Raw genomic sequence first — 72,089 nt, forward strand, 5'->3', positions numbered from 1 at the left:
TCCATCTCTTATTCAAAGACTCAATCATGGACACTCTTACTGAAAGTTGTGGCTGCTTTGTGTGATGTATTGTTGTCTCTACCTTCTTGCCTTTGTGCTGTCTGTGCCCAATAATGTTTGTATCATGTTTTGTGCTGCTACCATTTTGTACTGTTGCCATGTTGTGTTGCTACCGTGTTGTTGTCATGTGGTGTTACTATCATGCTGTGTTGTCACGTGTTGCTGCCATGCTATGTTGTTGTCTTAGGTCTCTCTTGTTGTGATGTGTGTTTTGTCCTATTTCATTTTTTTAGCCCGTCCCCGCTGGAGGCCTTTTGCCTTTTCGTAGGCCGTCATTGTAAATAAGAATTTGTTTCTAACTGACTTGCCAAGTTAAATAAAGGTTAATTAAATAAATACGAATAAACACTACCACCCAACCACTCTGTCTCTCTTACTTTACATTCCTTAACAGCCTTATTTAGAGCAATACCCATAGGGCTCTGGTCTAAAGTAGTGCACTATATAGGGAATAGGGCTCTGGTCTAAAGTAGTGCACTATATAGGGAATAGGGCTCTGGTCTAAAGTAGTGCACTATATAGGGAATAGGGCTCTGGTCTAAAGTAGTGCACTATATACAGAATAGGGCTCTGGTCTAAAGTAGTGCACTACATAGGGAATAGGGCTCTGATCTAAAGTAGTGCACTATGTAGGGAATAGGGCTCTGGTCTAAAGTAGTGCACTATATAGGGACTAGGGTGCCATTTGGGTTGAAACCAGTGTAATATTGCAGCTAATTTAAGGCTTGCTTGTCCCAGTGTTGAACACACATGGAAACAAACAGCCACTCTCACAAGCTGTTTGAAATGGTATTTATTAAGAAATGCAGATACTTGGAGGTTAGTAAAACTTGTTACATGGGCATAACTTAAATTGTTTACCTCAGTATCTCTGACATACAAATGTGCTTTGTCTTGAGAAAGGTTTCAGTGTTTGATGAGTGAGTCATCTTGTATCTCGACCATGACATGGAATTAAAATGATTAACGTATCAAGCACAACTTCTTCTTTCTTTTCATGACTTAATGAAAAAAAATGTAAAGAAACATTTCACAAGGAAAGGAAAACATAATATTGGCTGGTTGATTCCATGGAACTTGATAACTTCAGTTCAGTATTGTCTCAGAGTAGGAGTGTTGCTCTAGAATCAGAGGTGCCCACTGTCTATACAATATTATTTATTAGGATTTAAAAGGCTAAATTGATCGTATATCAAATCAAATTTAAACAAATGTATTTGTCACACGCGCTGAATACAACAGTGAAATGCTTACTTAAAAGTCCTTAACCAACAGTACAGTTTTAAGAAAATACCTATAAAAAAGTAAGAGATAAGAACAACAAATAATTAAAGAGCATCAGTAAATAACAATAGCGAGGCTATATACAGGGGGTACCAGTACAGAGTCAATGTGGAGGCTATATACAGGGTGTTACGGTACAGAGTCAATGTGGAGGCTATATACAGGGGGGTACCGGTACAGAGTCAATGTGGAGGCTATATACAGGGGGTACCAGTACAGAGTCAATGTGGAGGCTATATACAGGGGGTACCGGTACAGAGTCAATGTGGAGGCTATATACAGGGGCTACCGGTACAGAGTCAATGTGGAGGCTATATACAGGGGGTACCAGTACAGAGTCAATGTGGAGGCTATATACAGGGTGTTACGGTACAGAGTCAATGTGGAGGCTATATACAGGGGGTACCGGTACAGAGTCAATGTGGAGGCTATATACAGGGTGTTACGGTACTGAGTCAATGTGGAGGCTATATACAGGGGGTACCGGTACAGAGTCAATGTGGAGGCTATATACAGGGGGTACTGGTACAGAGTCAATGTGGAGGCTATATACAGGGGGGTACCGGTACAGAGTCAATGTGGAGGCTATATACAGGGTGTTACGGTACAGAGTCAATGTGGAGGCTATATACAGGGGGGTACCGGTACAGAGTCAATGTGGAGGCTATATACAGGGTGTTACGGTACAGAGTCAATGTGGAGGCTATATACAGGGTGTTATGGTACAGAGTCAATGTGGAGGCTATATACAGGAGGTACTGGTACAGAGTCAATGTGGAGGCTATATACAGGAGGTACTGGTACAGAGTCAATGTGGAGGCTATATACAGGGGGTACCGGTACAGAGTCAATGTGGAGGCTATATACAGGGGGTACCGGTACAGAGTCAATGTGGAGGCTATATACAGGGGGTACCGGTACAGAGTCAATGTGGAGGCTATATACAGGGGGTACCGGTACAGAGTCAATGTGGAGGCTATATACAGGGGGTACCGGTACAGAGTCAATGTGGAGGCTATATACAGGAGGTACCGGTTGTCGTGTCTTTGGGGGTACCATTAAACTGAAGATATGTTTATCAATTAGCTCCCTGTAATTATTATCACGCGATTAAACTGATTAATCGTTTAATTGTAATTAACTAGGAGGTCGGGGCACCAAGGAGAATATTCAGATTACAAAGCTATAATTTTCCTAATATAACTTTCCTGTACTATAATATTATATTCTATTATAGTATAGGTCGATTATCTTCTTAAGTTTAAATGGTGGATTTACCTCTAGTCCAGTCTCATTCCAAAACGTCGTAAATTGTTGTATCTGCACGAACTCAGTCTTTACTAAAATCATCCATACATCAATTGTCTTAAAATCATTTATTTACTACACTAAGTAATTAACAGAAAAACATACAAACAGTAATTATTGTCACAAAGGATTGGTATCGGAATGTGCCCTTGTGGGCTAAGCAGTCAGGTCGGCCTGTTGAACAATGGGTCATAAAAGGTCGGCTGAGAAGTTACACAGGGTGATTTAATATTAACAATTGACAATTGAAGGCTCACTCATTCGGGAACAATTGCAATCGATATATATTTACGCTCAGTGTGTCGTCGTTCTTTGTTGGAGAGTTCGGTTCTGTTGGAGAGTTTTGTCCGGTACTGGTACAGAGTCAATGTGGAGGCTATATACAGGGGGTACCGGTACAGAGTCAATGTGGAGGCTATATACAGGGGGTACCGGTACAGAGTCAATGTGCGGGGGCACCGGTGTCGAGGTAATTGAGGTAATATGTACATGCAGGTAGAGTTATTAATGTGACTATGCATAGATAATAACAGTGTAGCAGCAGTGTAGAGGGGGGGGGGCAATGCAAATTGTCTGGGTAGCCATTTGACTAGATATTCAGGAGTCTTATGGCTTGGGGGGTAGAAGCTGTTTAGAAGCCTCTTGGGCCTAGATTTGGCGCTCTGGTACCGCTTGCCGTGCGGTAGCAGAGAGAACAGTCTATGACTAGGGTGTCTGTAGTCTGACAATTTTTAGGGCCTTCCTCTGACACCCCCTGGTATAGAGGTCCTGGCAGGAAGCTTGGCCCCGGTGATGTACTGGGCCGTATGCCCTCTGTAGTGCCTTGTGGTCGGAAGCCGAGCAGTTGCCATACCAGGCAGTGATGCAACCAGTCAGGATGCTCTCGATGGTGCGCATGCCAAATCCTTTCAGTCTCCTTATGGGGATCAGACGATGAGTGGCTAATCTGCCTTTGCCATCAGTACTGTTAGCTAACGTTCAATCGCTGGAAAATAAATGGGACGAACTGAAAGCACGTATATCCTACCAACGGGACATTAAAAACTGTAATATCTTATGTTTCACTGAGTCGTGGCTGAACGACGACATTAATAACATACAGCTCGCGGGTTATACACTCTATCGGCAGGATAGAACTCCTCAGCACCCCTTATGCTGAGATTCTTTGGGCCTGATTCAGATTTAGGAAATGCATGCCTTTCCTATGCACTTCTCTGCTATCCACTTCTCGGTAGTTGGTATTCAGACTTACCTTATGCAGGTGTGTAACGGACTTGTCAGGCATGGATGGTTCCCTTGCGCACGCTGAATACATTCAACTGCTGAACTCACCCACTTGCTGGCCAATAGATTTTCTCGTGGAGTTTTCAGTCATTATTGGTTTCAGCACATTTATCTTAAGCCATCCCTTGACATTTGGTGTGCCTTCAATTTACATTTTCTCTACAGACTCACTAGAATATATGGAGAAAATGGTTCGGAATATTAGAGATCAATGACAGATAGCCATGTAAATACATGCAGATTCATCTCCTTTTCAGCACACCGATCTTGTATTTTATTTGGGTTAGGAAAGTATGTATGGAGAGCCTTTTACGCACAAAATATATTGGTTAATCAAAAATACAGTGGTGTGATTCATCCTGTTGCCATATTCTATTATTCAGTCCATTAAATATTGGAAGTTGAGAAAAGTGATCAATAGAGGCTGAACAGCAGTCCTGTAAATCTACCCTAATTTATTTATTTAACTAGGCAAGTCTGTTAAAGAACAAATTCTTATTTACAATGAAAGCCTAGGAACAATGGGTTAACTGCCTTGTTCAGGGGCAGAATGACAGATGTTTTACCTTGTCAGCTCGGGGATTCGATCCAACCAACCTTCTGGTTACTGGCCCAATGCTCTGACCACAAGGCTACCTGCCACCCCTGCTGCCCCTAATAATCCTCCCTAATCATGGAAGTGTAATGACTACGGTCCAGTTTCCGTGAACTCCAGGTTTAAACTGATAAATATGTGTCATTCAAATAGGTAAATATAATGATTCAAATAGGTTACACGTCCCAAATGATTGTACAACTGGTAAAACGTTAGCGTAACATGACCCACTACTGCTAGCGCTCCTCAGGAACAGCCACACGAATGTGATAGAGGCAAGAAAAGTCAATTAACGATGTAATGGAATGATGCAAAATGTAAGGAAACTAACACTAATGTGACAGTAGGAAATGTTTGTGGGAATAACTGGCCTCTAGGCCAATTCAGAACAAGGACCTTTTAACGAATGAATGCTTTTGTTTGGAAGTTTTGACTACTGAAGGTGGATACATTGAAGGTGGATATATAGAAGGTGGATACATAGAAGGTGGTTATATTGAAGGTGGATATATAGAAGGTGGATATATAGAAGGTGGATACATTGAAGGTGGATACATTGAAGATGGATACATTGAAGGTGGATATATAGAAGGTGGATACATTGAAGGTGGTTATATAGAAGGTGGATATATAGAAGGTGGATACATTGAAGGTGGATATATAGAAGGTGGTTACATTGAAGGTGGTTACATTGAAGGCGGATACATTGAAGGTGGATACATTGAAGGTGGTTACATTGAAGGTGGATACATTGAAGGTGGTTACATTGAAGGCGGATACATTGAAGGTGGATACATTGAAGGTGGTTACATTGAAGGTGGTTACATTGAAGGTGGATACATTGAAGGTGGTTACATTGAAGGTGGATATATAGAAGGTGGTTACATTGAAGGTGGATACATTGAAGGTGGTTACATTGAAGGTGGATATATAGAAGGTGGTTACATTGAAGGTGGATACATTGAAGGTGGTTACATTGAAGGTGGATATATAGAAGGTGGTTACATTGAAGGTGGATACATTGAAGATGGATACATTGAAGATGGATACACTGAAGGCGGATACATTGAAGGTGGATACATTGAAGGTGGATATATAGAAGGTGGATACATTGAAGATGGATACACTGAAGGCGGATACATTGAAGGTGGATACACTGAAGGTGGATACATTGAAGATGGATACACTGAAGGCGGATACATTGAAGGTGGTTACACAGACGTTGTCTACCATTGAAGGTAGATACACTGAAGGTTTCTACCATTGAAGGTAGATACACTGACGCTGTCTACCATTGAAGGTGGTTACACTGAAGGTAGATACTGTCATCCATAATGATTTAGGAAAAAGTGTAGATTAGGAGAATATTGAATAGTGAATATTCAATCATTAATTGGAGGAAATGAATACTTAAGTATGTCATAAAGTGCAGGAATGAATGCCATATGTGAACATTTATTGTGGCCAAGATGGTGAATTAGCTACTGGAGATGTCTAAGGTTCAGTGTGGTGTTAATGAGTTTGTGTCCACTGAGGTTATGCGCTATGATATGTTTGCATTATGACATTCCCGAGGGGCCTATTCCTCCACTCTCCTCAAGCATATTGAGGGATGGATAGAAAGCTAATTTTCCTACACACGGTCATTAAGACAAGGTATCACTCTAAATTCTGCATCTATCATTCTAATCTCCTACTCTCTCTCTTTCTCTCCATTCTATCTCCTACCCTCTCTGTTTCTCTCCATACTAATCTCCTATCCTCTCTCTTTCTCTCCATTCTAATCTCCCATCCTCTCCATTTTTTTTAATTTGTATTTATTTATTTCACCTTTATTTAACCAGGTAGGCCAGTTGAGAACAAGTTCTCATTTACAACTGCGACCTGGCCAAGATAAAGCAAAGCAGTGCGACAAAAACAACAACACAGAGTTACACATTAACACACGTACAGTCAATAACACAACAGAAAAATCTATATACAGTGTGTGCAAATGTAGAAGAGTATGGAGGTAAGGCAATAAATAGGCCATAAAGGCTAAATAATTACGATTTAACATTAACACTGGAGTGATAGATGTGCAGATGATGATGTGCAAGTAGAGATACTGGGGTGCAAAAGAGCAAGAGGGTAAGTAATAATATGGGGATGAGGTAGTTGGGTGGGCTATTTACAGATGGGCTGTGTACAGGTACGGTGATCAGTAAACTGCTCTGACAGCTGATGCTTAAAGTTAAAGAGGGAGCTATAAGACTACAGGTTCAGTGATTTTTGCAATTCGTTCCAGTCATTGGCAGCAGAGAACTGGAAGGAAAAGCGGCCAAAGGAAGTGTTGGTTTTGGGGATGAATTCTAATCTCCCATCCTCTCTCTTTCTCTCCAATCTAATCTCCTATCCTCTCCCTTTCTCTCTTTCTCTCCATTCTAATCTCCCATTCTCTCTCTTTCTGTCCATTTTAATCTCCTATCCTCTCTCTTTCTCTCAATTCTAATCTCCAGCCTCTCTTTTTCTCTCCATTCTAACCTCCCATTCTCTCTCTGTCTCTCTTACTCTCCATTCTAATCTACCATTCTCTCTCTTTCTCTCCAATCTAATATCCTATCCTCTCCCATTCTCTCTCTTTCTTTCTATCCCTCGATTCTAATGTCCCATCTTCTCTCTTTCTTTCTATCCCTCGATTCTAATCTCCCATCTTCTCTCTTTCTTTCTATCCCTCGATTCTAATCTATCCTCTCTTTTTCTCTCCATTCTAATCTCCCATCCTTTATCTTTCTCTCTATCCCTCCATTCTAGTCTCCCATAATCTCTCTTTCTCTCCATTATAATCTCCTAACCTCTCTCTTTCTCTCCATTATAATCTCCCATCCTCTCTCTTTCTCTCCATTATAATCTCCTAACCTCTCTCTTTCTCTCCATTCTAATCTCCTATCCTCTCTCTTTCTCTCCATTATAATCTCCTAACCTCTCTCTTTCTCTCCATTCTAATCTCACACCATCTCTCTTTCTATCCATTATAATCTCCCATTCTCTCTCTGTCTCTCTTCCTCTCCATTCTAATCTTCCATCATCTCTCTTTCTCACCATTCTAATCTCCCATCCTTTATCTTTCTCTCTTTCTCTCCATTCTAGTCTCCCATAATTTCTCTTTCAATCCATTCTAATCTCCCATCCAACCCCTTTTCTCTCTCTCACTTTCTCTTCTCAATCTCACTGTCTCTTTTTCTCCCTCACTCAAACTGCTGAGGCCAAGAATAATACACTACAAATATAACATGTTTCTCTGCGGTAAATTGGCTGACAATTTTCTCTGCATTAGTCTAATAATCTTTTTTTTTTTTAAAGAGTGAAATGACTCTCTTATGTCTTATGAGCCTTCCGAATATAATATAATAATCAATGTTGTTTTCAAAACAACTGGTAAGACTTAAGGTAAGGGTTGACATATGGTTCAAACAGAAACAACTTGATTGTAAAGCTTAGTTATTAATTCTGACTGGTTAAGGTAAGGGTTAAGTTTAGGCATTGATTCTGACTGGTTAAGGTAAGGGTTAAGTTTAGGCATTGATTCTGACTGGTTAAGGTAAGGGTTAAATTTAGGCATTTATTCTGACTGGTTAAGGTAAGGGTTAAGTTTAGGCATTGATTCTGACTGGTTTAGGCATTGATTCTGACTGGTTAAGGTAAAGGTTAAGTTTAGGCATTTATTCTGACTGGTTAAGGTAAGGGTTAAGTTTAGGCATTTATTCTGACTGGTTAAGGTAAGGGTTAAATTTAGGCATTTATTCTGACTGGTTAAGGTAAGGGTTAAGTTTAGGCATTTATTCTGACTGGTTAAGGTAAGGGTTAAGTTTAGGCATTTATTCTGACTGGTTAAGGTAAGGGTTACGTTTAGGCATTTATTCTGACTGGTTAAGGTAAGGGTTAAGTTTAGGCATTTATTCTGACTGGTTAAGGTAAGGGTTAAGTTTAGGCATTCATTCTGACTGGTTAAGGTAAGGGTTAAGGCTTGGGATAGAAACCATGATACTAGGAGTCGTAGCTAGCGATTCAAGCCCTTCCTCTATCCTCGTCCACAACGCCCTAGCAAGTCGGGACGCTCACGTTGCCCTTACTGGACGTTATCGAAGGGATCTCCTGACATCCTGGAGACCTGGATGAACGTCTAATACTGCCGTGGTTTTGACCTAGCTGACAATCCTGTACAAGGAGGAGGAACAAGAAAAACGGATTTACCTTCTCCTCTCCTTGTGTCTCATTTCATTATTTTCAGTGATTTATCTATTACTGGCCAGTTAACCAAATGACAGCTTTCAGATAGGAGGGACAAAATTCATTTCCTTAGTCATTAGACTACGGATGTATGCGTATGTCCATAGGTCTGCCTGCGTTCTGGCCACAGCCTGGTTACCATGAGAACGCCATGGAGGATGGCATTACTGCGTTACTCTGACATCACCAGACAGTGACTCATACTCTTTGGGTTGTGTTGTTGTGAGTGTGAGTGTGATTGTGTGTGTGTGTGTGTGTGTGTGTGTGTGTGTGTGTGTGTGTGTGTGTGTGTGTGTGTGTGTGTGTGTGTGTGTGTGTGTGTGTGTGTGTGTGTGTGCTTATTTATTTATTTATTTATTTATTTTATTTCACCTTTATTTAACCAGGTACGCTAGTTGAGAACAAGTTCTCATTTGCAACTGCGACCTGGCCAAGATAAAGCAAAGCAGATTGACACATACAACAACACAGAGTTACACATGGAATAAACAAAACATACAGTCAATAATACAGTAGAAAAATCTATATACAGCATGTGCAAATGAGGTAGGATAAGAGAGGTAAGGCAATAAATAGGCCACGGTGGCAAAGTAAATGCGATATAGCAATTAAACACTGGAATGGTAGATGTGCAGAAGATGAATGTACAAGTAGAGGTACTGGGGTGCAAAGGAGCAAGATAAATAAATAAATACGGTATGGGGATGAGGTAGTTGGATGGGCTGTTTATAGATGGGCTATGTACAGGTGCAGTGATCTGTGAGCTGCTCTGACAGCTGGTGCTTACAGCTAGTGAGGGAGATATGAGTCTCCAGCTTCAGAGATTTTTGCAGTTCGTTCCAGTCATTGGCAGCAGAGAACTGGAAGGAGAGGCGACCGAAGGAGGAATTGGCTTTGGGGGTGACCAGTGACATATACCTGCTGGAGCGCGTGCTACGAGTGGGTGCTGCTATGGTGACCAGTGAGCTGAGATAAGGCGGGGCTTTACCTAGCAGAGACTTGTGGATGACCTGGAGCCAGTGAGTTTGGCGACGAATATGTAGCGAGGGCCAGCCAACGAGATCGTACAGGTCGCAATGGTGGGTAGTGTATGGGGCTTTGGTGACAAAACGGATGGCACTGTGATAGACTGCATCCAGTTTGTTGAGTAGATTGTTGGAGGCTATTTTATAGATGACATCACCGAAGTCGAGGATCAGTAGGATAGTCAGTTTTACGAGGGCATGTTTGGCAGCATGAGTGAAGGATGCTTTGTTTGCGAAATAGGAAGCCAATTCTGGATTTCATTTTGGATTGGAGATGTTTGATGTGAGTCTGGAAGGAGAGTTTACAGTCTAACCAGACACCTAGGTATTTGTAGTTGTCCACATATTCTAAGTCAGAACCATCCAGAGTAGTGATGCTGGACGGGCGGGCAGGTGCGGGCAGCGATCGGTTGAATAGCATGCATTTAGTTTTACAAGCGTTAAAGAGCAGTTGGAGGCCACAGAAGGAGAGTTGTATGGCACTGAAGCTCGTCTGGAGGGTTGTTAACACAGTGTCCAAAGAAGGGCCAGAAGTATACAGAATGGTGTCGTCTGCGTAGATGTGGATCAGAGAATCACCAGCAGCAAGAGCGACATCATTAATGTATACAGAGAAAAGAGTCGGCCCGAGAATTGAACCCTGTGGCACACCCATAGAGACTGCCAGAGGTCCGGACAACAGGCCCTCCGTTTTGACACACTGAACTCTAGTGTGTTTGTGTGTGTTTGTGTGTGTTGTGTGTGGTAGAGTCCTTCCGATTCGCTGCGATGCACCTACAAGATAAAAAAAAATACTCCAATCCAGATCATTTCAACATCCAAGTGTTTTCATTCTATGTAACAAAAATAATTACATTGTTCTTTGTTCTAAGAGCCGCACAATATTGAAAATTAAAAAGAAAAACGCAACATAATTAATCAACGAAACACACATACATTCAACAGCACAGACATGTTGAAGTCAACAGCAGAATTGTTTTATATTACACAACAGAGCACAAGTGGTTCCCCTGTCACAGAGTAGAATATATTTGTATTCATAAATAGAATTATATAGATTCATACGAAAATTAGGGACTGGTTTCTTTCTATCTTTTATATTTCTGTATCAGCATATGTGTTATTTCTGAATAGATTGGTCCTCTATCTAATCAACATTCCACTGTGGTGCGGTGTATTTTTACCAGTGTCAGTCAACCATATTAAACCAGATTCAAACATATCTTTATCAAATATAATATATTCATTGATTTAAGTGAATAACCTATTAATGACGTTGGAATGACATTTGTTTCCCAGGGGCCAACTAGTTCAACTAACTATCTCGAAGGAAGGAAGCGTAACAAATCCTAAACCCCCATTATGATTTCACCTGGGGTATCAATACAAATTACAATACAATCCAACCACAGTAACGTTCAACAGATAGCTGCAAACAAGAAGCAACAGGAAGTCAGATATAATTCTCACATCTTTCCCTGCTATGTAATTTATATTACATACCGACCCAACTGTAATTTATAATGATATACCAACTGTAATTTAAATGATATACCAACCCAACTGTAATTTATAATGATATACCAACTGTAATTTAAATGACATACCAACCCAACTGTAATTTAAATGATATACCAACCCAACTGTAATTTATATTGATATACCAACCCAACTGTAATTTATATTGATATACCAACCCAACTGTAGTTTAAATGATATACCAACCCAACTGTAATTTAAATGATATACCAACCCAACTGTAATTTAAATGATATACCAACCCAACTGTAATTTATATTGATATACCAACCCAACTGTAATTTATATTGATATACCAACCCAACTGTAGTTTAAATGATATACCAACCCAACTGTAATTTATATTGATATACCAACCCAACTGTAGTTTAAATGATATACCAACCCAACTGTAATTTAAATGATATACCAACCCAACTGTAATTTAAATGATATACCAACCCAACTGTAATTTATATTGATATACCAACCCAACTGTAATTTATATTGATATACCAACCCAACTGTAATTTATATGATATACCAACCCAACTGTAATTTAAATGATATACCAACCCAACTGTAATTTAAATGATATACCAACCCAACTGTAATTTAAATGATATACCAACCCAACTGTAATTTATATTGATATACCAACCCAACTGTAATTTATATGATATACCAACCCAACTGTAATTTAAATGATATACCAACCCAACTGTAATTTATATGATATACCAACCCAACTGTAATTTATAATGATATACCAACCCAACTGTAATTTATATGACATACCAACCCCTGTAACTGAGGTGAGACGGAGGGTCGACACCAGGGATGATCAACTACATTCAGCTGCAGGACGTTTTTTTTTTTTCTGGAGCAGATGGTCGGTTGGCCGGAGCATAATTACAAATAATTTGTAGTCTGCAAATTGACCGCAAGAAACCAAAACAGTTATAATGTTTGACTAAAACATAATCATTTCAAACCTTGCTTACATTTGTATACAATCATATGTCTCTCTCTCTCTATGCATGGGTATACTTGGGAAGAGATCAATTAAAATCAAGTGGAGCTGATTTCCTGCGGTTTTTACAGTCATTCTCCCCCCCCCCAAAAAATGAACAAATATGATATTTAAAGTTTTTTTTTTTGCTTTGAAAACTTGGGGAGCCAAATTCGACACCTTAGGCTGGCTGTTGGCAAACCCTGGTCTACACAAGGAATGTAGAAATTGGACAGCTGAGGCATCTCTGTTACACACACACACACACACACACACACACACACACACACACACACACACACACACACACACACACACACACACACACACGTTATTCACAAACCACTGTAGCTGTGTTGCCATTAAAGAAGCTCTAGGTTAGTGTTACAAGTACATTATTACATCGTTTTATATTCATACACACGGTTATTGTCATGTACATTTCATCTCATTATGACATTTGACAAAACAGGCCAGCGCTTGTCTCTCTTTGAGGGAGGGAACATTCTGATTGGTTAAAGATGAGGGGAAAAAATGTCATTGGCTGTGGAAGTTCCATCTCTTCGTCTCCTCTATCTACAGGACATTCAGATCTCTGGTGTCTAGCTATTGGACTGGAAACATAGCACACAGGCACGAACACACACACACACACACATAAACACACACACACACACACACACACACACACACACACACACACACACACACACACACATAAACACACACACACACACACACACACACACACATACCTCTTGCTCTTTTCTCGATTGATTTTTGATCTGAGAGGAGTTCAACAATCTCCCTCTCCTCAACCACCTGTCACATCCCTCTGTCTGCCTGACCTTTGAAGAGCAGGAGGAAGAGGAGGGATGAGGAGGAAGAGGAGGATGAGAGGAAAGAGGCAGAATGGCTTTTTTTTTTGCTTTTTTGAGTGGAAATAAGAGAAATATGGAGGCTTTGCCCTTTAGCGGGTCCACCAGATTTCAGTTTCTTCAAACAGCCTGTAATTCTCATTGAGCTACATGAAACTATGGCACCATACTGGCTCTATTATTGGGTCTATTGTTCCGTCTGATCATCAGCTGTTTCACGTACTGAATGTTTTGTGTAAAGCAAGAACTAAAAGCTTTAAAGCGTTAAATCATTTTGTGAATGACTATTTTAACTATACAACTTACCACCAATAACAACATTGACTACGATTAAAGTCTGTTGATTTTTAAACGTTTTGTTTAAACGTTTCCCCCTGCGACTCATACCTTCACAGTCATTTGGTGGATGAGTATTGTAGCTACCTGCAACTTGTACCATGAATAACAACCTTAACATAAACTGAAGTCAGTTGATGGCCAAATGTTTGTTTCGTTCCCCTGTGGCATTTAACTTTTATGGTGGCATTTAAAGACAGAGACAAATGGACAAGGATTATCTTTAAAAGATGAAGAGACCATTACTATCATCACCATCATCACCATTACCATCATCACCATTATCACCATTACCATCATCATCATCACCATTACTATCATCACCATCATCACCATTACTATCATCACCATCACTATCATCACCATTACCATCATCACCATTACCATCATCACCATTACCATTATCACCATTACTATCATCACCATTACTATCATCACCATTACCATCATCACCATTACTATCATCACCATTATCACCATTACCATCATCATCATCACCATTACTATCATCACCATCATCACCATTACTATCATCACCATTACTATCATCACCATTACCATCATCACCATTACCATCATCACTATTACTATCATCACCATTATTATCATCACCATTACCATCATCACCATTACTATCATCACCATTACCATCATCACCATTACTATCATCACCATTACCATCATCACCATTACCATCATCACTATTACTATCATCACCATTACTATCATCACCATTACTATCATCACCATCACTATCATCACCATTACCATCATCACCATTACCATCATCACCATTACCATTATCACCATTACTATCATCACCATTACTATCATCACCATTACCATCATCACCATTACTATCATCACCATTACTATCATCACCATTACTATCATCACCATTACCATCATCATCATTACCATCATCACCATTACCATCATCACCATCACTATCATCACCATTACTATCATCACCATTACCATCATCACCATCATCACCATTACTATCATCACCATTACTATCATCACCATTACTATCATCACCATTACCATCATCACCATTACTATCCTCCACCATTATAATGTCAGAATGTCTAAGAGAGTCATTTTTTGTTTAGACTTTGAGCACACACACGGACGGACGCAAGCAACCCTGCACACTCTGATTTGATCAGTATGTCGTTTCAGACCCGGTGAACGCTCTATTATCTCCCTGACAGCTGGGGGGATAAAGGTATATCTCTGTCTCTGTCTCTGTCGCTCTCTCTCTCTCTCTCTGAGGTCTGGGCAGAGGTCTGTGTGCCTTGTGAGAATTCTTCGGAGAGTGAGTAAACCAACACTACCCTCCGTATTATTGGCCAACATGCAATCATTGGAAAACAAACTGGACAATCTACGAGAAAGACTATCCTACCAACGGGACATTAAAAACTGTAACATCGACATGAATAACATGCGGCGGGTTATACACTCCCATCGGCAGGACAGAACAGCAGCCTCTGGTAAGACACGGGGTGGCGGCCTTTGTATGTTTGTAAACAACAGCTGGTGCACAATATCTAAGGAAGTCTAGAGGTTTTGCTCGCCTGAGGTAGAGTATCTCACGATAAGCTGTAGTCCACACTATCTACCAAGAGAGTTTTCATCTGTATGTGTCTACATACCTCCACAGACCGATGCTGGCACTAAGACCGCACTCAACAAGCTGTATAAGGCCATAAGCAAACAAGAAATGCTCATCCAAAAGAGGTGCTCCTAGTGGCCGGGGACTTTAATGCAGGCAAACGTAAATCAGTTTTACCTCATTTCTACCAGTATGTCACATGTGTAACCAGATGAAAAAAAAAACTGTAGACCACCTTTACTCCACACACAGAGACACGTACAAAGCTCTCCCTCGCCCTCCATTTGGCAAATCTGACCATAATTCTATCCTCCTGATTCCTGCTTACAAGCAAAAACTAAAGCAGGAAGTACCAGTGACTCGCTCAATACGGAAGTGGTCAGATGACACGGACGCTACGCAACAGGACTGTTTTGCTAGCACAGACTGGAATATGTTTGAGAAGCATACCACCTCAGTCACCGGCTTCATCAATAAGTGCATCGACGACCTCATCCCAACAGTGACCGTACGTACATTTCCCAACCAGAAGCCATGGATTGCAGGTGATGGAAGCCATGGATTGCATCCACCCTGAGCTAAAGGCTAGAGCTTCCACTTTCAAGGAGACTAATCCGGACACTTATAAGAAATCCCGCTGTGGCCTCAGACAAACCATCAAACAGGCAAGTGTCAATACAGGATTAAGATTGAATCCTACTACACCGGCTCTGATGCCCGTCAGATGTGGCCGGGCTTTAAAACTATTACGGATTACATGGGGAAAACCAGCCGGGAGCTGCACAGCGAACCTACCAGATGAGCTAAATACTGTTCCGGACAACTGTGTGATCACGCTCTCCATAGTCGATGTGAGCAAGACCTTCAAACAGGTCAACATTCACAAAGCCGCGGGGCCAGACAGATTACCAGGACATGTACTCAAAGCATGTCTTCACTGACATTTTCAACCTCTCCTTGGCCGAGTCTGTAATACCTACATGTTTCAAACAGACCACCATAGTCCCTGTGCCACAGATAGTGAAGGTAACATGCCTAAATGATTACCACCCCATAGCACTCACATAGGTAGCCATGAAGTGCTTTGAAAGGCTGGTCATGGCTCACATCAACACCATCATGCCGGAAACCCTAGATCCACTCCAATTTGCATACCGCACCAACAGATCCACAGATGACGCAATCTCAATCGCACTCCACACTGCCCTTTCCCACCTGGACAAAAGGAACACTTATGTGAGAATGCTGTTAATTGACTACAGCTCAGCGTTCAACACCATAGTGCCTTCAAAGCTCATCACTAAGCTAAGGACCCTGAGACAAAACACCTCCCTCTGCAACTGGATCCTGGACTTTCTGACGCCCCCAGGTGGTAAGGGTAGGCAACAACACATCTGACACGCTGATCCTCAACCCTGGGGACCCTCAGGGGTGCGTGCTTAGTCCCCTCCTGTACTCCCTGTTCACCCACGACTCAGTGGCCAAGCACGACTCCAAGACCATCATTAAGTTTGCTGATGACACAACAGTGGTAGGCCAGATCACCGACAACAATGAGGGAGGTCAGAGACCTGGTCATGTGGTGCCAGGACAACAACCTCTCCCTCAACGTGATCAAGAAAAAGGAGCTGATCGTGGACAACAGGAAAAGGCGGGCCATTAACATTGACAGGACTGAAGTGGAGCGGTTTCAAGTTCCTTGGTGTCCACATCACCAACAAACTGTCATGGTCCAAACACACCAAGACAGTTGTGAAGAGGGCACGACAACACCTTTTCTCCCTCAGGAGATCCTCAAAAAGTTCTACAGCTGCACCATTGAGAGCATTCTGACTGGTTGCATTACCGCCTGGTACAGAGGGTAGTGCGTACGGCCCAGTACATCACTGGGGCCAAGCTTCCTAACATCCAGGACCTCTATACCAGTCAGAGGAAGGCCCCAAAAACTGTCTAAGACTCCAGTCACCCAAGTCACAGACTGTTCTCTCTACTACCGCACGGCAAGCAGTACCGGAGCGCCAAGTCTAGGACCAAGAGGCTCCTTAACAGCTTCTACCCCCAAGCCATAAGACTGCTGAACAACTAAACTAATCAAATGGCCACGCTGAATATTTACATTGTACATTTATTGTGTTACCATTTGATTCATTCGTTTGTTTTAACTTTATTTGATTTAGTAACTATTTTATTAACTTGATTAAGGACTTGTAAGTAAGAATTTAACGGTAAGTTCTACACCTGTTGTATTCGGCGCATGTGACATATACAGTTTGATTCTCTCTCTCATTCTCCCCCCTCTATCTCTATATCTCCCTCCCTCTCTTTCATACTCTCTGTCGGTCTCACACTTTTCCCTCCTCTCATCTCCCCTCCAAGAGTGTCTCTATTACGTCACAATGTCTGGTCCCACAACCTACCCCTCGCCATCTCTCTCTACCCCCTCACTCTACCAGTCTCTCCATCCCTCCCTACTCCCTCGCTCTACCAGTCTCTCCATGCCTCCCTACCTCCTCACTGTACCAGTCTCTCCATCCCTCCCTACTCCCTCACTCTACCAGTCTCTCCATCCCTCCCTACCTCCTCACTCTACCAGTCTCTCCATCCCTCCCTACCTCCTCACTCTACCAGTCTATCCATCCCTCCCTACCTCCTCACTCTACCAGTCTCTCCATCCCTCCCTACCCTGCTCTCCTCCATCTCTACTCCCTCACTCTACCAGTCTCTCCATCGCTCCCTACCCTGCTCTCCTCCATCTCTACTCCCTCACCCTACCAGTCTCTCCATCCATACGTCTGCAGATCCTAGAGCAGAAGAAGAGACTCTCCACTCCCCCCCTCAACAATAGTACAATGAGAGGTGAAACTTGCCATCTCCCTCCTCCCTCCCTCCCTCCCTCCCTCGATCCCTCACCTCCTCCATCTTCCTCCCTCCCCCTCACCTCCTCCCTCCCTCCCTCCCTTCCTCCCTCCCTCACCTCCTCCCTCCCTCCCTCCCTCACCTCCTCCCTCCTCTATTTCTGCATGTCACACTGCAGCAATAGGACGATGGAGGGATCACTCTTGGCTGCCTCTTTGAACTCTTCCAGTGTGATCTCATCGTTGTGATCTTTATCCATCTTGGAGAAGATCTTGTCCACACGCTGCTGGGGAGTCAGCCCGTCCTCGTTCATACGCATCATTATCACAGTGCCAACCATCTTGTAGATTGCCTAGGAAACAGAGAGAGAGAGAGAGAGAGAGAGAGAGAGGTAAAGATGGAATGGGGGATTCGCTGGAGCAATATGCACACACAGTGAGTTATCATATAGACACACACACACACACAGTAAATGCACACACACGCACACACACACAAATGGACACACACACAAGCATACACACAAGTATGCAGACAAGCACACTCAAAGGCACACAGAAACACACAGAAACACGCATAAACACACAGAAACACACAGAAACACACAGAAACACACAGATACACACAGAAACACACAGAAACACACAGATACACACAGAAACACACAGAAACACACAGAAACACACAGAAACACACAGAAACACACAGAAACACACAGATACACACAGAAACACACAGAAACACACAGAAACACACAGAAACACACAGAAACACACAGACCTCTATGATCTCCAGCATCTCCATGCGTGTGATCTTGCCGTCTCCGTCTAAGTCATACATGTTGAAGGCCCAGTTGAGTTTCTGCTCAAAGCTCCCCCTAGAGGTTGATGGAAAGAACTGTCAAATAGAAATATACAGGTGTGTTTGCGTGTGCGTGACTGAGTGAGCGAGTGAGTGCGTGTGTGCACACCGTCACACCTGACATCACCTGTGTTATGAAGCGTACCTCGAGGTGATTGACAGAGCACAGATAAACTCCCGGAAGTCGATGGTCCCGTCACCGTTCTTATCGAAGGTCCGGAAGGCGTGCTGGGCGAACTTAGACGCGTCGCCATACGGAAAGAACTTAAAAAAAAAAAGAAATGTAACATACTGTTGGTCACTGGAAGGCTATTCAAATAGATTGAGCAGTAGGGTTACTGAGAACATTACCGACAGAGTCCCAAATGGCACCCTATGGGCCGTGCGTGGGCAAAGATAGTGTACTACATAGGTAATAGAGGGCCATTTGGAACGCAGCTATGAATGGATGATGTTGCACATTCTAAACCCCCAAAAATCCCTCTACTCCAAATTATTTTCTTCCTTTAGATAGTTTGCTTTGAGTATGACAGCGGGAACGCTTTAGGAAGGCCATGTACCACTGTCCTCCATCCTTTCTCTTGTTCCCCCCCCCCCAATTTACTGCTATTTCCTCTTCAACCCACTTGTCCCCCTCTCTCCCTACGAATAATCACCATCTGTTTCCTTCCTCATCCCTCCCTCACTCTCCTCCCTCTCTTCCTCACCTTGATATATATAGTGGTTGGAACTCTAGATTCAGAATGCTAGTGGGAAAATCTTTAAGTCCCTCCCTCCCTCCCTGCCTCCCTGCCTCCCTGCCTCCCTGCCTCCCTGCCTCCCTCCCTGCCTCCCTCCCTCCCTCACCTTCACATATAGTTGTTGGAACTCCTCTAGATTTAGTATACCAGTGGGACAGTCTTTGAGGAAGCCTTTGTACCACTGCTTGAGCTCAGCCTCGTTGAACTCAGTACTCTTGGTGAGGTCATCCAGAACCTCTGGTGCCAGCTTACTGTTTCCTTTCCCCATCACAAAGTCTCCTCCTTTCTGGAGGAAGAAACAAGAGACACAAGGACTCAAGCAATGATTAAACAATCAACGTTAATGCTTCCTTTTAGAGGATCCTTATTGCGTAAGTCATTACACTTAACAAGTATTGGAGTTAAACTGTAACCACTAACAGTGTAATAATACCATGTAATTGGTAGTAAATGCGGTCTGTAATTACAGAAGTTTAACAACGAATGCTTGTTATCGTGCTTTAAATACAAATGGGCAGGTTTCCACTAAATTCACCAGCTTATTGCATCCGATTCATTAACAACTGTGACAAAGGTTGGGATCCCTTGTGGATACGCTGTGTGTCTGAGAGATTATGCTGAATAGACTCTAATTACTTAACCATTAACGTGCACTGTTCAAAATATATCTCCGGTCAACATTGTTGCCCCCCAAAAATAAAGCGTACCGTCTGGGTTAACTTGGTTGAGCTTTACGAAAAACAGATCTAATACGAGAAATGCACTATTTCAAAGCATAGCACAGCTTCTGAAAGCACCATGCAAGTGATAAATAAACACACTAGTATACCACAGAGGACATGTAATGTTTCCCTAAGTACAATGTAGTTACCCGTACAGTAGGTGGCGGCATGCATCTTTAACGTCTGTTTGCGAACCGCCATTATACCAGAGAAGAAGAAGAAGAAGAAGAATTTGTTGTTCTCAGCAGTTTTGAGTTGTGTCCTATCTGACAGTGAAATGTGGCTAGCAAGTGATAAATAAACGCACTAGTACACCAAAGAGGACATGTAATATCTGCAGAAATAAAACGTAATTACTAGCTGTTACAAAGGATATAGCAACTTCTATATAATTACTTCGACCTACTGCTCATTACCAAGAGACAATACCTACAGACAATAGATGAGCTTCGACTTTAGTCAACTTTATTTGCAACATGAAAAAATACTTTACAATTATTACAAAATAATTAGGATTTTTATTGTTAGATTGATAATTAGATTAGATTTTGGTTGTGGCGTTTTTGTGGCTGTTTTGTTTGTTTGTGTTGGCACCTTTCAACACCCCTCATTATCACATGTAACGCAACCACTCACTTACACTACTGACTACACACACCATTGTTAATTGTATTTACTTTACTTCAGTTAAATAAATATATTTTGTTATTCTTTATCTCCATGTTGTCTCCCTTTTGTTACAAACTTTGAGCCGGTTCATGAAATATTTAATATAGATATAAAATACAAATAAGTATTCTACTGGTGACTCAAATCTGTAGCCTATAGAATGGTGAGTAGCATAGATAGTATAGCATGGTGAGTAGCATAGATAGTATAGCATGGTGAGTAGCATAGATAGTATAGACTAGTGAGTAGCATAGACAGTATAGCATGGTGAGTAGCCTAGATAGTATAGCATGGTGAGTAGCCTAGATAGTATAGACTAGTGAGTAGCATAGACAGTATAGCATGGTGAGTAGCCTAGATAGTATAGATTAGTGAGTAGCATAGATAGTATAGACTAGTGAGTAGCATAGATAGTATAGCATGGTGAGTAGGCTAGATAGTATAGACTAGTGAGTAGCCTAGATAGTATAGACTAGTGAGTAGCATAGATAGTATAGCATGGTGAGTAGCATAGATAGTATAGACTACTGAGTAGCATAGATAGTATAGACTAGTGAGTAGCATAGATAGTATAGACTAGTGAGTAGCATAGATAGTATAGACTAGTGAGTAGCATAGATAGTATAGACTAGTGAGTAGCATAGATAGTATAGACTAGTGAGTAGCCTAGATAGTATAGACTAGTGAGTAGCATAGACAGTATAGCATGGTGAGTAGCCTAGATAGTATAGATTAGTGAGTAGCATAGATAGTATAGACTAGTGAGTAGCATAGACAGTATAGCATGGTGAGTAGCCTAGATAGTATAGACTAGTGAGTAGCATAGATAGTATAGACTAGTGAGTAGCCTAGATAGTATAGCATGGTGAGTAGCATAGATAGTATAGCATGGTAAGTAGCATAGACAGTATAACATGGTGAGTAGCATAGATAGTATAGACTAGTGAGTAGCCTAGATAGCTAATTTAGAAAAATGGGATTGTCTATTTCAAGTTACAATAGAAATCAACAGCTCTGTCTCTGTCTATAGTTCTATAGTTTCTCTGTCTATAGTTCTATAGTTTCTCTGTCTATAGTTCTATAGTTCTATAGTTTCTCTGTCTATAGTTCTATAGTTTCTCTGTCTATAGTTCTATAGTTTCTCTGTCTATAGTTCTATAGTTTCGCTGTCTATAGTTCTATAGTTCTATAGTTTCTCTGTCTATAGTTCTATAGTTCTATAGTTTCTCTGTCTATAGTTCTATAGTTCCGTAGTTTCTCTGTCTATAGTTCTATAGTTCTATAGTTTCTCTGTCTATAGTTCTATAGTTCTATAGTTTCTCTGTCTATAGTTCTATAGTTCTATAGTTTCTCTGTCTATAGTTCTATAGTTCTATAGTTTCTCTGTCTACAGTTCTATAGTTCTATAGTTTCTCTGTCTATAGTTCTATAGTTCTGTAGTTTCTCTGTCTATAGTTCTATAGTTCTGTAGTTTCTCTGTCTATAGTTCTATAGTTCTGTAGTTTCTCTGTCTATAGTTCTATAGTTCTGTAGTTTCTCTGTCTATAGTTCTATAGTTCTATCGTTTCTCTGTCTATAGTTCTATAGTTCTGTAGTTTCTCTGTCTATAGTTCTATAGTTCTGTAGTTTCTCTGTCTTCACATATTTCTTTCTTCCATGTTGGAGTCTGAGACCTTGTGGTAAAAATAATGTATGACAATTTAGACACTAAGTTACCCTATACTGGTTGTCATCATCATGTTGCTTTCTATAGGTTAGGCCTAGCTAGCTACCTAGTTAGTTCTTGTGTTATCCAGCTAGCTATAAAAGTGCATGCTAACAGCAAAGATTTTTATAACTACCCCAATATAGACCACCCCTTGTTATTTCCAAAGGGAAGCTAGCGAGTCAAATGGGCAGAGCCAAGCATGAGCTAGCAGGATGCTATTGGCACGTTCTAGCATGTATTTGCATATTTATGTTAGGCAACACCTAGTCTGAAGTGCGCATTTGCAAGTTCCATCTCGCTCCATACCATCCCACTGCCGGACACTGACCTTCCTCTCCCCACCATATTTGGCGGAAACTCCAACCTGATGCTTCTCATTTACACTTCCGTGGAAATATCTGGGCCTATGTGTGCTAATACTAATGAGTTAGTTAGTGTTTAACTCAATTGAAAAGGATCTAATATTCCTCAGAGTGTGTGTTGACACATGTAGCTAGCTAACGCTAACATGATGGGTGCTCTATTTGCATCACCTGCAATGAGGGACTTTTATTATGAAGGTGAACTGTAAATTACATTGTTGTGGCTAATCGTTTTTGTGGCTAGCTTCACACAAAGGTGAGCCCAGCTAGCTAGCTAGTTAGTTAGCGAGTAGCAACCATAGCATAGCTATTTTCCAGCTTTAGTTTAGGTAACTTAGCTAGCTAGCTAGTCAAGGTGAGAAAACTAACTAACTAGCTTGCTAGCTAATACAAACAAAACTCAAAAGATTGCATGGAAAGTCTATAGAACATGCTATGGTAACTAGTTAATTAACTAGTTAGCTAACTAGCTAGCATAGTTGGTAGGGCAAACAAAAGTGCCAGCTAACATTTTCTAACTACACTATATATACACAAATGTATGTGGACACCCCTTCAAATGAGTGGATTTGGCTATTTCAGCCAAACCAGTTGCTGACAGGAGTATTTTACATTTACATTTAAGTCATTTAGCAGACGCTCTTATCCAGAGCGACTTAATTGAGAACACAGTCATGCAATCTACATAAACAAACATGATGGTTTATATATATATATATATATTTATTGTGCCGTCTGGTTCATATAAGGAATGAAAAATGATTTATATTTTAACTTTTCATACTTCAGTATATTTAAAACCAAAAACGTTTAGACTTTTACTCAAGTAGTATTTTACTGGGTGACTTTCACTTTTACCGGAGTCATTTTCTATTAAGGTATGTTTACTTTTACTTAAGTATGCCAATTGGGTTGTCAGGATGGGTAATGTATTGTATAAGTACACATTAATTAAGAACCCCTTTAAGATAAAATGAACTAGCCAAATCCTGTGTAAGAACCTTTGTCACAGTTGTTAATGAATCGGATGCAGCTGAGATGAAGCGAAACAATAAGTTGTTGTATTTAGTGGAAACCTGCCCATTTGTAACAAGCATTTACTGTTACACTTCTGTAATTACAGACCGCAATTACTACCAGGTACGTTATGATGACATTGTAACTACGAGTCGTTACAGTTAACTACAATACATGTTACAGTGTAATTACACATGTAATTACACATGTAATAAGGACCCTCTTAAAAGAAAGTGTTACACAATCAACAGAGATTTTTTGGGGGCTATGCACGCAATCAGTTGATTGGTCGATCAATTGATCAATTAAGCGAGCATGCAATCGCCTCTGGAACACACACAAACAATCAAGATACAATCAAATTACAAATCAGATATTCGATCAAATGGAAATGAACCCATTCAAATAATCAGCTCAAGTCAAAGGAATAGAATGACTATTGGGAGGCAGGCATGTGCCTAGATAGGGCACTTCCTGTACAGAGCACCTACCCCCAGATAGGGCTCTTCCTGTACAGAGCACCTGTCCCTTTGCCCTCCCAGTCTATACAGTACCAGTCTATACAGTACCAGTCTATACAGTGCCCAGTCTATACAGTACCAGTCTATACAGTACCAGTCAAAGGTTGGACACACACACACACATCAAGGCATTTTCTTTATTTGTACTATTTTCTATACTGTAGAATAATAGTGAAGACATCAAAACGATGAAATAACACCTATGGAATCAGGTGAAGCTGGTTGGGAGAACGCCAAGAGTATGCAAAGCTTTCATCAAGGCAAAGGGTGGCTACTCTGAAGACTCTGAATAATAAAATATATTTTAATTTATTTAACACTTTTTTGGTTACTACATGATTCCATATGTGTTATTTCATAGTTTTGATGTCTTCACTATTATTCTAGAATGTAGAAAATAGTAAAAATAAAGAAAAACCCTGGAATGAGTAGGTGTTCTAAAACTTTTGACTGGTACTGTTTTTTTAATTTTTTGGTGTTTGTTGTTCTTAACTTCAAGCCTTCGTTAAATGTGTGTTAAATATGTGTAATTTAATTAGCCATTAAGATATGGACATCTGATGCTTTTATGTAACTAAATAATCAAAGTCAAATTTCTCAACGAGTCTGCAACCATCTCTTTATCTGGTATTAGCTAGTCTAGTCTGTAGGGAGGACTACAACCATCTCATTATCTGGTATTGGCTAGTCTAGTCTGTAGGGAGGACTGCAACCATCTCATTATCTGGTATTGGCTAGTCTAGTCTGTAGGGAGGACTACAACCATCTCTTTATCTGGTATTGGCTAGTCTAGTCTGTAGGGAGGACTACAACCATCTCTTTATCTGGTATTGGCTAGTCTAAGTCTGTAGGGAGGTCTGCAACCATCTCATTATCTGGTATTGGCTAGTCTAGTCTGTAGGGAGGTCTGCAACCATCTCTTTATATGGTCTAGTCCGTACCTGTAGTGAATGTCCTAGTATACAGTCCCAGACTGACTACCCCATTATGATAGCCATGACACTTACACCAAGAGTCTCTCGTCTCTAGCTCTCTCTCTCTCTAGCTGTCCCTCAATCTAACTGTCCCTCTAACTAATTGTCTCTCTCTCTCTCTAACTGTCTCTCTCTCTAACTGTCTCTCTCTTTCTCTCAGTTTGTATCTTTCTTTTGTCCATCTCTATCGGTATCTGTCATTATATCGGTTTATCTCATTATATCTCTCTCTCTCTCTCTATTATATCGCTCTCTCTCTCGATCTCTCTCTCTCTCTCTCTCTCTCTTTCTCGATCCCTCTCTCGATCTCGATCCCTGTCTCTCTCTCTCTCTCTCGATCCCTGTCTCTCTCTCTCTCTCTCTCTCTCTCTCTTGATCTCTGACTCTCTTTGTAGCGGTTAAAGTTTGAATCCTCGAGCCGGCAAGGTGGGGGATTCTGCCTTTGATCACGGCAGTTTACCCCCAACAGCAACTGCTCCCCGGGTGCCGATGACGTGGATGTCGATTAGGCAACCTCTCGCACCTCTCTGATTCAGGGGGGTTGGATTAAGTGCAGAAGACACATTTCAGTTGTGCAACTGACAAGGTATCCACTTTGCCTTTTTTCTGTCTCAATCTCTCTGTCTCTCTAACTGTCTTGATCTCTCAGTCTCTCTCTCTTTACATTTACATTTACATTTAAGTCATTTAGCAGACGCTCTATGTCTCTCTCTCTGACTCTCACTCTTTCTCTCACTCTGTCTCGCTCTGTTTCAGTCTGTGTTTGTCTATTGCACACTTCTTTTCCATCCCTCCCCCTCATTCTTGATCCCACATTCTCTGTCCCTACCCCCTCCATCCCTCTTCTCCCTCCCTCTCCCCTTTCATTCTCACTGCTTCCAACATATAAGGAGGTCAGAGGCTGTGGCATGGATGACCTCCTACAGGAACTGAAGATGTTGTTATGTCCAAATGTTAATGTCTCTGTTAATGGCCAATTGTTAACATCCCTCACACACCCACCCACCCACACACACACACACACACCCTCTCTGCATAGTGATGCATCTGCACTCCCCTGTGTAGTTAGATATATGTGTTTGCAGCGGGGCTGAATGTTGCAGATAATTGTATTTCCTGAGGAACTGCGCGGAGGCGAGCCAGCGTGTATGTGTTGCATTATAAACACACAAACAGATGAGGAGTGTCTGACAAAGTAAATAAACACAGAACTCGTGCTGGCAAGGCAGGGCTCTCTCTCTCTCTAACTGGAGGACTCATCCAGTCAGTCCTACAGACAGACAGCATGGAATCATCCAGTCAGTCCTACAGACAGACAGCATGGAATCATCCAGACAGTAATCCAGACAGAAATCATGGAATCATCCAGACAGTAATCCAGACAGACAGCATGGAATCATCCAGACAGTCCTACAGACAGACAGCATGGAATCATCCAGTCAGTCCTACAGACAGACAGCATGGAATCATCCAGTCAGTCCTACAGACAGACAGCATGGAATCATCCAGACAGTCATTCAGACAGCATGGAATCATCCAGTCAGTCATCCAGACAGACAGCATGGAATCATCCAGTCAGTCATCCAGACAGAAAGCATGGAATCATCCAGTCAGTCATCCAGACAGAAAGCATGGAATCATCCAGACAGTCATCCAGACAGAAAGCATGGAATCATCCAGTCAGAAAGCATGGAATCATCCAGACAGTCATCCAGACAGAAAGCATGGAATCATCCAGAAAGCATGGAATCATCCAGACAGTCATCCAGACAGAAAGCATGGAATCATCCAGACAGCATGGAATCATCCAGTCAGTCATCCAGACTGAAAGCATAGAATCATCCAGTCAGTCATTCAGACAGACAGCAAGGAATCATCCAGTCAGTCATCCAGACAGAAAGCATGGAATCATCCAGATAGTCATCCAGAAAGAAAGCATGGAATCATCCAGTCAGTCATCCAGACAGAAAGCATGGAATCATCCAGTCAGTCATCCAGACAGAAAGCATGGAATCATCCATTCAGTCATCCAGTCAGAAAGCATGGAATCATCCATCCAGTCATCCAGACAGAAAGCATGGAATCATCCATTCAGTCATCCAGACAGCATGGAATTATTCAGTCAGTCATCCAGACAGAAAGCATGGAATCATCCATTCAGTCATCCAGACAGCATGGAATCATCCAGTCAGTCATCCAGACAGAAAGCATAGAATCATCCAGACAGTCATCCAGACATTATGGACTAGTGAAACTGAATTCTCTCTACTGAGACTGAGGCAGAGCATCTCTTCTACACAGCAAATCGTCAATTACACATGCTGTTCTCTTTTCAATGGACAGAGAGAGAGAGAGAGAGAGACACACAGAGAGCGAGAGAGAGACACAGAGAGCGATAGAGAGATACAGAGAGCGAGAGAGAGAGACACAGAGAGCGAGAGAGAGAGACACAGAGAGCGAGAGAGAGAGACACAGAGAGCGAGAGAGACACACAGAGAGCGAGAGAGAGACACAGAGAGCGAGAGAGACACAGAGAGCAAGAGAGAGAGAGAGAGAGACACAGAGAGCGAGAGAGAGACACAGAGAGCGAGAGAGAGACACAGAGAGAGCGAGAGCGAGACACAGAGAGAGCGAGAGAGAGACACAGAGAGAGCGAGAGAGAGACACAGAGAGAGCGAGAGAGAGAGACACAGAGAGAGAGACACAGAGAGAGCGAGAGAGAGAGAGACACAGAGAGACACACAGAGAGAGACAGAGACACAGAGAGAGAGACACAGAGAGAGACACACAGAGAGAGATACAAAGACAGTATCAGAATGCAAAACCTACAGTGGGCACAACAGATCAATCAATATACCAGTCCAATACAGACCAACAGACAAACACATATATAGATCGATAACACTGTCACAAGTGATCATGATAATTAGTTGTTATAGGCAACCAGCAACAAGGCCACCCAAACCTTTACCAAGACCATATCCCAGAGTTCCAACAACAACACTTTGACAAGTACAATAACAGCAGTGCCAATGTAACGGCCGGTAGCTACACTATGTACTCAAAAGTATGTGGACACTGTAACGGTCTTCGTCGTCCTCGGATGAAGGGGAAGAGAAATCAGACCAAAATGCAGCGTGGTAAGTGTTCGTCATTTTAATGTTAAAACTGAACACTAATGCGACAAGCAAAACAAAAGAACAACCGAACAGTTCCGTCAGGTGCAAAACACTAAACAGAAAATAACTACCCACAAAACCAGAAAGGAAAACAGGCTGCCTAAGTATGGCTCCCAATCAGCGACAACGATATACAGCTGTCCCTGATTGAGAGCCATACCAGGCCGAAACAAAGAAATACCAAACATAGAAAAAGGGACATAGAATGCCCACCCCAACTCACGCCCTGACCAACCAAAATAGAGACATTAAAAGGATGTCTAAGGTCAGGGCGTGACAGACACCCCTTCAAATTTGTGGATTCGGCTATTTCGGCCACAACCGTTGCTGACGGGTGTATACAATCGAGAACACAGCCATGCAATCTCCATAGACAAACAATGGCAGTAGAAATGTCTTACTGAAGAGCTCAGTGACATTCAGTGTGGCACCGTCATAGGATGCCACCTTTCCAACAAGTCATTTCGTCTGCCCTGCTAAAGCTGCCCCCGGTCAACTGTAAGTGCTGTTATTGTGAAGTGGAAATGTCTAGGAGCAACAATGGCTCAGCCGTGAAGTGGTAGGCCACACAAGTTCACAGAACGGGACCGCCGAGTGCTGAAGCGTGTAATAATCATCAGTCCTCGGTTGCAACACTCACTACCAAGTTCCAAACTGCCTCTGGAAGCAATGACAGCACAATAACTATTCGTCGGGAGCTTCATGAAATTGGTTTCCATGGTCGAGCAGCCGCTCACAAGCCTAAAATTATGATGCACAATGTCAAGCGTCGCCTGGAGTGGTGTAAAGCTCGCCGCCATTCGACTCTGGAGCAGTGGAAAAGCCTTCTTTGGAATGATGAATCACGCTTAACCATCTGGCAGTCAGACAAACAAATCTGAGTTTGGCAGGTGTCAGGAGAACGCTACCTGCCCCAATGCATAGTGCCAACTGTAAAGTTTGGTGGAGGAGGAATAATGGTCTGGGGTCGGTTTTTCATTGTTTGGGCTAGGCCCCTTAGTTCCAGTGATGGGAAATATTAACGCTACAGCATACAATGACATTCTAGATTATTCTGTGCTTCCAACTTTGTGGCAAGAGTTTGAGGAAGGTCCTTTCCTGTTTCAGTATGACAATCCCCCGTGCACAAAGCGAGTTACACATACAGAAATGGTTGGTTGACATCGGTGTGGAAGAACTTGACTGGCCTGCACAGATCCCTGACCTAAACCCCATCAAACAGCTTTAGGATGAATTGGAATGCTGACTGCGAGCCAAGCCTAATCGCCCAACATCAGTGCCCGACCTAACTAATGTTCTTGTGGCTGAATGGAAGCAAGTCCCCGCAGCAATGTACCAACATCTAGTGGAAAGCCTTCCCAGAAGAGTGGAGGCTGTTATAGCAGCAAAGGGGGGACCAAATCCATATTAATACCCATGATTTTGGAATGAGATGTTCGGCGAGAAGGTGTCCACATACTTATGGCCATGTAGTGTAGTTATGTAAAACCCCCAAAATACCTTGACTGATACAACAACTTAGATGAGATCCATCAACATCAAGACTGGGAAAAAAAACTGAAACCTAAAGATTACTGGTGTGCTGGAGTTTCTTCTTTGTATAAACAATAACACATGAACACGGAACAAGAGAACCAGCAACAAATAACCCATGACTACACAAGGGAATTAATAACAAATAACCCATGACTACACTAGGGAATCAATAACAAATAACCCATGACTACACAAGGGAATTAATAACAAATAACCCATGACTACACTAGGGAATCAATAACAAATAACCCATGACTACACTAGGGAATCAATAACAAATAACCCATGACTACACTAGGGAATCAATAACAAATAACCCATGACTACACTAGGGAATCAATAACAAATAACTACACTAGGGAATCAATAACAAATAACCCATGACTACACTAGGGAATCAATAACAAATAACCCATGACTACACAAGGGAATCAATAACAAATAACCCATGACTACACTAGGGAATCAATAACAAATAACCCATGACTACACTAGGGAATCAATAACAAATAACCCATGACTACACAAGGGAATCAATAACAAATAACCCATGACTACACTAGGGAATTAATAACAAATAACCCATGACTACACTAGGGAATCAATAACAAATAACCCATGACTACACTAGGGAATCAATAACAAATAACCCATGACTACACTAGGGAATCAATAACAAATAACCCATGACTACACTAGGGAATCAATAACAAATAACCCATGACTACACAAGGGAATCAATAACAAATAACCCATGACTACACTAGGGAATCAATAACAAATAACCCATGACTACACTAGGGAATCAATAACAAATAACCCATGACTACACAAGGGAATCAATAACAAATAACCCATGACTACACTAGGGAATCAATAACAAATAACCCATGACTACACTAGGGAATCAATAACAAATAACCCATGACTACACTAGGGAATCAATAACAAATAACCCATGACTACACTAGGGAATTAATAACAAATAACCCATGACTACACTAGGGAATCAATAATCCCTGACTAGGGAACTAGGGAATCAGTAACCCAGGACTAGGGAACTAATAACCCATGACTAGGGAACTAGGAAACTGTAACGGCTGTCGTAATGAGGGGACCAAGGTGCAGCGTGTTGAGTGCTCATGATTTTATTCCACTATGAAACACTTGAACAAAAGAACAAAAACGAAAACAAGCCAACAGTTCTGTCAGGTACAGAAAACAAAACAGAAAACAACTACCCACAAACACAGGTGGGAAAAGGCTGCCTAAGTATGATTCCTAATCAGAGACAACGATAGACAGCTGCCTCTGATTAGGAACCATACTTGGCCCAAAACAAAGAAATACAAAACATAGAATGCCCACCCCACACCCTGACCTAACAAAATAGAGAAATAAACCGTCTCTCTCAGGTCAGGACGTGACAGAAACTAATAATAAAATCACCCATGACTAGGGAAGTAGGGAACCAAAAACCAATAACCCATGACCAAGTCTCTTCTTATTATTATTGGTGTCCTTTAGTAGTGGTTTCTTTGCAGCAATTCGACCATGAAGGCCTGATTCACACAGTCTCTTCTGAACAGTTGATGTTGAGATGTGTCTGTTACTTGAGCTCTGAGAAGCATTTATTTGGGGTGCAATATCTGAGGCTGTTAACTCTAATGAACTTATCCTCTGCAACAGAGGTAACTCTGGGTCTTCCATTCCTGTGGCGATCCTCATGAGAGACAGTTTCATCATAGCGCTTGATGGTTATTGGGACTGAAACTTGAAAAGTTATTGAAATGTTCAATATTGACTGACCATCATGTCTTAAAGTACTGATGGACTGTCGTTTCTCTTTGCTTATTTGAACTGTTCTTGCCACAATATGGACTTGGTCTTTTACCAAATAGGGCTATCTTCTGTATACCACCTTTACCTTGTCACAACACAACGGATTGGCTCAAACACATTAAGAAGGAAAGACATTGAACAAATTAACTTTCAAGAAGGCACACCCGTTAAATGAAATGAATTCCAGGTGACTACATCATGAAGTTGGTTGAGAGAATGCCAAGAGTGTGCAAAGCTGTCATCAAAGCAAACCATGGCTATTTGAAGAATCTAAAATATTTGTTTAACACTTTTATGGTAACTGTATGATTCCATATGTGTATTTCATAGATTTGATGTATTCCCTACTATTTATTATACAACGTGGAAAATAGTACAAACAAAGGTCAACCCTTGAATGAGTAGGTGTTCTAAAACTTTAGACCGGTAGTGTATAACCCATGACAAGAGACAGGTCTCTCTCTCTGTTAGAACAGGTCTCTCTCTCTGTTGTTAGAACAGGTCTCTCTCTGTTAGAACAGGTCTCTCTCTCTCTGTTGTTAGAACAGGTCTCTCTCTCTCTGTTGTTAGAACAGGTCTCTCTCTGTTAGAACAGGTCTCTCTCTCTGTTAGAACAGGTCTCTCTCTGTTGTTAGAACAGGTCTCTCTCTGTTAGAACAGGTCTCTCTCTCTGTTAGAACTGGTCTCTCTCTCTGTTGTTAGAACAGGTCTCTCTCTCTGTTAGAACAGGTCTCTCTCTCTGTTAGAACAGGTCTCTCTCTCTGTTAGAACAGGTCTCTCTCTCTGTTAGAACAGGTCTCTCTCTCTGTTAGAACAGGTCTCTCTCTCTCTGTTAGAACAGGTCTCTCTCTCTCTGTTAGAACAGGTCTCTCTCTCTCTGTTGTTAGAACAGGTCTCTCTCTCTGTTGTTAGAACAGGTCTCTCTCTCTGTTAGAACAGGTCTCTCTCTCTGTTGTTAGAACAGGTCTCTCTCTGTTAGAACAGGTCTCTCTCTGTTAGAACTGGTCTCTCTCTCTGTTGTTAGAACAGGTCTCTCTCTCTGTTAGAACAGGTCTCTCTCTCTGTTAGAACAGGTCTCTCTCTCTCTGTTAGAACAGGTCTCTCTCTCTCTGTTAGAACAGGTCTCTCTCTCTCTCTGTTAGAACAGGTCTCTCTCTCCCACCAGGCTGATGTAAGTGTTTATTCTCCTTCCTCCTCTTTCAGAGAGAGAGAGAGAGAGAGAGAGAGAGAGAGGAAGTATGCATCGCTATAGAAACAGAGCCCACCTCAGCGACGGTTCAAACAATCTAATTTAAGATCACCCTGCATGTAGAGCCTGAGGACATACACAGGGGACGGACAGCGCAGGGAGGGTGTGTGTGTGTGTGTGTGTGTGTGTCTCTGTCTGAGATATGTCTCCACAGGTTGCTCTATGGTAGCTAAGGGTGGCTAACATCTCCCAACAATTTATCTGTCCATACAATTGTTTCATATTATTTATGTTTTTAATTATGACTTATTTTGTGTGTGTCCCAAACGGCACCCTATTCCCTATATAGAGCACTACTTACGACCAGAGCCCTATGTGTAGTAGTGCAGTATATAGGGAAGAGGGTCCCATTTGGGACAAAACCCTTATGTCCACTAATTCGCCGGAGAGTGTTTCAGAGATGCCATGTAATTATAGCCATTATAGTAAAACAATCATAATTATAGTAAAACACTCATAATTAAAGTAAAACACTCATAATTAAAGTAAAACACTCATGCTAACAACTCGTTATCAGAGAACTACATTTGCCCGAAAAGCACCCCACACTATATCACTGTCTTATAAACAGCAGTTCCCCCTAGTTAACTAGCCAGCTGTGTTCCTTTCCAAATCATGTCTAATCACTTGAATTTACCAAAGGTGGACTCCAATCAAGTTGTAGAAACTCCTCAAGGATGATCAACGGAAACAGGATGCACCTGAGCTCAATTTAGAGTTTCATAGCAAAGGGTCTGAATACTTACGTAAATATTATATTTCCGTTTTTTTAATTAATTGTAATACATTTTCATTTAAAAAAAATAAAAACCTTGCTTTGTCATTATGGGGTATTGTGATGTCATTATGGGGTATTGTGATGTCATTATGGGGTATTGTGATGTCATTATGGGGTAGTGTGTGTAGATCGATGAGGATTCTGTTAATTCCATTCATTTTAGAATAAGGCTGTAACGTAACAACACGAGGAAAAAGTCAAGGGCCAGGGTTAACATTTGGAACTATGCCTATTTTGTCAAGTGGCACCACAGCCAGCATCACACTCCTGGCAACTAAACACACACCAGCCAGCATCACACACCTGACAACTAAACACACACCAGACAGCATCACACAACAGGGAACTAAACACACACCAGCCAGCATCACACACCTGGGAACTAAACACACACCAGCCAGCATCACACACCTGGCAACTAAACACACCTGGCAACTAAACTCACCTGGAAACTAAACCCACCTGGCAACTAAATACACCTGGCAACTAAACACACACCTGGCAACTAAATATACCTGGCAACTAAATACACCTGGCAACTGAACACCCACCTGGCAAAATAAACATACCTTGCAACCAAACACACCTGGCAACCAAACACACCTGGCAACCAAACACACCTGGCAACTAAACACACCTGGCAACTAAAGACACCTGGCAACTAAAGACACCTGGCAACTAAAGACACCTGGCAACTAAACCGACCTGTCAACTAAACCCACCTGTCAACTAAACCCACCTGTCAACTAAATTCACCTGTCAACTAAACCCACCTGTCAACTAAACCCACCTGTCAACTAAACCTACCTGTCAACTAAACCCACCTGGCAACTAAACACACCGGACAACTAAACACACACCAGACAACTAAACAGACCTGGCAACTAAACACACCTGGCAACTAAAGACACCTGGCAACTAAACACACCTGGCAACTAAATACAGCTGGCAACTAAATACACCTGGCAACTAAATACACCTGGCAACTAAACACACCTGGCAGCTATTTACCTGGCAACTAAATACACCTGGCAACTAAACACACCTGGCAACTAAACATGCCTGGCAACTAAACATACCTGGCAACTAAACCCACCTGGCAACTAAATACAGCTGGCAACTAAACCCCACCTGGCAACTAAACACACCAGGCAACTAAATACACCTGGCAACTAAAATTACCTGGCAACTAAAGTTACCTGGCAACCAAACACACCTGGCAACTAAACACACCTGTCAACTAAACTTACCTGGCAACTAAACACACCAGACAACTAAACAGACCTGGCAACGAAATACACCTGGCAACTAAACACACCTGGCAACTAAATACAGCTGGCAACCACCTGGCAACTAAATACACCAGACAACTAAACACACCTGGCAACTAAAGACACCTGGCAACTAAATACACCTGGCAACTAAATACACCTGGCAACTAAACACACCTGGCAACTAAACACACCTGGCAACTAAACATACCTGTCAACTAAACTTACCTGGCAACTAAACACACCAGACAACTAAACAGACCTGGCAACGAAACACACCTGGCAACTAAATACACCTGGCAACTAAACACACCTGGCAACTAAATACAGCTGGCAACTAAAAACACCTGGCAACTAAATACAGCTGGCAACTAAACACACATGGCAACTATTATACCTGGCAACTAAACACACCAGGCAACTAAACACACCTGGCAACTAAACACACATGGCAACTAAACACACCTTGCAACTAAATACACCTGGCAACTAAATACAGCTGGCAACTAAACACACCAGGCAACTAAACCTACCTGGCAACTAAACACACCTGGCAACTAAACACACCAGGCAACTAAACACACCTGGCAACTAAACACACCTGGCAACTAAACTTACCTGGCAACTAAATACAGCTGGCAACTAAACACACACCAGACAACTAAACACACACCAGACAACTAAACACACCTGGCAACTAAATACACCTGGCAACTAAACACACCAGGCAACTAAACATACACCAGGCAACTAAACATACCTGGCAACTAAACACCCCTGGCAACTAAATATACCTGGCAACTAAACACACCTGGCAACTAAATACACCTGGCAACTAAATACACCTGGAAACTAAACACACCTGGAAACTAAACACACACCAGACAACTAAACTATCTGGCAACTAAACTACCTGGCAACTAAATAGACCTGGCAACTAAACTACCTGGCAACTAAACATACCTGGCAACTAAACACACACCAGACAACTAAACCTACCTGGCAACTAAACACACACCAGACAACTAAACACACACCAGACAACTAAACACACCTGGCAACTAAATACACCTGGCAACTAAACACACACCAGGCAACTAAATACACCAGGCAACTAAACACACCTGGCAACTAAATATACCTGGCAACTAAACACACCTGGAAACTAAACACACACCAGGCAACTAAACATACCTGGCAACTAAACATCCCTGGCAACTAAATACACCTGGCAACTAAACACACCTGGCAACTAAACACACCTGGAAACTAAACACACACCAGACAACTAAACTACCTGGCAACTAAACACACCAGACAACTAAACACACCTGGCAACTAAATACACCTGGCAACTAAACACACCTGGCAACTAAATACACCTGGCAACTAAACACACCAGGCAACTAAACACACCAGGCAACTAAACACACCTGGCAACTAAATACACCTGGCAACTAAACTTACCTGGCAACCAAACACACCTGGCAACTAAACACACCTGGAAAGTGCTCCCATGATGACACTGAACTCTGTTACTTCAACACTCATAGACACAGCACACACACATAGCATGGGCACTTACGGAGACACCACACACACACACACACACACACACACACACACACACACACACACACACACACACACACACACACACACACACACACACACACACACACACACTAGCATGGGCACGCACAGACACACACATAGCATGGGCACGCACGAACACACACACCCTCAGCAGACAGAACAAGACTGGCCGTACAGACAAAACACGTTCTGTGAAATAAACCATGTGGCAAGATTGAATCAATCAGCCACAAACACAGCACCGGCAAACACACACACACACACACACACACACACACACACACACACACACACACACACACACACACACACACACACACACACACACACACACACACACTCATCTAGAATGTCATTGTATGCTGTAGAGTTGATTTCCCGCCACTGGAACTAAGGGGCCCAGCCTGAACCATGAAAAACAGCCCCATACCGTTATTCAATGCTGTCATCAAGGCAAAGGGTGGCTAATTTGAAGAATCTAAAATCTAAAATGTCTTGATTTGTTTAACACTTTTTTGGTTACTACATGATTCCATATCTGTTATTTCCTGGTTTTGATGTCTTCACTATTATTCTACAATGTAGAAAATAGTAAAAATGAAGAAAAACCCTTGAATGAATAGGTGTTCTAAAACTTTTGACTGGTACTGTACATATACATAGTGTGTATATATAGTGTATATATATAGTGTGTATATATAGTGTATATATATAGTGTATATATAGTGTGTACATGTAGTGTGTATATATAGTGTATATATAGTGTGTATATATACACAGTGTGTATATGTAGTGTATATATATAGTGTGTATATATAGTGTATACATATAGTGTGTATACGTAGTGTATATATATATATATATATATATATATATATATAGTATGTATATATAGTGTGCATATATAGTGTGTATACATAGTGTGTATATATAGTGTGTATATATAGTGTGCATATATATAGTTTGTATGATGGCAATTTGCATATACTCCAGAATGTTATGAAGAGTGATCGGAAGAATTGCAATTAATTGCAAAGTCCCTCTTTGCCATGCAAATGAACTGAATCCCCCAAAAACAATTCCACTGCATTTCATCCCTGCCACACAAGGACCAGCTGACATCATGTCAGTGATTCTCTCGTTAACACAGGTGTGAGTGTTGACGAGGACAAGGCTGGAGATCACTCTGTCATGCTGATTGAGCTCGAATAACAGACTGGAAGCTTCAAAAGGAGGGTGGTGCTTGGAATTATTGTTCTTCCTCTGTCAACCATGGTTACCTGCAAGGAAACACGTGCCGTCATCATTGCTTTGCATAAAAAGGGCTTCACAGGCAAGGATATTGCTGCCAGTAAGATTGCACCTAAATCAACCATTTATCGGATCATCAAGAACTTCAAGGATAGCGGTTGATTTGTTGTGAAGAAGGCTTCAGGGCGCCCAAGAAAGTCCAGCAAGCGCCAGGACCGTCTCCCAGAGTTGATTCAGCTGCGGGATCGGGGCACCACCAGTACAGAGCTTGCTTTGGAATGGCAGCAGGCAGGTGTGAGTGTATCTGCATGCACAGTGAGGTGAAGGCTTTTGGAGGATGGCCTGGTGTCAAGAAGGGCAAAAAAGAAGCCTCTTCTCTCCAGGAAAAACATCAGGGACAGACTGATATTCTGCAAAAGGTACAGGGATTGGGCTGCTGAGGACTGGGGTAAAGTCATTTTCTCTGATGAATCCCCTTTCCGATTGTTTGGACATCCGGAAAAAAGCTTGCCCGGAGAAGACAAGGTGAGCGCTACCATCAGTCCTGTGTAATGCCAACAGTAAAGCATCCTGAGACCATTCATGTGTGGGGTTGCTTCTCAGCCAAGGGAGTGGGTTCACTCACAATTTTGCCTATGAACACAGCCATGAATAAAGAATGGTACCAACACATCCTCCGAGAGCAACTTCTCCCAACCATCCAGGAACAGTTTGGTGACGAACAATGCCTTTTCAAGCATGATGGAGCACCATGCCTTAAGGCAAAAGTGATAACTAAGTGGCTCGGGGAAGAAAACATCGATATTTTGGGACCGTAGCCAGGAAACTCCCCGGACCTTAATCCCATTGAGAACTTGTGGTCAATCCTCAAGAGACGGGTGGACAAACAAATTCTGAAAAACTCCAAGCATTAATTATGCAAGAATGGGCTGCCATCAGTCAAGATGTGGCCCAGAAGTTAATTGACAGCATGCCAGGTCGGATTGCAGAGGTCTTGAAAAAGAACTTCATGTAATTGTCAATAAAAGCCTTTGACACTTATGAAATGCTTGTAATTATACTTCAGTATTCCATAGTAACATCTGACAAGCAGCAAACTTTGTTGAAATTAATATTTGTGTCATTCTAAAAACTTTTGGCCATGACTGTATATACAGTGTAATATATATAAATATATATACACACTATATATACACACTAATAAAATATATATATATATATATATATATATATATATATATATATATATGTGTGTATATATAGTGTATATATATGTATAGTATATATAGTGTGTATATACAGTGTATATATATATAGTGTATTTAAAGTGTGCATATATAGTGTGAATATATAGTGAATATATAGTGTACATATATAGTGGGCATATATATATATAGTGTGAATATATACTATATATAGTTTGTATATATAGTATATATAAATAGTGTGTATACAGTATATATATAGTGTATATATAGTGTGTATATATAGTGAATATATATATATATAGTGTCTATATAGAGTGTGCATATATAGTTTGTATGTATAGTGTATATATAGTTTGTGTGTGTATACATACTATATATAGTGTATATATATAGCGTGTATATATAGTGTATATTATATATATATATATATATATATGGTATAGTGTGTATAATTGTATATATAAATATAGTGTATATATAGAGAGTGTAAATATAGTGTGCATATATAGTGTGTATACATAGTGTATATATATATAGTGTATATATAGTGTATATATAGTATATATAGTGTATATATATATAAATAGTGTGTATATACAGTGTGTATATATAGTGAGTATATAGTGTATATATAGTGTGTGTATATAGTGTGCATATATATATAGTGTGTTTATATAGTGTGTCTATATCGTGAGTATATATATAGTATATATATATATATATATAGTGTATACATAGTGTATGTATATAGTGTGTATATAGGGTGTATATAGTGTATATATGGTGCATATATGGTGTATATATATTGCATATTTGGTGTATATATAGTGTATATAAAGTGAGTAGATTGTGTGTATATAGTGTGTATATAGTGCACACACATATATATATATATATATATAGTGTACAAATATGTATATATATATAGAGTGTATATAGTGTGTATATAGGGTATATGTGGTGTATATAAAGTGTATATATAGTGTGTATATAGTGTGTATATAATGTGTATATTATGCAAATATAGTGTGTATATTGTGTGTATATAGTTTATATATAGTGTATATTGTGTGTATATAGTGAATATATAGTGTGTATATAATGTATATATAGTGTGTATATAGTGTGCATATAATGTCTATATAGAGTATGTTTAGTGTGTATATTGTGTGTATATAGTGCGTATATAGTGTATATTTCGTTTCTATATAGTGTGTATGCAGGGTATATATAGTGCATATATAGTTTATATATACTTTGTATATAGTGTATTTATAGTGTGTATATAGTGTATATATTGTGCATATAGTGCGTATATAGTGTATATATAGTGTGTATATATATAGTATATATGTATAGTGTATATATAGTGTGTATATAGTGTGTATAAAGTATGTATATAGAGTGTATATATCGTGTTTATATATTGTGTATATATATAGTGTATATATACTTTGTATATTTAGTGTGTATATAGTGTATATGGTGCGTATATAGCTTGTATATTATGTGTATATATTTTTTATATAGTGTATATATATATAGTGTGTATATAGTGTGTATATAGTGCGTATATAGTGTGTATATAGTGTATATATAGTGCATATATAGTTTATATTTAGTGTGTATATAGTGCATATATAGTGTGTATATAGTGTGTATATAGTGCATATATAGTTTATATTTAGTGTGTATATAGTGTATATATATAGTGTGTATATAGTGTGTATATAGTGCATATATAGTGTGTATATAGTGCATATATAGTTTATATTTAGTGTGTATATAGTGTATATATATAGTGTGTATATAGTGTATATATAGTTTATATTTAGTGTGTATATAGTGTATATATAGTTTATATTTAGTGTGTAGAGTTTATATTTAGTGTGTATATAGTGTATATATAGTTTATATTTAGTGTATATATAGTGTATATATATAGTGTGTATATAGTGTGTATATAGTGCATATATAGTTTATATTTAGTGTGTATATAGTGCATATATAGTGTATATAGTGCATATATAGTTTATATTTAGTGTGTTTATAGTGTATATATAGTTTATATTTAGTGTATATATAGTGTATATATATATAGTGCGTATATAGTGTGTATATACTGTATATATAGTTTATATTTACTGTGTATATAGTGCATATATAGTTTATATTTAGTGTATACATAGTTTATATATATAGTGTGTATATAGTGTATATATATATAGTGTGTATATAGTGTGTATATAGTGCATATATAGTGTGTATATAGTGCATATATAGTTTATATTTAGTGTGTATATAGTGTATATATACAGTGTGTATATAGTGTATATATAGTTTATATTTAGTGTGTATATAGTGTATATATAGTTTATATTTAGTGTGTAGAGTTTATATTTAGTGTGTATATAGTGTATATATAGTTTATATTTAGTGTATATATAGTGTATATATATAGTGTGTATATAGTGTGTATATAGTGCATATATAGTTTATATTTAGTGTGTATATAGTGCATATATAGTGTGTATATAGTGCATATATAGTTTATATTTAGTGTGTTTATAGTGTATATATAGTTTATATTTAGTGTATATATAGTGTATATATATAGTGCGTATATAGTGTGTATATACTGTATATATAGTTTATATTTAGTGTGTATATAGTGCATATATAGTTTATATTTAGTGTATATATAGTTTATATATATAGTGTGCGTATATAGTGTGTATATACTGTATATATAGTTTATATTTAGTGTGTATATAGTGCATATATAGTTTATATTTAGTGTATATATAGTTTATATATATAGTGTGTATATAGTGTATATATATATATAGTGTGTATATAGTGTGTATATAGTGCATATATAGTGTGTATATAGTGCATATATAGTTTATATTTAGTGTGTATATAGTGTATATATACAGTGTGTATATAGTGTATATATAGTTTATATTTAGTGTGTATATAGTGTATATATAGTTTATATTTAGTGTGTAGAGTTTATATTTAGTGTGTATATAGTGTATATATAGTTTATATTTAGTGTATATATAGTGTATATATATAGTGTGTATATAGTGTGTATATAGTGCATATATAGTTTATATTTAGTGTGTATATAGTGCATATATAGTGTGTATATAGTGCATATATAGTTTATATTTAGTGTGTTTATAGTGTATATATAGTTTATATTTAGTGTATATATAGTGTATATATATATAGTGCGTATATAGTGTGTATATACTGTATATATAGTTTATATTTAGTGTGTATATAGTGCATATATAGTTTATATTTAGTGTATATATAGTTTATATATATAGTGTGTATATATAGTATATATAGTGTGTACATGTAGTGTATATATAGTGTGTAGATAGTGTATATATATATATATATATATATATATATATTATATATATATATACACATAGTGTGTATATATAGTTTATAGATGTAGTGTACATATAGTGTGTAGATGTAGTGTATATATAGTGTGCATATATAGTATATATAGTGTGTAGATGTAGTGTATATATAGTGTGTATATATAGATGTAGTGTATATATAGTGTGTAGATGTAGTGTATATATAGTGTGCATATATAGTGTTTATATAGTATATATAGTGTGTAGATGTAGTGTAAATATAGTGTATATATAGTGTGTATATATAGTGTTGTCTTGCCACTCCTATATAGGGCGTGACAATGACCTTATTAGGTCGCAAGACAGAACAAACAGGTCTGGGACCAGTCTAGGTCCCATTATTGATTGCAGTAAGTGAATGAGAGGTATGTTGTTTAAGCACGCCTAAAAAACTTAAAGGTGTCACACGCGTCATTGAATGGGGACCAAAACGCAGCGAATAAAGTGCTCATCTTCTTAATTTTATTAAAGATAAAACACTTAATCAAAATGAACAAACGACAAAAACAGTCCAGTAAGGTGCACAGACTATACTAGAAACAACCACCCACAAACACAAGTGAAAACAAACCTCAACTAAATATGACCTCCAATTAGAGACAACGACCACCAGCTGCCTCTAATTGGAGGTCATTGCCAAAACTCACATAGAAATAGAAAAGCTAGATTAAACATAGAAATAGGAAAACTAGAACCTAAACCCACAATACCCAAACACACAAAACAAAACACCCCCCTGTCACGCCCTGACCAACTATAATGACAAATAACCCCTTTTACTGGTCAGGACATGACAAAAGGGGCAATCTACCCCTAAAAAAATGTCCATTAATCATAATACACATAATAAGTAACATTTCTTGTTGCTGCGTGATTATTTTCCTGCTGTAACAAAACGGCTCAAATTAAGATCCTACATCTGTATCTAGATTTATGTCCTCCGGATTCAAGAAGAATGAGACCGAGTTTAACGGTGAGCCTGTCAGTTAGCCTTAATTCTCTCACAGCATCCAGCATAGCTGACACAATGCTATTTTCCTGAATGTTGCCCAATTTTTTTCTCTGGCCTGCATTGAGTGCTATAATTCTGTATTTTTTATATTTTTCATGCGTATTCATGGGTATACCAATTGCAGACTCTCCCTTTAAGCAGGGTAACACAGCACAACTGTTTGGACCTGTTCTGGCTCTGGTCAGCCAAATCGCACCTGCCACCTGAGAACATTGTTTCTAGTGATAACTCAGTCTTTCATTGCGACCCAACAGAGAGGAGAGCAACCCACTACTGAGTACCCACTCCCGAGTACCCACTCCCAACAGTAACCCACAACTGAGTACCCACTCCCAACCCACTACTGAGTACCCACTCCCAACCCACTGCTGAGTACCCACTCCCAACAGTAGCCCACTACCGAGTACCCACTCCCAACAGTAACCCACCACTGAGTACCCACTCCCAACAGTAACCCACCACTGAGTACCCACTCCCAACAGTAACCCACTACTGAGTACCCACTCCCAACAGTAACCCACTACTGAGTACGCACTCCCAACCCACTACTTCGTACCCACTCCCAACAATAACCCACTACTTCGTACCCACTCCCAACCCACTACTGAGTACCCACTCCCAACAGTAACCCACTACCGAGTACCCACTCCCAACAGTAACCCACTACTGAGTACCCACTCCCAACCCACTACCGAGGATCCACTCCCAACAGTAACCCACTACTGAGTACCCACTCCCAACCCACTACTGAGTACCCACTCCCAACCCACTACCGAGTACCCACTCCCAACCCACTACTGAGTACCCACTCCCAACCCACTACCGAGTACCCACTCCCAACAGTAACCCACTACCGAGTACCCACTCCCAACAATAACACACTACTGAGTACCCACTCCCAACCCACTACTGAGTACCCACTCCCAACAATAACCCACTACTGAGTACCCACTCCCAACCCACTACTGAGTACCCACTCCCAACAGTAACCCACTACTGAGTACCCACTCCCAACAATAACCCACTACTCAGTACCCACTCCCAACCATAACCCACTACTGAGTACCCACTCCCAACAGTAACCCACTACTGAGTACCCACTCCCAACCCACTACTGAGTACCCACTCCCAACAGTAACCCACTACCGAGTACCCACTCCCAACAGTAACCCACTACCGAGTACCCACTCCCAACAGTAACCCACTACCGAATACCCACTCCCAACAGTAACCCGCTACTGAGTACCCACTCCCAACCCACTACCGAGAACCCACTCCCAACAGTAACCCAATACTGAGTACCCACTCCCAACACACTACTGAGTACCCACTCCCAACAATAACCCACTACTGAGTACCCACTCCCAACAGTAACCCACTACTGAGTATCCACTCCCAACAGTAACCCACTACTGAGTACCCACTCCCAACCCACTACTGAGTACCCACTCCCAACCCACTACTGAGTACCCACTCCCAACAGTAACCCACTACCGAGAACCCACTCCCAACAGTAACCCACTACTGAGTACCCACTCCCAACAGTAACCCACTACCGAGAACCCACTCCCAACCCACTACTGAGTACCCACTCCCAACCCACTACCGAGTATCCACTCCCAACAGTAACCCACTACTGAGTACCCACTCCCAACCCACTACTGAGTACCCACTCCCAACCCACTACCGAGTACCCACTCCCAACCCACTACTGAGTACCCACTCCCAACCCACTACCGAGTACCCACTCCCAACAGTAACCCACTACCGAGAACCCACTCCCAACCCAGTACTGAGTACCCACTCCCAACCCACTACTGAGTATCCACTCCCAACAGTAACCCACTACTGAGTACCCACTCCCAACCCACTACTGAGTAACCACTCCCAACCCACTACTGAGTACCCACTCCCAACAGTAACCCACTACCGAGAACCCACTCCCAACAGTAACCCACTACTGAGTACCCACTCCCAACAGTAACCCACTACCGAGAACCCACTCCCAACCCACTACTGAGTACCCACTCCCAACCCACTACTGAGTACCCACTCCCAACCCACTACTGAGTACCCACTCCCAACAGTAACCCACTACCGAGAACCCACTCCCAACCCACTACTGAGTACCCACTCCCAACCCACTACTGAGTACCCACTCCCAACAGTAACCCACTACCGAGAACCCACTCTTAACTCCCAAACCACTGCCCTGAGACTCCATGGTGGGCTACTGGCCTCTTCCTGCTCAGCCAATAACAGCCTTCGTTACAGATACAGTGTTCTAATTAATGCTCTTTAAATGTGCCAATGGATCATTTGTTTGTGTTCCTGCTCGACTTCATTGCAGACGTTGCATTGCGTCAACCAATGGTTTTGTGCCACGTCATTGACTTGGCATATGATGTGGTTAACTGATATGTTTAAAACACCTATCAAGGAGAACTGGAACGAGTCTGCAATGTAAACTCAACCCAGTGACCGGTAGCAAGTATTGTGTACATTCGTATACGTGTATCTACAATAGTGCATTATCAATACGGTGAATGAAATATGCCAACACACACACACACGCAGCCAATTTCTCTGACATAAACGTGATAAGCTTTGGCCTGTCACATGAGAACGGTCAATGACATCGACAGACACACTGACACTGTCTGATCCATAGCAGTTGACCTATCGATCCCATAGGTCTACTGTACTGTGATGTCACCAGACTACTGGACTTATGATTGGTTCAGTTGCATCAGTCTTCTGACCTGTCTCAAAGCGACAAAGAACATTTACATTTGAGTGGTTGACTTTCTCAGTTGGTTGAATGGGGCTGGTAGCACCTCTACTCTGGTTGGATGGGGCTGGTAGCACCTCTACTCTGGTTGGATGATGCTGGTTGCACCTCTACTCTGGTTGGATGGTGCTGGTAGCACCTCTACTCTGGTTGGATGATGCTGGTAGCACCTCTACTCTGGTTGGATGATGCTGGTAGCATCTCTACTCTGGTTGGATGATGCTGGTAGCATCTCTACTCTGGTTGGATGATGCTGGTAGCACCTCTACTCTGGTTGGATGGGGCTGGTAGCACCTCTACTCTGGTTGGATGGGGCTGGTAGCACCTCTATGTCTCTCTCTATCTACCAAGTATCATGCTGTATCTCTGGGATAAGTGGGATAAGGTATCTCTCTACCTAGTAGATTATTGTCATTCTCTGTCTACCAAGTAGAATTATGTCTCTCTCGATCTACAAATTATGATAATATCTCTCTCTATCTACCAAGTAGGATAATGTTTCTCTCTATCTACGAAGTAGAATAATGTTTCTCTCTATCTACCAAGTAGAATATTGTCATTCTCTATCTACCAAGTAGAATATGGTCTATCTACCAAGTAGGATAATGTCTCTCTCTATCTACCAAGTAGAATATTGTCATTCTCTATCTACCAAGTAGAATATTGTCATTCTCTATCTACCAAGTAGAATATTGTCATTCTCTATCTACCAAGTAGAATATTGTCTATCTACCAAGTAGGATCATGTCTCTCTCCATCTACCAAGTAGGACAATGTCTCTCTCCATCTACCAAGTAGGATGATGTCTCTCTCCATCTACCAAGTAGGATAATGTCTCTCTCCATCTACCAAGTAGGATAATGTCTCTCTCCATCTACCAAGTAGGAAAATGTCTCTCTCCATCTACCAAGTAGGAAAATGTCTCTCTCCATCTACCAAGTAGGATAATGTATCTCGCTGTCTTAATTTACCCTTACAACCTATACTATCAGCTTCTAGTGTTCCAGATTGACATTATAGACTGCATCCCAAATGACACTCTATTCCCTTTATAGTGCACTAGTTTTGACCAGGGCACATAGAGCTCTAGTAAAAAGTTATGCACTACATAGGGAACATGGTTCCCTTTGGGATATATCCATAGATATGGCTATTTTCTGAATGTTCATTAAAGCATGAAGGACATCGAAGCACTGGAGCGTGTCTCATTTCAACAGGATTTCCGCAGTCTATTTCTCATGTCCGTCTTCTATGTCCGTCTTCTGTGTCCTTAACTCTGGAGCAGACTGACATACATCTAACAACATCTCATACATAACGAGTGGCGACATGTCTGCTCATGTTCCTGTAAGTGCGCATGGAAGGGCGAGCTAACGTATTGTCACCATGGCAATCCATCAGAGGCACCTGTTACCGCGTTCCCGTTATACAGAGAGAGTTGAATTGTAAGAGGGAGAGAGAGAGAGAGAGAGAGTTGAATTGAAAGAGAGGGAGAGAGAGAAAGAGAGTTGAATTGAAAGAGGGAGGGAGAGAGAATTGAATTGAAAGAGAGGGAGAGAGAGAGAGAGAGAGAGAGAGAGAGAGAGCGCTGTTGAGAAGAGAATCTGCATTTTGTAAGGGGACAACATAGACAGTAGATGTATCTGTAGATTATGTCCTGGCCTATCATAATATAAGAAAGTAGATCCCACCATGTCACGTACATGAAACCTTGTAGATTTAATTTCTCAATTGTTGATTTTCTTTTGAGTGAATTATTTTCCACGTATGATAGTTTTTTTGTTGAAATCTATTAATTTTGTTGCTCAAACATATATATATATATATTTTTACATTCTTGAAAACGAGAGGGTGCATTTTAAGAGATTTCATCCTGATACATTTCAAATAAAAAAAATATCGCTAATTGATGTGATTGATGTGATACGTCATATACATTGCTTTGGCAACAGTGGCAATAAAGCATTTGTTGAATTGAAGCCGAGAGAGGGAATGAGTGTGTGAGACAGAGAGATATACACAGATAGATATTATGCGCGCAAAAGAAAGCTTCAAACGCTCATGCTGCCCATGCCCTTGTTATTGTGTGTGTGTGTGTGTGTGTGTGTGTGTGTGTGTGTGTGTGTGTGTGTGTGTGTGTGTGTGTGTGTGTGTGTGTGTGTGTGTGTGTGTGTGTGTCACTATGTCCTTCCTTTGACTTGGGTATAATAATCCGCCTATAACACGGTTTGACTGCTATGCCACTACACATTTAACATCGTTGCGCAAGAAAGTACTATTTAGTTGTCTAGACTCTATTCGTAAAACAATGACAGTTTCTCTTTTCTTACCTTGAAATATGTAGAACACTCGATTCTTCAGAACCTTAAGGACAAATCAATTATATTACGATGCTCTTACAATTATCTCTCAAAAGCTCTGAAACAAGTGAAGTCTACTCCAAATCAGCAAGTTTCCCCGTTGCCTCACTCTGTCGCTCGCTCTCTACGTTCCGTTCCGTTCAGTGAAAATGAATGAATGCACGCGTCCTCTTCGTCAACACATTTGCCTAAGGACCGCCTCATGCCCGCACTGATTGGGGGGCGAGTCTCAAATAATAATTCTGGACGATGTAATTGGATGATCTGCCTTGTCAATCAAAACAGCAAAGTCTGCCAGCGCGTAGCGTCTGTAGCCCTGCCGACCAGAGACACACAGAGAGAAGAGAGAGAACTATTTGCATTAGAACACTGTACGCCTATATAGACGTAATATGACATTTGAAATGTCTTTTATTCTTTTGGATCATCTGTGAGTGTAATGTTTACTGTTAATTTGTATTGTTTATTTCACTTTTGTTTATTATCTATTTCAGTTACTTTGGCAATGTTAACATATATTTCCCATGCCAATAAAGCCTCTTAAATTGAATTGAGAGAGAGCGAGAGTGAGTGAGTGAGTGAGTGAGTGAGCACACCAGCAGCACAGGGAGAAGGTTAATGTTTGTATTTTGTAACTGAGGGTGGGAAGCAAATTTGCATGTAGAGATTGTGTTGACCTCTCATCAATAATTACTATCTCCAGGTTTTACACTCATTCAAATTACTGTGTGTGTGTGCGTGTGTGTGTGTGTGTGTGCGTGTGTTTGTGTGCATGTGTGCATACGCCTGTTCCTATGTGTGTACATCAGGATCAGAGGACCGTAGTGTAGTGGTGTAGTGGTAATGTTCCTGTGTGAGAAAAGGGAAAAGGGGAACTGCGGTGAAGGTTACTCAGGCCCCTGGCTGAGAAATGACCTTCCGTCCAAGGTAAGCATCCGGCACATACACACTCTACTCCACACAGAGACGCTTTACTGCACACAGAGACGCTCTACTGCACACAGACACGCTCTACCGCACACAGAGACGCTTCACTGCACACAGAGACGCTCTACTGCACACAGACACGCTCTACTGCACACAGAGACGCTCTACCCCACACAGAGACGCTCTACCGCACACAGAGACGCTCTACCGCACACGGAGACGCTCTACCGCACACAGAGACGCTCTACCGCACACAGAGACGCTTCACCGCACACAGAGACGCTTCACTGCACACAGACACGCTTCACTGCATAGAGACTCTCTACCGCACACAGACACGCTCTACTCCACACAGAGACGCTCTACTCCACACAGAGACGCTCTACCGCACACAGAGACGCTCTACTCCACACAGAGATGCTCTACCGCACACAGAGACGCTCTACCGCACACAGAGATGCTCTACCGCACACAGAGACGCTCTACTGCACACAGACACGCTTCATCGCACACAGAGACGCTCTACCGCGCACAGAGACGCTCTACCTCGCATAGAGACGCTCTACCGCGCACAGAGACGCTCTACCGCGCACAGAGACGCTCTACCGCGCACAGAGACGCTCTACCGTGCACAGAGACGCTCCACCGCACACAGAGACGCTCTACCGCACACAGAGACGCTTCACTGCACACAGAGACGCTCTACACACACACACACACACACTAGGTAAATTCTCTCCATTTCAAACGACTAAGCCCATGAATCTACTAAACCCTTGAAACTACTAAACCCATAAAACTACTAAACCCATGAAACCACTAAACCCATTAAACTACTAAGCCCATGAAACTACTAAGCCCATGTAACTCATCAGCCCGTTAAACCACTAAACCCACTAAACCACTAAACCAATGAAACTGTTAACCCATGACACTACTAAGCCCATGAAACAACTATGCCCATGAAACTACTATGCCCAATAATCCACTAAACCCATGAAACTACTAAGCCCATGAAACTACTAAGCCCATTAAACCACTAAACCCATGAAACTACTAAACCCATGAAACTATTAAACCCATGAAACTTCTAAACCCATGAATCCACTAAACCCATGAAACTACTAAACCCATGAAACTACTAAGCCCATGAAACTACTATAACCATGTAACTCGTAAGCCCATTAAGCCACTTAACCCATTAAACCACTAAACCCATGAAACTACTAAACCCATGAAACCACTAAACCCTTGAAACTACTAAACCCATGAAATCACTAAACCCATAAAACTACTAAACCCATGAAATGACTAAACCCATAAAACTACTAATCCCTTGAAACCACTAAGCCCATGAAACTGGTAAGCCCAGGAAAACTACTAATCCCATGAAACTGGTAAACCCATGAAATGCTTGATATGTTTATCAAGCTCACACTGTTCCTCTGCTACTCTATCAAAGCTTCTCGTTCGCACAGGTACATGTTCATTGTCTTGTCGATTTTCACTACCGGTAAATAATTTTAGAACACCTACTCATTCAAGGGTTTTTCTTTATTTTGACTATTTTCTACATTGTAGAATAATAGTTAATTAAGAGATCAAAACTATGAAATAACGGTGGATGGAACCAAAAACCTCAAATTTGGACTCATCAGACCGAAGGACATATATATCTACCGGTCTAACGTCCATGGCTCGTGTTTCTTGGCCTAAGTAAGTCTCGTCTTCTTATTGGTGTCCTTTAGTAGTGGTTTCTTTGCAGCAATTTGACCCTGAAGGCCTGATTCACACAGTCTCCTCTGAACAGTTGATGTTGAGATATGTCTGTTACTTGAACTGTTGAAAGCATTTATTTGGGCTGCAATTTCTGAGGTTGTCACGTCGGTTGAAAGGAGAGGACCAAGGTGCAGCGTGGTGAGAGTACATATTCTTTTTATTAGAAAATACACTGAACAAAACAATAAACACTACCCAACAAACCGTGAAGCTAAAGTCTATGTGCCATAAACAAAGTCAACCTCCCACAACACAAGGAGGGAAAAGAGCTACCTAAGTATGGTTCCCAATCAGAGACAACGATAGACAGCTGTCCCTGATTGAGAACCTTACCCAGCCAAAACATAGAAAATAAAGAACATAGACAAAGGAACATAGAATGCCCACCCTAGTCACACCCTGGCCTACCCAAAATAGAGAATAAAAAACCTCTATGGCCAGGGCGTGACAGTACCCCCCCCCCAAAGGTGCGGACTCTGGTCGCAAAACCTGAACCTAGAGGGGAGGGTCTGGGTGGGCTTTTCTCCATGGTGGCGGCTCCGGTGAGGGACGCAGACCCCGCTCCACCTCTGGCACGGCCCACTTAGGTGGTGCCTCTGGAGCGGGGACCTTCACTGCCGATCTGGCGGCTCCGGGCTGGAGGGCGACTCTGGCGGCTCCGGACTGGAGGGCGACTCTGGCGGCTCCGGACTGGAGGGCGACTCTGGCGGCTCCGGACTGGAGGCCGTCTCTGGCGGCTCCGGACTGGAGGGCGACTCTGGCGGCTCCGGACAGTAAACTGTCGCCGGAAGCTCCGGACGGGGAACTGTCGCCGGAAGCTCTGGACGGGGAACTGTCGCCGGAAGCTCTGGACGGGGAATGCGCACTGGAGGCCTGATGCGTGGGGCTGGCTTTCGAGGCGCCAGACTAGTAACATGTACCACAGGGCTAGTGCGAGGAGCAGGAACAGGACGTTCTGGACTGGGCAGGCGCACTGGAGGCCTGATGCGTGGGACTGGCTTTCGGAGGCGCCAGACTAGTAACACGTACCACAGGGCTAGTGCGAGGAGCAGGAACAGGACGTACTGGACTGGGCAGGCGCACTGGAGGCCTGATGCGTGGGATTGGCTTTGGAGGCACCAGACTAGTAACACGTACCACAGGGCTAGTGCGAGGAGCAGGAACAGGACTCACCAGGCTGGGGAGACATGCAGGAGGCCTGGCTCTGGGAGCAGGCACAGGACTCCCCAGGCTGGGGAGTCCTACTGGAGACCTGGTCTGTGGAGGAGGCACAGGATAGACCGGGCTGTGGGGGAGCACTGGAGATCTGGTGCGTAGGCTTGACACCAATCTTCCAGGCTCAATGCCCACTTTCGCCCGGCACGGGCGGAGTGCAGGCATAGGACGAACTGAGCCCTCCCAGCGCCCCGGAGACACAGTAAGCAGAGCCAGCGCAGGATACCCTGGGCTGAAACGTCGCACTGGAGACCAGACGCGCTGAGCTGGCACAATCCGCCCTGGCTGGATGCGCACTCTCGCATGGCACTTGCGGGGGGCTGGCATATAGCGCTCCGGGCTGTGAGCGTGTACTGGAGACACCTTGCGCTTCACCGCATAACACGGTGCCTGACCAGTACCACGCTGCTTCCGGTAAGCACGGGGAGTTGGCTCAGGTCTATCACCTGACTCCGCCAATCTCCCTGTGTGCCCCCCCCCCAATTTTGGGGGGGGCTGCCTCTCGGGCTTCCTTGCCAGCTGTGTTCTCACATAACGTTGGCTCCCCTCTCCTGCTGCCTCCGCTCTCCTGGCTGCCTCCACTTGTTCCCATGGGAGGTGATCCCATGCCGTCCAGGATATCCTCCCGTGTCCAGGAGTCCTTTTTACCACGCTGCTTGGTCCGTTGGTGGTGGGAGGTTCTGTCACGTCAGTTGAAAGGAGAGGACCAAGGTGCAGCGTGGTGAGCGTACATATTATTTTTATTAGAAAAGACACAAAACAAAACAATAAACACTACCCAACAAACCGTGAAGCTAAAGGCTATGTGCCATAAACAAAGTCAACCTCCCACAACACAAGGAGGGAAAAGGGCTACCTAAGTATGGTTCCCAATCAGAGACAACGATAGACAGCTGTCCCTGATTGAGAACCATACCCAAGAGGCTGGTAACTCTAATGAACTTATCCTCTGCAGCAGAGGTAACTCTGGTTCTTTCTTTCCTGTGGCGGTCCTCAGTTTCATCATAGAGCTTGATGGGTTTTTGCCACTGCACTTGAAGAAACTTTCAAAGTTCTTGATATTTTCCGCATTGACTGACCTTCATGTCTTAAAGTAATGATGGACTGTCATTTCTCTTTGCTTATTTGAGCTTTTCTTGACATAATATGGACTTGGTCTTTTACCAAATCTTCTGTGTACCACCCCTACCTTGTCACAACACAACTGACTGGCTCAAACACATTAGGATGGAAAGAAATTGCACAAATGAACTTTTAACAAGGCACACCTCTAAATTGAAATGCATTCCAGGTAACTACCTCATGAAGCTGGTTGAAAGTATGCCAAGAGTGTGCAAAGCTGTCATCGAGTTAATGGGTGGCTACTTTGAAGAATGTGAAATATAAAATATATTTTAATTTGCTTAACACTTTTTTTGGTTACTACATGTAATTCACTATTATTATACAATGTAGAAAATAGTAAAAATAAAGAAAACCACTTGAATGAGTAGGTGTGTCCAAACCCTTGATTTGTACTGTAGGTTATACTGAATACTACTGAAGAGATAATCAGTTAGACCACTAACAGTTGTGATAATGACTTACTTAGCTAGCTGCTAACGTTACCTTAGCTGTAACGCTACTGTCCCAATCACCCAGGTAGCTGGAAAGCCAGTTCGCTAGCTAGCTAGCTAGCTAGCTTGCTGGTGCTCCGTTGTCAAAGTTCATAATTATCACAAGCAATTAGATAAAATGTTCCTCAAAACTCCTTGAAGTTGTGGATAAATCCTCTTGACCAGTTCACTTATTCCATAGGTTCCCTGGTGCTTGCATGGCCCCGTTGTTGACTCTTCATCCTCACAACAGGACCAGCGGCTTGGTGCTCACTATGGTGCTTGTGGTTGTCCTCTCCCAGTGATAATACCACAAACTTCTTAGCGTCTTGTGCTGTGGTGAATGGCAGGTGCTCTCCCCTGTGTGTGGCCCGGAGCGTTGCTGGACAGACAAGGAATGACTGGATGTCCCTCAGTCTGAGTTTGTTCCGGACCTCGTTGAAGGCTTTGCAGCATTGGGAGGTGTGCGCACTGTAGTCAGGGAGAAAAACCCCTGTCGTACCAGGAGGCTGAAGAAATTTGTATTGGCACCTAAAACCCTCAATTTTTTTCAGATGCACATTTGGGAGCATTTCTGTCAGGCTGTATCACCGCCTGGTACGGCAACTACACCGCCCTCAACCGCAGGGCTCTCCAGAGGTTGGTGTGGTCTGCCCAATGCATCACCGGGGGCACACTGCCTGTCCTCCAGGACACCTACAGCACCTGATGTCACAGGAAGGCCAAAAAGATCATCAAGGACATCCACTATCAGAGCCACGGCCTGTTCACCCCGCTATCATTCAGAAGGCGAGGTCAGTACAGATGCATCAAGCTGGGACCGAGAGACTGAAAAACAGCTTTTTTCATAAGACCATCAGACAGTTAAATAGCCATCACTAGCCGGCTTCCACCCGGTTACTCAACTCTGCACCTGAGAGGCTGCTGCCCTACATACATATACTTAAATCACTGAACACTTTATTAATGGAACACTAGTCACTTTAAGTTTGAGAGGGTCACGTGACCAACGGGCGTTATGGTCGCTAGTCACTAGAGTTCTGCAAACCCAATACCTCTCTCATATTGCATTACCGTTTTAGGACAACTATTGTTTTCACTATAAATTTTACCTCTTGGGGATGTCATTCGAAAACATAATGTTAAATTTCACTGCTATGCGGACGACACACAGCTGTACATTTCAATGAAACATGGTGAAGCCCCAAAATTGCCCTCGCTAGAAGCCTGTGTTTCAGACATAAGGAAGTGGATGGCTGCAAACTTTCTACTTTTAAACTCGGACAAAACAGAGATGCTTGTTCTAGGTACCAAGAAACAAAGAGATCTTCTGTTAAATCTGACAATTAATCTTGATGGTTGTACAGTCGTCTCAAAAAAAACTGTGAAGGACCTCGGCGTTACTCTAGACCCTGATCTCTCTTTTGAAGAACATATCAAGACTGTTTCAAGGAAAGCTTTTTTCCATCTACGTAACATTGCAAAAATCAGAAACTTTCTGTCCACAAATGATGCAGAAAAATGAATCCATGCTTTTGTTACTTCTAGGTTGGACTACTGCAATGCTCTACTTTCCGGCTACCTGGATAAAGCACTAAATAAACTTCAGTTAGTGCTAAATACGGCTACTAGAATCCTGACTAGAAGCAAAAAATTTCATCATATTACTCCAGTGCTAGCCTCCATACACTGGCTTCCTGTTAAGGCAAGGGCTGATTTCAAGGTTTTACTGCTAACCTACAAAGCATTACATGGGCTTGCTCCTACCCATCTTTCCGATTTGGAACTGCCGTACATACCTACACGTACGCTACAGTCACAAGACGCAGGCCTCCTAATTGTCCCTAGAATTTCTAAGCAAACAGCTGGAGGCAGGGCTTTCTCCTATAGAGCTCCATTTTTATGGAATGGTCTGCCTACCCATGTGAGAGATGCAGACTCGGTCTTAACCTTTAAGTCTTTACTGAAGACTCATCTGTTCAGTGGGTCCTATGATTGAGTGTAGTCTGGCCCAGGAGTGTGAAGGTGAACCGAAATGCTCTGGAGCAATGAACCGCCCTTGCTGTCTCTGCCTGGCCGGTTCCCCTCTCTCCACTGGGATTCTCTGCCTCTAACCCTATTACAGGGGCTGAGTCACTGGCTTATTGGTGTTCTTCCGTGCCGTCCCTAGGAGGGGTGCGTCACTTGAGTGGGTTGAGTCACTGACGTGGTCTTCCTGTCTGGGTTGGCGCCCCCCCTTGGGTTGTGCCGTGGCGGAAATCTTTGTGGGCTATACTCGGCCTTGTCTCAGGATGGTAAGTTAGTGGTTGAAGATATCCCTCTAGTGGTGTGGGGGCTGTGCTTTGGAAAAGTGGGTGGGGTTACATCCTTCCTGTTTGGCCCTGTCCGGGGGTATCGTCAGATGGGGCCACAGGGCTAGGGTCAGTCTGTTATATCTGGAGTATTTCTCCTGTCTTATCCGGTGTCCTGTGTGAATTTAAGTATGGTCTCTCTAATTCTCTCTTTCATTCTTTCTCTCTCTCGGAGGACCTGAGCCCTAGGACCATGCCTCAGGACTACCTGACATCAAATCAAATTTATTTTTATATAGCCCTTCGTACATCAGCTGATATCTCAAAGTGCTGTACAGAAACCCAGCCTAAAACCCCAAACAGCAAGCAAAGCATGTGAAAGAAGCACGGTGGCTAGGAAAAACTCCCTAGGAAAAACTCCCTAGAAAGGCCAAAAACCTAGGAAGAAACCTAGAGAGGAACCAGGCTATGAGGGGTGGCCAGTCCTCTTCTGGCTGTGCAGGGTGGATGTTATAACAGAACATGGTCAAGATGTTAAAATGTTCATAAATGACCAGCATGGTCAAATAATAATAATCATAGTAGTTGTCGAGGGTGCAACAAGCACGTCCGGTGAACAGGTCAGGGTTCCATAGCCGCAGGCAGAACAGTTGAAACTGGAGCAGCAGCACGGCCAGGTGGACTGGGGACAGCAAGGAGGAGTCATACCAGGTAGTCCTGAGGCATGGTCCTAGGGCTCAGGTCCTCAGAGAGAAAGACAGAAAGAGAGAAAGAGAGAATTAGAGAGAGCATATTTAAATTCACACAGGACACCGGATAAGACAAGAGAAATACTCCAGATGTAACAGACTGACCCTAGCCCCCCGACACATAAACTACTGCAGCATAAATACTGGAGGCTGCTGCTCCTGGCTGAGTAAAGCAGTGTGTAAACGTATTAGACACTTAGAAATTTGACGTTTGGCTCAACTTCGATGAACATGGATGAACGTTTTAATTCTGACGTCAGACTGTGAGAGCTTGTTGTGTAAATAGTCATTAAGGTGCAGGTCTGTGCAAGGAGACAGCTAGGGTTAGATGTTCAGCAGTCTGATGGGCTGGTGGAAGAAGCCGTCTCAGAACCTGATGGCTTACCAGATGGTAACAGAGATACTCTATGCCACACACATACATAGATACTCATACACTTCTCTCCACTCAAAACTCTTTGCACTGTCTTGCAGTTTTTGGGGGGTTTAGTACAATATCCTGCTGTTCTCTCTCTCTCTCTCGCTGTTGCTGCTGCTGCTTCTGCGTGTGATCCGGGTGACCAGCTGTTCCGGATGACTGTGGGATCTCATTTTCCATGGCTGATGTGAGTACCGGTAAGTCTTTTAAAAGGGGTTAATACTTGCAAAGCCGCGGGACCAAACGGAATCCCCAGTCATGTCCGGAGAGCATGAGCAGACCATCTGGCAAGGGTCTTCATGGACATATTCAACCTCTCCTTGTCCCAGGCTGTGATCCCAACATGTTACAAGCTAACCACCATTGTTCCTATTCCCAATCAAAGGCAACCTTTCTAAATGATTATTATCCTGTAGCACTGTCATGGTTTTCCCTCCTGGGTGAGGATAAAAGAGAGCCCCCTCCGTCCCACCAGGGAGCGTGATCCTCTGAAACTCAACAGAGAAGAAGAAGACTAGACTAAGACATGCCTGAAGCTCGGCATGTAACGTAGTCTAGGAAACTCAACCGAAGATGAGGAAAGAAAAGAAGAACATTTCCCTGTCAACACCATGCGGTATGTTTGATGTATCCAGTCTAACGAACACTCAGAGACAATGAAGCCTACTACAACTGAGGAAATTGTGACCTCTGGTGGACAACCAGAGACTTACACAACCAGAGACTTTCTCTCAAACTATTCGTAACAGACGGATCGAGTGGTTTCAACAGAGACGACAGACAATGACATCTAAGCGTAAATATATGTTGCATTTCTAAATCCGAATGAGCGGTTGTTAGGGTGCTAAATATCCATATTTACGGTGAGCGTATTATTCAACTGTATGTATGATAGTTCAATTCCTTTGTGTCTCCTTCTCCCGCTTTTTTCTTTCCCCACCCCTTTCATTGTATAACAAGCCGTCATATCGGGTTAGTCCACTAGGGACTTTTCATTTCATCATGTTAGTAATCAATTCAACCTAATTGTGTGTGTTTATGTATTTCTGTGAGATTATTTAGTTAGTTAATAAATAAATATTTAAGCCAATTTGTGTATCGCTGAATCATCATTTAGACTAGGGTTCGTGCAGATTTATGAAGTCAACGACATTCAGAATGAGACTGATATGAGGTAATAATTAATCATTTTGTCACAGGATCCAACGAAAGTGGCGCCCCTCCTCGGTCGGGCGGCGCTCGGCGGTCGTCGTCGCCGGCCTATTAGCTGCCACCGATCGTTGTTTCTGTGTCGTTTAGTTTTGTCTGTCTGTTCCGCACCTGTTTTGTGTATGTCATTAGTGGGGACTTATTTAATGTGTGTTTTCAGTTGGGATTTTGTGTTTTCAGTTGGGATTTTGTGCGGGATTGTTTATTGTCCACGTTGTGTGATCGACAGTTTTTTTTGTGGAAGGATTTACCGGGCTGCGCTCCTTGCCTTAGGAATTATATTTTGTGCTGTACGGGCGCAGTTATCAAATACTGGAACTGTGTATAGCGCCCTGTGCTTTCGGCGTGTGTGAGTAAGAATTATTAAAAGACACTCACCTCCAGCACCTCTGTCTCCTGCACTTGATTTCACCTATTAGCCAGTCCAAGTCCGACGTGACAGAATCCCGCACCAGAACTGATGGAGTCAGCAGGAGCAGAAGCGCCATCCATGGCTGAGCAGGTCTCCCAGCATGCCGGCCTCCTCCACCACCTAGGCTCGGCCATGGATCAGGTGTTGGCCCGGTTGGAGAGATGGGAGAGAAGTGCCTCCCCAGCAGGAACAGCTCCGTCCCTCACCCTGCGCCCCTACCCACATCCACTGAAGCGGGTGCCAGCGGGATCCGGATTTCACCTCCCAGGGAGTTCGATGGGACGGCCGCTGGGTGCAAGGGGTTCCTCCTCCAACTGGAACTGTACCTGGCGACCGTCCGCCCCCCTCCCTCCGACGAAGAGAGGGTGAGCGTCCTCGTCTCGTGTCTCACGGGTCGAGCCCTGGAATGGGCCAATGCGGTCTGGGATGGTCCAGACTCGGCCCGGGGTGACTACCCTGAGTTCACCCGCTTCCGGGCGGTTTTCGATCATCCCCCGGAGGGCAGGGCGGCGGGTGAGCTACTATTCCATTTGAGACAGGAGACGAGGACCGCTCAGGATGGGGATTGGGGTGGAACGAGCGGGCCCTGATAGACCACTATAGGTGCAGCCTTCGCGAGGATGTCCGCCGGGAGCTGGCATGTAGGGACAACACCTCCACTCTGGACCAACTGGTGGATTTGTCCATTAGATTGGACAACCTGCTGGCTGCCCGGGGACGTTCCAGTCGGGGCCTGTTCATTCCGCCTACCAGTCCTCCCGCCCCACAGCCCATGGAGATAGGGGGGGCTGCACCGAGGAGGACCGGAGGGGGGGGGTCTCTCCTGCACCCGATGTGGACGCAGAGGACACACTGTGGACCGGTGCTGGAGAGGTCCCTCCGGGAGTTCGGAGGGCAGGCAGAGCACTGCTTCGGCCCCCCAGATGAGTCCGCACAAGCCACACCCAGAGCCCCCTGTCGACCACTTGTACACCTCCGTTTGTTTTCCTAATTTTTCCCCTCACTTCCAGTATAAGGCGCTAGTCGATTCAGGTGCAGCTGGGAGTTTTATGGACCATGGGTTAGCTAAGAGGTTAGGGATTCCCCGGGTTCAGCTGGACCACCCCTTCCCTGTGCACGCCCTAGATAGTCGACCGCTAGGGTCAGGCCAAGTAGGGGAGGTCACCGTGCCATTGGTTATGCAGACGTGGGGGGGGTCATGTGGAGCGTATCAGCCTGTTCATCATTGACTCCCCAGCGTTCCCAGTGGTACTGGGAATCCCCAGGCTAGCCACACACAACCCCCAGATTTCGTGGGGGCAGAGGGCTCTAACGGGGTGGTCGAGGGAGTGCTCAGGTTGGTGCATAGGAGTTTCCATCGGTGCGACTACGGTGGAGAGTCCAGACCAAGTCTCCACCGTGCACATTCCCTCAGAGTATGCCGATTTGGCTATCGCTTTCAGTAAGACGAAGGCGACTCTATTACCACCCCATCGACGAGGGGATTGTGCGATAAACCTCCAGGCTGACGCGGTTCTTCCTAGGAGTCACGTGTATCCTCTGTCTCAGGAGGAGACAGTGGCTATGGATACATACGTCGCTGAGTCCTTGAGACAGGGATACATTCGGCCCTCTAAATCCCCCCGTCTCCTCGAGCTTCTTTTTCGTGAAGAAGAAGGAGGGAGGTCTGCGCCCGTGCATTGACTATAGAGGTCTAAATGCTATCACAGTGGGTTTCAGTTACCCGCTACCTCTCATTGCTACGGCAGTGGAGTCATTTCACGAGGCGCGCTTCTTCACGAAATTGGATCTCAGGAGTGCGTATAACTTGGTGCGTATCCGAGATGGAGACGAGTGGAAAACCGCATTTAGTACCACATCGGGCCATTATGAGTACCTCGTCATGCCGTGTGGGTTAAAGAATGCTCCCGCTGTCTTCCAATCCTTTGTGGACGAGGTCCTTAGGGACATGCTCGGGCAGGGTGTGGTGGTGTACATCGATGACATCCTGATCTGCTCCGCCACACGCGCCGAGCATGTGTCCCTGGTGCGTAAAGTGCTTGGGCGGCTGCTGGAGCATAACCTATACGTCAAGGCTGAGAAATGTGAGTTCTTCAAAAGAGCCGTCTCATTTGTAGGATATCGCATTTCCACCTCGGGGGTGGAGGTGGAGTGTGACCGCGTGACGGCTGTGCGTAATTGGCCAACCCCAGCCATTGTGAAGGAGGTGCAGCGGTTCTTGGGGTTCGCTAATTATTATCGGAGGTTTATCCGGGGTTTTGGCCAGGTAGCAGCTCCCATTACCTCACTGATGAAGGGGGGGCCGGTGCGGCTACGATGGTCAGCAGAGGCGGACAGAGCCTTCCATCGTCTGAAGGTTCTGTTTACCAATGCACCTGTCCTGGCACATCCAGACCCCTCTTTGCCATTCATAGTGGAGGTGGAAGCGTCCGAGGCTGGGGTAGGAGCTGTGCTGTCGCAGCGTTCGGGCGTTCCTCCGAAGCTCCGCCCATGCGCGTTCTTTTCTAAGAAGCTGAGCCCGGCGGAGCGCAATTATGATGTGGGGGACCGGGAGCTGTTAGCCGTGGTCAGGGCTTTGATGGTGTGGAGACGTTGGCTTGAGGGGGCACGTCACCCTTTTCTCATCTGGACCGACCACCGGAACCTGGAGTATATTCGGGCAGCGAGGAGGCTTAATCCCCGTCAGGCGAGGTGGGCCATGTTTTTTACGAGGTTTAACTTCACTCTCTCGTACATTCCAGGTTCCCGGAACTGGAAGGCTGACGCACTGTCGCGTCTCTACGACACCGAGGAGCGGACCATCGATCCCACTCCCATACTCCCCGCCTCCTGTCTGGTGGCACCGGTGGTATGGGAGGTGGATGCGGACATCGAGCGGGCGGGTCGGTCAGAACCCACTCCACCGCAGTGCCCCGTGGGCCTGAAATACGTTCTGCTTGGTGTTCGCGATTGCCTGATCCGATGGTCCCATACTCTACCCCCCTCTGGTCATCCTGGGGTGGAACGGACATTGCGGGGCCTGAAGGGGAGGTACTGGTGGCCCACCTTGGCTGAGGATGTCCGGCGTTATGTCTCGTCCTGTTCAGTATGCGCTCAGTGTAAGGCTCCTAGGCACCTACCTCGAGGGAAATTACAGCCCCTCCCTGTTTCACAGCGGCCCTGGACTCACCTTTTGGTGGATTTCCTTACGGATCTCCCGCCGTCTCAGGGGAACACGGCGATCCTGGTCGTTGTGGACAGGTTCTCTAAGTCCTGCCGTCTGCTCCCTTTGCCCGGTCTTCCTACGGCCCTGTAGACCGCGGAGGCCCTGTTCACTCACGTCTTCCGGCACTATGGGGTGCCCGAGAACATCGTATCTGATCGGGGTCCCCAGTTTACGTCCAGGGTATGGAAATCGTTTATGGAGAGGCTGGGGGTCTCGGTCAGCCTGACCTCGGTTCCACCCCGAGAGTAATGGGCAGGTAGAGCGCATCAACCAGGATGTGGGCAGGTTCCTGCGGTCGTATTGCCAGGACCGGCCAGGGGAGTGGGCGCAGTTCTTGCCATGGGCCGAGATGGCCCAGAACTCTCAGCGCCACTCCTCCACTAATCTGTCACCCTTCCAGGTGGTGCTGTGGTATCAGCCGGTCCTGGTGCCATGGCAACAGAGCCAGACAGAGGCTCCTGCGGTGGAGGCATGGGTCAAGCGCTCTCAGGAGACCTGGAACGCGGTCCAGGAATGTTTAAGGAGGGCGAGCGAACGGCACAAGGAGAGCGCTGACCGCCACCGCAGTGACGCCCCCGTGTTTAACCCGGGGGATAGAGTCTGGCTCTCGACCCGGAACCTGCCTCTCCGCCTGCCCTGCCGGAAGCTGGGTCCGCGGTTTGTGGGGCCGTTTAAAGTCCTGAGGAGGATAGACGAGGTGTGTTACAGGTTACAACTTCCTTCGTATTACCGTATTAACCCCTCGTTTCATGTGTCTCTCCTCAGGCCGGTGGTAGCTGGTCCGCTGCAGGACAGTGAGGTGCTGGAGGCCCCCCCGCCCTCCCTGGACATCGGGGGGAGCCCGGCGTACACAGTCCGAGCCATCCTGGACTCCCGACGTCGGGTAGGGGGCCTGCAGTACCTCGTGGACTGGGAGGGGTATGGTCCGGAGGAGAGGTGCTGGGTTCCGGCGGTGGACGTTCTGGACCCCTCTATGCTGCTGGACTTCCACCGTCGCCGACCGGATCGGCCGGCGCCTTGCCCTCCGGGCCGTCCCCGAGGCCCCGAGGCCGTCAGGGGAGGGGTACTGTCACAGGATACAACGAAAGTGGCGCCCCTCCTTGGTCGGGCGGCGCTCGGCGGTCGTCGTTGCTGGCCTATTAGCTGCCACCGATCGTTGTTTCTGTGTCGTTTAGTTTTGTCTGTCTGTTCCGCACCTGTTTTGTGTATGTCATTAGTGGGGACTTATTTAATGTGTGTTTTCAGTTGGGATTTTGTACGGGATTGTTTATTGTCCACGTTGTGTGATCGACAGGTTTTTTTGTGGAAGGATTTACTGGGCTGCGCTCCTTGCCTTAGGAATTATATTTTGTGCTGTACGGGCGCAGTTATCAAATACTGGAACTGTGTATAGCGCCCTGTGCTTTTCGGCGTGTGTGAGTAAGAATTATTAAAAGACACTCACCTCCAGCACCTCTGTCTCCTGCACTTGATTCCACCTATTAGCCAGTCCAAGTATGACGTGACACATTTACTGTTATTGATTTAAGAGATATTAATATATTCAGTCGGGAGATAGTAACTCGTTAAATAACTTTACCCATGGTGCCCCAAGATTGCTAATGAGTTAATTGTTACGTGATTAATTTAATCACAAAATAACTAAACATAGTTAATTGATTTGAGAAAATAACAGTCATCACATTAATGGTAGTCACGTCACGACAGCACACACATCTGTCATCCTGAAGTGTCTGGAAAGACTGGTCATGGCCCACATCGTCATCATCCCAGATATCCTGGATCCTCTCCAACTTGCATAACGCCCCAATAGATCCATGGACAACGCAATCTCAATTGCACTTCATACTGCTCTATCCCACCTTCATACTGCTCTAGCCTGCCTTCATACTGCTCTATCCCACCTTCATACAACAAAGCATCCTTTACTCATGCTGCCAAACATACCCTCGTAAAACTGACCATCCTATCGATCCTCGACGATGTCATTTACAAAATAGCCTCCAATACCCTACTCAATAAATTGGATTCAGTCTATCACAGTGCCATCCGTTTTGTCACCAAAGCCCCATATACTACCCACCACTGCGACCTGTACGCTCTCGTTGGCTGGCCCTCGCTTCATACTCGTCGCCAAACCCACTGGCTCCAGGTCATCTACAAGACCCTGCTAGGTAAAGTCCCCCCTTATCTCAGCTCTCGGGTCACCATAGCAGCACCCACCTGTAGCACGCGCTCCAGCAGGTATATCTCTCTGGTCACCCCCAAAGCGAATTCCTCTTTCGGTCGCCTCTCCTTCCAGTTCTCTGCTGTCAATGACTGTAATGAACTGCAAAAATCACTGAAACTGGATACACTTATCTCCCTCACTAGCTTTAAGTACCAGCTGTCAGAGCAGCTCACAGATCACTGCACCTGTACATAGCCCATCTATAATTTAGCCCAAACAACTACCCCTTCCCCTACTGTATTTATTTATTTATTTAGCTCCTTTGCACCCCATTATTTCTATTTCTACTTTGCACTTTCTTCCACTACAAATCTACCATTCCAGTGTTTTACTTGCTATATTGTATTTACTTCGCAACCATGGCCTTTTTTTGCCTTTACCTCCCTTATCTCACCTCATTTGCTCACATTGTATAAAGACTTATTTTTCTACTGTTTTATTGACTGTATGTTTGTTTTACTCCATGTGTAACTCTGTGTTGTTGTATGTGTCAAACTGCTTTGCTTTATCTTGGCCAGGTCGCAATTGTAAATGAGAACTTGTTCTCAACTTGCCTACCTGGTTAAATAAAGATGAAATAAATAAAAATAAATAAAATACTGCTCTATCCCACCAATCTAAAAGCAGATTTATCTAGCTCGGTGTAGACCCTAGGAACCTCAAGAGTTAACCAATCCTGTTAACGGGTTAGAAAACTCAGCTGTCTATACTTCAACAGCAAAGTTAGATAAGACGGCAGTTTTATGAAGTATGGCCTTGTAAACAAAAAGGGAGTAATGTAGAGATCTACAAGTCTTTATCGAAGTCCAGTCAACCTTGTGATACAGGATGTATCAACTTGAAATGGAGCTAGACCAGGAAGCCTTGAAATGGAGCTAGACCAGGAAGCCTTGAAATGGAGCTAGACCAGGAAGCCTTGAACTGGAGCTATAATAATTATGATCATCACCATCCCCGTCCCTTATGGAGTGGCAGCATAGGAGCTGATTTCCAGACTTTTTGGAATATTCCCTGATAACAATTTTAAAGTAAAAGAATGTGTGTCATTGAGCCAACAATGATGGGCGCTGCACACTTAAGCAGACCAGGATCCAAATTGGTCGGCCCCTGTGGATTTCATGTGGCTAGCAAAGCATCCAGGACTTTTTCTGTCAATATACTAAAAGAAAAGTGTTGACTATAATTTCTCTGATCATTCAGCAAGTTTCCCCCTATCAGCATCCAGCCCCAACATCATTGTGAATAGGCTTAGAAGTTATTTAAAAAGAGATGATGATTAAATGCATCAATGGTGGCATTTTCTTCCCCGTAATGAGGCCAGTGTCTGAATCAATTTGTTGTGGCAGAGACAAGGAAGTAGAACCCTTCAGGGATTTGACAGTTTCCCAGAATTTAGTCGGGTTTCCATTTTACAATCCAAAAGAGATGTTACATAATAATCAGATTGAGCTTTTTTCTCATTTGTCTTACACAATGCTTCCTCAGTTGCTTAAAAGCTTGCCAGTCCGGGGCCTGAGCCTGTGTTCCTGATCCAAGCATCATCTCTTTTATGAATGGCTTCTGATAATTCTGGAGTGTCCAAGGTTTTCAATCAAACTATTTTATGAAGGGTGCATGATTATCCACAATAGTATTGAAGACATCTGCCAAAAGACTGAACGCTAAGCGCTACACCGGGCCGCGGGAGAGAAAAAAAAATAAAAATAGATCCACAATGTTGAACCCAGTGTCCAAAATCTGTGTCTCTATCTCTGTTGAAAGGACAACAACACCAAACACATATCAAAAGAACCTTAGAATGGTTAAAGAAGAGATGCTGTACTCACCTTGAGTGACCAGTGAAATGTCCAGATGTGAATCACATCCATAACCTATGGCGAGAGTGGAAAAGAGCAGTTGGTCGAGGGCAACCCTCAAACATTTAATAATTAGAGCAGTTCGCTGCTGAAGAGTGGGCCAAATTGCCAGTAGAAAAGTGCAGCAAGCTCATTGATGGCTACAAGAAGCATTTATTTGCAGTTAGCTTGGCCAAAGGCGGTACGAGCTTCAGCATGCCAGTCATTTTTTCAATGCCATTTGTCTTTATTTTCTAAATTAAAATTGCAAACTTATGTTAGAAAAAACAAAACGTGTATTGCCATGATGAAAATTATTTAACGTGGAGACCAAAAGTTATTTTCAATTTTAATTTATTCTAAAAGAAACAGTGAATTATTTCCTGGCGGGAAGACCCCAGGTCTCTCTCTCTTTCTCTCTCTCTCTCTCAGTAGCGGTGAGTGTGTAAAATCACTGGGAAGCCATATTACAACCTGTGTTTTGGGATAATTAAAAATCAAATGTTATTTGTCACATGCGCCGAATACAACAGGTGAAGACCTTACAGTGAAATGCTTACTTACAAGCCCCTAACCAACAATGCAGTTTTAAGAAAATACAAAAAAAAAGTAAGAGATAAGAATAACAAATAATTAAAGAGCAGCAGTAAATAATAGCGGGGCTATATACAGGTGGTACCGGTACAGAGTCAATGTGGAGGCTATATACAGGTGGTACCGGTACAGAGTCAATGTGGAGGCTATATACAGGTGGTACCGGTACAGAGTCAATGTGGAGGCTATATACTGGTGGTACCGGTACAGAGTCAATGTGGAGGCTATATACAGGTGGTACCGGTACAGAGTCAATGTGGAGGCTATATACAGGTGGTACCGGTACAGAGTCAATGTGGAGGCTATATACAGGGGGTACCGGTACAGAGTCAATGTGGAGGCTATATACAGTAGATACCGGTACAGAGTCAATGTGCGGGGCCACCGGTGTCGAGGTAATTGAGGTAATATGTACATGTAGGTAGAGTTATTAAAGTGACTATGCATAGACAATAACAGAGAGTAGCAGCAGCGTTCCAGAGGGGGGTGAGGGTAATGCAATTGCGTTGTTTGCTCTATAACCTGTTAGTTCATATGCCTTGACACCGTGATTTAAAGGCCTAAAGGACGAGTGTCACGCCCTGACCTAAGAGACGTTTTATTCCTCTATTTGTTAGGTCAGGGTGTGATGTGGGGTGGGCATTCTGTGTTATATATTTCTTTGTTTTGACCGAGTATGGTTCCCAATCAGAGGCAGCTGTCTATTGTTGTCTCTGATTGGGAATCATACTTAGGCAGCCTTTTCCCACCTGTGTTTTGTGGGAGGTTATTTTCTGTTTAGCTTATGTGCCTGACGGAACTGTGCATTTTCGTTTTTCCCTTTTGTTATTTTGTTTGAGTGTTTCTTGAAAATAAATATCATGAAGTCTTACCACGCTGCGTTTTGGTCCACTTCTCCTTCAACTACAAACGACAAGCGTTACAACGAGGCAATAAGACCGGATATCAATCTCTGTCAGGTTTAGTCCACAAAGCATATTACATATAACAAACAGTTACATGACCTACAGCGTGGTCAATCAAGTTAATGTTTCTGGACCACTAAACAACTATTGATTTAAAACTACAGAGAGTTACTGGAAAATAGCAAAAAAAAAAAAAAAACAGGAAATGCCTCCATTATTCCAGCACCATTTCAACATGTCAACATCGTCAAATCACCTATGCTTTAGTCCAATACAGTGACAACTAAAATATATATTTTTTAAACGATTTAGTCCGTAAGCTAAATAGGATGTGGCTGTCCATGGTTCTGATTTCTGTGCATGTGTGTGCGTGCTTGTGCACATTCGTGCAAGTAAACTCAAGTTGACTCACCATACTGGTAGAGAAATGCCACTGGTAGAGAAATGCCACTGGTAGAGACATGACACTGGTAGAGACATGCCACTGGTAGAGAAATGCCACTGGTAGAGAAATGCCACTGGTAGAGAAATGCCACTGGTAGAGAAATGCCATTGCCATCCTCCTCTCTTTCATGTAGACGAAACGGTCTATCACAGTACACGCTTTAAGTTTTTGTTGTTCTTGGCTACCTGGCTAAAATGTATGGTCGCTGACCTAACTTCAATTCATGGACAACGTTAGCTAGTTAACATTATCCTACTACATCTAGCTACATATTGAACTTTCCATTCCTACAGGCTAAGGGGCACAACAATGTATTCATTAATGGTTGTGTCAGAATCGCCATTATTTTGTTTGGAACCACGGGCTCCCGAGTGGCGCAGCGGTCTGAGGCACTGCATCTCAGTGCTAGAGGCGTCACTACAGATCCTGGTTCAATTCTAGGCTGTATCACAACCGGCCTGTGATTGGGAGTCCCATAGGGTGGCGCACAATTGTCCCAATGTCATTCTTAACTCACTTGCCTAGTTAAAATAAAAGGTTGAATAAATAAAATAGGATTCAATTACAATTTATGGCACTGTTTGAATGGCAGACCACCTGGGGGCTATCATAGGGGTTGAGACTATCTGTGGTAATATCGAGGACAAGACATTCCCACAGAAGTCCTGCGGTCACCGATGCCAGGAGAGGTGTGATTGATGAAAACTTGAATTGACTAAATTAATGTGACTGTATGAATAAAATGATTGTGTTTAGTTTGCTTCAAGAGCTGATAAAGAGCTGAAATGTCTTATTCTATTGTATGTTTTCTGGTTTGATGTATTTTTTTTCAAGTGACTGGGATTGAAATTGTATGTTGAGTTGATTGGTTATCAGGCACATTCCTGTTGTCTGCTCATAACATTTAAATTGATTTGATTGGATTAGAATCTGGGTGTGTTGTTCCTGCCTTTTGTCGTCACTAGCAAAGTGCTAGTGAATGTTCATTCAGCTTGGGGCTGAGTTCCTGGTTGAATGTTTATTTTATTTCACCTTTATTTCACCAGGTTGAGAACAAGTTCTCATTTACAATTGCGACCTGGCCAAGATAAAGCAAAGCTGTGACGTTCCTCGTATTCACCCTCATCGGAAGATATGTCGAAATCACTCGATGACCAATACGCAGCGGGTTGACTGTTCCACATCATATTTATTATAGATGGAAACGACAAAACAAAATAAACACGTAAAGGAGATAGGTGACAGTTTCACAGGTGAAACAAAACACAGTGCAAAATACAATTACCCACAAACACACCCTACTAATATAGGACTCCCAATCAAAGGCAACTCAACACACCTGCCTTCAATTGAGAGTCCAGCACCCAACCTACACATAGAAAACCTAACCTAGAACCTAAACCAACACTCACAACCCCACTATACCATAACCAAACATAACTCTGCCACGTCCTGACCAAATATAATACAAAAATACCTAAGTATATGGTCAGGACGTGACAAAAGCAGTTCGACATCATACAACAACACAGAGTTACATATGGAGTAAAACAAATATACAGTCAATAATACAGTAGAAAAAATAAGTCTATGTACAATGTGAGCAAATGAGGTGAGATAAGGGAGGTAAAGGGAGGTAAAGGCAAAAAAAAAGGACAGTGAATTCATACTTTGAGAACTTGCTACCAAGCTCCTGTATCGGCCACACCAAGTTATTTCTCATAGAGGTGATTCTTAAAACACGTGTAACCACGTTAATAAATCAACCCTGTTGGTGAATAGTAATTTACTGTGTTATACTGTAAAGTATCATGTATTTCATGTACAGTGAAATTGTTTGAGTGTCCATTGTTTAGTGACTAATATATTATGTTTAGTTTAATTGAGTAAATGTATTCCTCGTTTTACAGAGTAACTCTTTGATTGACTATATGCCTATAATGTAGTCGGTCTGTTTATAGTAGTTAATGACAACTATCCACTATAGCGCATGCTTAACTTTACATCCCTGATCTGCTTACTTACAATGAATGAATGCTAGAACATTGGTCGCCAGGATGCATCTAGTCTCATAACAGTACAAGTCAGACACATGTTCATTATGAGTCGCTGTTTTTGCCCGATCCTCCAGAGACACACAGGGCCTTTATTTACATAATAATAATGGAGTTAGATTAATTCATGTTTCTTATTATTCAACATCCTTTCTACACAGGAAGATGATGGTCCCATCCATCACACTGAGAGGAGGAGTCACCCAGCGGGAGGGATTTAGGAGAAATGCTGATTTGGTTTAAAAAAATACAAAAAAACACAGCTAATACATTCAATAGAACAAATCAAAACAGGGTTGATTCATCAGAACAGCCTCCGTTCCTCAGGGCGTGGACTCCACAAGGTGTTGAAATCTTTCCACAGGGATGCTGGACCATGTTGACTTCCGATGCTTCCCACTGTTGTGTCAAGTTGGCTGGATGTCCTTTGGGTGGTGGACCATTCTTGATAAACACGGGAAACTGTTGAGCGTGAAAAAACCCAGCAGCGTTGCAGTTCTTGGCACAAACCGGTGCGCCTGGCTACTACCACCACACTCTATTCAAAGGCACTTAAATCTTTTGTCTTGTCCATTCACCCTCTGAATGGCTCACATACACAATCCATGTCTCCATTGTCTCAAGGCTTAAAAGTCCTTCTTTAACCTGTCTCCTCCCCTTCATCTACACCGAATCCGTGGATTTAACAAGTGACATCAATAAGAGATCAGAGCTTTCATCTGGATTCACCCTGTCAGTCAATGTCATAGAAAGAGCATGTGTCCTTAATGTTTTGTATTCTCAGTGTATATCCACCAATCAGAATCTCCCTTATTACAAGGAGAAGAGCTTCTCCATCCCAGAAGAGGAGAATGTTCTGATCTGTGATGATCTTAATGCTAGGACTGGAGAAGAACCAGACACCATTACACACAGGGATCTTAATGGACTGGAGAAGAAACAGGGATCTTAACGGACTGGAGAAGAACCAGACACCATTACACACAGGGATCTTAAACAGTAAAATTGCCAACCTTGTTCGCATAGCGATGATGAAAAGAATGTGATTTAGGCTGTAATGATCTCCAAAAATTCTAATCCTTGGGTT

At 42.8% G+C, this 72,089-nt stretch overlaps 1 protein-coding gene across 1 annotated transcript; it reads right to left on the reverse strand.

The window, feature by feature from the left end:
- Window positions 1–18,187: 18,187 nt before the first annotated feature.
- LOC106570705 (hippocalcin-like protein 4) lies at window positions 18,188–49,333 on the reverse strand. Its single transcript, XM_014143179.2, has 5 exons — window positions 49,110–49,333; window positions 19,754–19,933; window positions 19,053–19,171; window positions 18,827–18,923; window positions 18,188–18,398 (listed from the first exon to the last, which is right to left on the reverse strand). Exons 2-5 carry the CDS (start codon window positions 19,913–19,915, stop codon window positions 18,201–18,203), a joined length of 576 nt encoding a protein of 191 aa, XP_013998654.1. The 5' UTR covers window positions 19,916–19,933; window positions 49,110–49,333; the 3' UTR covers window positions 18,188–18,200.
- Window positions 49,334–72,089: the final 22,756 nt, after the last annotated feature.

The sequence above is a fragment of the Salmo salar genome, chromosome ssa14 (assembly GCF_905237065.1).
Source record: "Salmo salar chromosome ssa14, Ssal_v3.1, whole genome shotgun sequence".
Classification (NCBI taxonomy): domain Eukaryota; kingdom Metazoa; phylum Chordata; class Actinopteri; order Salmoniformes; family Salmonidae; genus Salmo; species Salmo salar.

Bases quoted from the DNA above. Each gene is read 5' to 3' on its own strand.
- LOC106570705 (XM_014143179.2), bottom strand. From the start codon at position 19,915: ATGGGGAAAGGAAACAGTAAGCTGGCACCAGAGGTTCTGGATGACCTC. The intron at 18,924-19,052 runs GTACGCTTCATA...ATCAACCTCTAG, and splicing joins GCTCTGTCAATCACCTCGAG to GGGGAGCTTTGAGCAGAAAC. The intron at 18,399-18,826 runs GTCTGTGTGTTT...TCTGTTTCCTAG, and splicing joins AGATGCTGGAGATCATAGAG to GCAATCTACAAGATGGTTGG.